This window comes from Tarenaya hassleriana, unplaced genomic scaffold (genome assembly GCF_000463585.1).
Source record: "Tarenaya hassleriana unplaced genomic scaffold, ASM46358v1 Cleome23, whole genome shotgun sequence".
Classification (NCBI taxonomy): Eukaryota; Viridiplantae; Streptophyta; class Magnoliopsida; order Brassicales; family Cleomaceae; genus Tarenaya; species Tarenaya hassleriana.
Genome location: NW_010965625.1, coordinates 1,264,647 through 1,332,891, shown reverse-complemented (window position 1 = coordinate 1,332,891; position 68,245 = coordinate 1,264,647). Strand labels below are relative to the sequence as shown.

The 68,245-nt window shown below is 38.3% G+C and overlaps 6 protein-coding genes across 9 annotated transcripts; 4 read left to right on the top strand and 2 right to left on the bottom strand.

The window, feature by feature from the left end:
- Positions 1-4,366: 4,366 nt before the first annotated feature.
- On the top strand, positions 4,367-4,954 carry LOC104815421 (uclacyanin 1-like). Its single transcript, XM_010543801.1, has one exon. It carries the CDS (start codon positions 4,367-4,369, stop codon positions 4,952-4,954), a length of 588 nt encoding a protein of 195 aa, XP_010542103.1.
- A 7,881-nt stretch (positions 4,955-12,835) lies between these two features.
- Positions 12,836-19,056, top strand: LOC109116756. Its single transcript, XM_019202733.1, has 6 exons — positions 12,836-13,160; positions 16,242-17,612; positions 17,698-17,755; positions 17,896-17,964; positions 18,167-18,316; positions 18,399-19,056. The coding sequence occupies exons 1-6, from the start codon at positions 12,836-12,838 to the stop codon at positions 19,054-19,056; spliced, it is 2,631 nt and encodes an 876-aa protein (XP_019058278.1).
- A 6,970-nt stretch (positions 19,057-26,026) lies between these two features.
- LOC104815263 (mavicyanin-like) lies at positions 26,027-26,686 on the top strand. Its single transcript, XM_010543599.1, has one exon. It carries the CDS (start codon positions 26,159-26,161, stop codon positions 26,666-26,668), a length of 510 nt encoding a protein of 169 aa, XP_010541901.1. The 5' UTR covers positions 26,027-26,158; the 3' UTR covers positions 26,669-26,686.
- Positions 26,687-27,638: 952 nt separating this feature from the next.
- Positions 27,639-30,352, bottom strand: LOC104815262 (chaperone protein dnaJ 49). 2 transcript variants are annotated; one of them, XR_772067.2, is made up of 3 exons: positions 29,030-30,352; positions 28,305-28,415; positions 27,639-28,077 (listed from the first exon to the last, which is right to left on the bottom strand). XR_772067.2 is itself a non-coding variant. In XM_010543598.2 (2 exons), exon 1 carries the CDS (start codon positions 30,137-30,139, stop codon positions 29,036-29,038), a length of 1,104 nt encoding a protein of 367 aa, XP_010541900.1. In that variant the 5' UTR covers positions 30,140-30,352; the 3' UTR covers positions 28,096-28,415; positions 29,030-29,035. The 2 variants fall into 2 exon arrangements, 1 of the variants encoding a protein (XP_010541900.1); XM_010543598.2 differs by lacking the exon at positions 27,639-28,077 and having other exon boundaries at positions 28,096-28,415.
- Positions 30,353-32,275: 1,923 nt separating this feature from the next.
- On the top strand, positions 32,276-36,710 carry LOC104815261 (probable ethanolamine kinase). 3 transcript variants are annotated; one of them, XM_010543597.2, is made up of 12 exons: positions 32,398-32,477; positions 32,923-33,212; positions 33,375-33,466; positions 33,668-33,774; positions 34,106-34,211; positions 34,493-34,615; positions 34,817-34,908; positions 35,347-35,431; positions 35,751-35,826; positions 35,915-36,014; positions 36,207-36,299; positions 36,398-36,710. In XM_010543597.2, the coding sequence occupies exons 2-12, from the start codon at positions 33,196-33,198 to the stop codon at positions 36,515-36,517; spliced, it is 1,011 nt and encodes a 336-aa protein (XP_010541899.1). In that variant the 5' UTR covers positions 32,398-32,477; positions 32,923-33,195; the 3' UTR covers positions 36,518-36,710. The 3 variants fall into 3 exon arrangements, with proteins under 3 accessions (XP_010541896.1, XP_010541898.1, XP_010541899.1); XM_010543594.1 differs by lacking the exon at positions 32,923-33,212 and having other exon boundaries at positions 32,276-32,477; XM_010543596.1 differs by lacking the exon at positions 32,923-33,212 and having other exon boundaries at positions 32,276-32,477; positions 35,751-35,856; positions 35,948-36,014.
- A 976-nt stretch (positions 36,711-37,686) lies between these two features.
- Positions 37,687-43,220, bottom strand: LOC104815260 (cytochrome P450 CYP736A12-like). Its single transcript, XM_010543593.2, has 2 exons — positions 42,466-43,220; positions 37,687-38,634 (listed from the first exon to the last, which is right to left on the bottom strand). The coding sequence occupies exons 1-2, from the start codon at positions 43,171-43,173 to the stop codon at positions 37,804-37,806; spliced, it is 1,539 nt and encodes a 512-aa protein (XP_010541895.1). The 5' UTR covers positions 43,174-43,220; the 3' UTR covers positions 37,687-37,803.
- Positions 43,221-68,245: the final 25,025 nt, after the last annotated feature.

The following is a 68,245-nucleotide window of genomic DNA, read 5'->3' as shown; positions in this document are numbered from 1 at the left end:
GCTAACCTGGGATGCTTCCCAGTCCATATCTCATATGGTGTCTTCTGAACTGATTTTGTTGGACAGTTGTTCAGTATAAGCGCAGCCGTTTCCAGAGCGTAGCCCCAGAAGGATTTAGGAAGATCGACCTGACTTATCATAGACCGTACCATATCTAACAAGGTTCGGTTCCTCCTCTCGGACACGCCATTCCACTGTGGCGTTCCAGATGGAGTCAGCTGTGAGACAATCCCACAATCTGCCAGATAGTCAGTGAGTTCTTGGCTCATATACTCGCCACCTCGATCAGATCGAAGCAACTTGATCGTCTTGCCAAGTTGGTTTTGTACCTCGTTTCTGAAAATCTTGAACAATTCAAGTGTTTCAGATTTATGTATCATCAAATAGACATAACCGTACCTACTGAAATCATCAGTAAACATAACAAAGTACAGATAACCTCCTCTAGCGGGTGAGCTCATAGGACCGCATACATCACTATGTATGAGTTCTAACAACTCTGTAGCCCTTTCTCCTTTTCTAGAAAAAGGAGATTTTGTCATCTTGCCCATCAAACAAGAATCGCACGATTCGATTGATTCATAATCAAAAGAATCAAGAAGTCCATCAGAATGAAGCTTCGCTATGCGTTTCTCGTTGATGTGACCAAGTCAACAATGCTAGAGATAGGTCGGATTTAAGTCGTTCGGCTTAAACCGCTTGGTACTAACATTATAGATCGACCTGTATCCAGATGGTTCATCTTCCAAAATATAAAGGCCATTAAACTGGTAACCTTTACCATAGAATAAATCGCCTCTATAAATGGACAGACATTTGTTCTCAATAACAAATCTGAAACCATCTGAGTCTAAGCATGAAATCGATATGATGTTCCTACTGATGGCAGGTACAAAATAACAATCATGCAACTCCAATACAAGGCCAGAAGGTAAAGTCAGATCATAAGTCCCGACGGTCAATGCAGCAACTTTTGCTCCATTCCCGACGCGGAGATCTACTTCTCCCTTCGCCAATTGTCTACTTCTTCGTAGTCCTTGCACATTTGCACAAATATGCGAGGCACATCCGGTATCCAATACCCACAATGTAGAAGTAAATAAGTTAGCCTCTATAACAAAGATACCAGAAGTCGAAGCTTCTGCAAGCTTCTTCTTCCTATGATCTTCCAGGTAGAGTCTGCAATTTCTATACCAATGCCCAACAGCATGACAGAAATAACACTCTTCCTTCTTGGGTTTAGGCTTAGGCTTAGTGACAACACTTGTCACTTTCCTCTTGCCCTTACCTTTGGAACGCTTCCTTTTGCTGGAACTCTTTCCAACAACTACCATATCATTCTTCCCTCGGCTCCCAGCTTTCTCTTGGAATTACAGATTCAACTGATCAACCATCAACGAATTGTCCATGTCATCTAATTGCTCACGCAATTCCGAAGACATCTTTCCAAGCATCAAGCTGCACACGTCTAGACCATCATCCATATGCTTCCCATAAGCATCAATGACCAATCTAGAAGCCTTGGTCAGAGGCTTATCCTTCATAAGGATAGATTGCATGGTAAGTTTCCCAGATCCCGGTCCGCCGGACCAGGAGCTTGGTCCGGCGGACCAAGCTTAGTCCGAGTTTTCGGACCGTCTGACCTGGAGGTTTGGTCCGGCTGACCAACTTTTTGGTCAGCTCCGGACCAAACCTCTTGGTTCCTTTCCGGTCCGTCGTTCCAGCGTCCTTGGTCCTCCTGATTCCAGCATCTGGTCCGGGGCTGACCAACTCTTGGTCAGCCGGACCAGACCTGGACAGATGACCTTCTAACTGAGCTTCCGGACAACTTGGACTGACCAATCTTGGTCCAGGGCTGACCAAACTTGGTCAACTTCGGACCAACGTGCTGGAAACTCTTTTTCATGCTCGTTTTGGTCAAATCTCGTTTCCATTCTTCGGATTCTTCACGTATAGGTCCATCCTTAGTGGTGTGTGATCCTGTAGGCCCATTCTATAACCTTTCCCGAATCACAAGTCATGGTTAGCCTCTAGCAAGACGCCATGACCACCCACTTAGAATTGAGTTAGAGGTGATCTAACCAAGGCATTAACAGTTCGAATTCTGATCATTTGTCTCACGATATCATATGTTGAACAAGGGCATGGTTTGAGCCACCCTTCAATTTCAACCGCTTTCTCGTCTTGGTAAATCGACTAATAAAATAGATGCAACTTCATCTATAGCGTGGCCACGCGTTTTCATAGTCCGACTTCCACGAGAGGGCCCAGCGATATCTCTCCTATTAAGGAGGTGACAAGTCTCATATTCCATGTCTACTATCTCCATATGATTCGTGAACGTATCTGATCAACGCCGTTATAATCATCCGGTTAAAGGCGACGTTTGACGCAGTCAAGACACGCCACTCCTCATATCAGATACTCTAGACATCTCAGGTATGAGGATCCATAAACGAACCGCTGTATGAGATTCAAGTCATGAGTCTGTCCATGTGACAATCTCATGCGGGTCATCCAGTCACTCGTTCACAACGAGTACCCATGATTGTGATCTACATCCAATGCATTGATCACACCTCATGCTAGTCTTGATTCAACATTGTTCCCACAATGATGACTGACTAATGCATTCATAAATCAATGAATCAATACAAAGTCAAATGTCATATCATGGATCATCCTAGAGCATTACAACCAACAATAATAAATTAAAAAGAAATAAAATTAATATTTGCTACGGAAATTTTCATCATATTCTATCGCAAATATTAAAATTTCAATCACGTATTAAAATTTCCATCATAATTAATATTTGTTGATGTGACGACAATAATCCCGTCGTATTCCATGGCAAATTTGCGATGGATTTTGCTACTGTTCATAGAGCCAATTTTTTTTACCATATTTCGTCGCGAAATCGTCGTATTCTAAATTGCGACGGAAAATTCCGTCGCAAGTTTCGTCGTTACGTGAAGGGTTTTTTTTGCAATAATGATGGTTTCATGTTTTTCCCTTTTGATTTGATTAAACTGCGCATTCATCATGTCTCTTCTGGTACGTTTCACACTTTTAGTTTCTTCATGAATCAACTCCAATGTTTTTCACGTCTCCTTGGCAATTTTGCGACCTTGAATCTGCTTAAACTCATATGGATCTATTGTGTTGAAGATTATAGTAAGAGCTTTGACATTTAGTGCTGAAGTTTTCTTCTCTTGCAGTGTCCACTAAGCACTCGGTTTGATGATCTCTTTCCAATCAGTGAACACTTTTGAAAATTCTTATCCTTCTTCCATAACATTCCAAGCATCTTCATCAATACTTTTGACCAGATTTATTATCTTCATTTTTCAATATCTATAGTTGCTCGAGTCGAATGATGGTGTCTTTCCTGGCGTTTGAAATTTCTTGAATGTATGCATTATGCGTCACGTAGCCTGCACTGATACGAGAAGAAATTATCTTACGACCGGTGACCGAGCTCTGATACCACTTGAAATAACTGATGCACTCAGATGCCACTCAATCGATTCTATTCATTTATAGGAATTTCGCATATACAACTTGTTTCTTTTGAAGTAGCAATGCGCACCACAATATTTTCCATGAGTGCTAGCCTCCTACATACCCAAGGTTCGTTATGTCGGATTTTACTCAATTCCCTCTCAGATATATATATATCTTACTTATAAAACAGAAACTTTCACCAACGCTTGCACTCGTTTTTCTACGATTTTTTTCTATTAAACTCTGTATTTCTCAGCCTTCATACTTCTTTTATATACATACGTCCATATCTATTCAGATTTATTATCACCTTATTGTTTATTTGTCTTTATCTTTTAACTACAAGGTTGTTAGTTCTTGATTGTCTTTATCTTTTATTTCTAAGGTTGTTATCTTTTCCACAAAATCAAATTTTGAGATTTTTTCTAGATTCCCTACATAAACCACCTTAATAGATATATTTTTATTTTTCAATTTTTTTTGATTCATTATAAGTCCGGGTTACTTTGTTTTAATTCTAGACACGTGCATGAATTCTACCTTTGCGCGTTAAAGAATTTTCCATTAAAAAAAAAAAAGAAACACGATGCACGGTAAAAGGGTTATACGTATTAATCAGACGCTAGGTTTTCGGAAATTTTGTATTGAACTGCCGCTAAACATATCCTATATTTTTAACCCTAATCAGACGCGTATAGATCGACTTATACGTATTAATATATTCGAAGAAAAAATTGAAAATAAAAAAGAAGAAGGAAACACAGAGCCCCAAAAAAAAGGAAACTTAATCTAATGGATGATATTATTCAAACAAAAAACCCCAAAAGGAAAAGGAATGGAATATCTATATAAACCCGTCATGGGTCCTTCAAAGTTTCTCACTTTCAGCAACCCTTTCGATAGTTTTCGACTTTGTCCTCTCGTTCTACGCATCAAAATGGCGATAACAAAGAACGCGATCATCAGTTTCTTCATGCTCGTGACCGTTTCTCTCTTCGTAGGATGCGTGGGAACAACGCACAAGATCGAGGGATGGGCACCGGGTGTCGACTATTACACATGGGTCACGTCAAGACACTTCCAAGTGGGTGACTCTCTCGTCTTCGAGTACAACAAGGATTTCCATGACGTGACAGAAGTTGCGAGTCCTTTAGCTTTCGAGTTCTGCGACCTCTCTTCCACCATAGCAAGATACAAAACCGGTTACGACGTGGTTAACCTCACACGTCCTGGTCGTTACTACTTCGTCTGCGGAGCTCCTGGTCACTGTCAAGCAGGACAGAGATTTGACATCCTAGTCACGTCTCCCCAAGTCGTGGAGAAGTCACCTTCTTCCTTCTCTCCTTCACCCTCCGCTCCTCTGCACAGCGCTGCCTCAAGCTCTCTATTTTCTCGGCTCGGCCTCATCTTTCTTTTCTTGGTTCTGTTACCATTATTTCTTGTTTGATCGTTTTTTAGATTAGCCCACGAGACGTTTTTGGTTCTTTCTCCAAGCTTTTGTCTTCTTTCTCTCCTTGGTTAGTGGTCTTTTGTAATAAAGTTTGCAACTAGTGATATTGTTTTTATGATATTATTGTGCACTGATTTTGTGGTGACCCAATTGGAAAATACAAGTTCATGTACTACCAATAAACAAAAATAAAAGGCATTGTATCCATTCAACGGAGCTCTAAATAATCAAACCCCAAACTCGATCCTATAGATTTTTAGTAATTAGTAATTAAATACCAAATTTTAACCATTTTAATTTATAAATTCCAAACCCTAAACCGTAAAACTTATAAATGCTAAATTTTTTAAAAACTTTTAACACCAATATTATTATAATAGAATCCGATTATATTCGAAAACAATTAAAATTTCAAATAAATGTATTATTTGGGAATTTTTAAAAATACCATCTATTTATACATGTTCTCTCTTAAGTTTCGTTAAATTTAATAACTTGTTTGTGTTTAACGGTTATTTGTGTTGAATAAAATACGAGAGAATTAATCTTCCTTTCTTGTAGGATATCTCCATTACATTTTGTTTCCATATATCTAGGACCCACTAAAGTGATTTGCTTTCATCTTTGTCTATTTAAAGATTAAATTATCATGTAAAAAAATAGAGAATATTTTTGTAGAAATCTTGTGTTGTTCTTCGCTTCTGATTGGGACCATTATCATTGGCAGAGCTTATCTTTTTATTTCTTTGTTTTTTCATTATCGTTGATCCGGACCACTCGGTTGTATCATGATGACAACCAAGAGGTCATTGACAATCTGGAATCTGGATTGTCGACCTTTTATTTTCTGCCATTACCGATCCGGACCACAACACGTGGTATCATAATGGCGACCCACAAGGAACGCATCGAATTTATATGGAAACAGAACTTTTGACATTGCATAGTGAATTCGTCCAAGTGCAGACGTCCATGACAGAGCAATTTCGTGCACTAAAAACATCTTTCACTCGCCTCGTTGATTCTCTTTCAGCGGCACATATCACTTCTCCATTCGATCGAGGGAAACATATACACATTAATTTTTCACATCTGAACCTTGTGGATAAGGTTCTTCTCGACGGAAGAAGTATTGATGCGGAACGGCCGCTTAGCGGTTATTTGCGTTGAACAAAACATGAGAGAATTAGTCTTCTTTTCTTGTAGGAGTTATATCTCTATTACGTTTTGTTTCCATATATCTAGGACCCACTAAAATAATTTTCTTTCATCTTTTCTATTTAAAAATTAAACTATCATGTTAAAAAAGTAGGGGTGTAAAACGGGTTGTTATATCTCTATTACGTTTTGTTTCTATTTAAAAATTTTAAACAAAACAAATTAAATATATAACAAAAATTTAAATTGTATATAAAAATATTTTAAAATATATAAAAAAATATTAAAAGAAAGAAAGAAAAATTGGCCCGCGAGCCACCCTGACTCGTGACGGGCTGGCTGGCCATGAGCTCGGCCCGTGACGGGCTGACTCGCAATGAGCTGGCCCATGACGGGCCGGCTCGTGTAGCCCGTTTTTTTCCTGGCTCAATTATTCTCAGCACAGCTCAGAGAAATATAGTGTGACACCCGTATCCCGATTCCCGTCACAGGATGCGCCACATGGACTAATAAACAATAAAATATAACGAAACAAAAATACGGGAATTTAAAACTTTTATTTTATAAACACGCAGCGAAATAGTTTAATACAACCTTTAATTACCACACGTCCAATCTTAAAATACAACGCAAAAAAAACATCGTTTTCAAAATTTAACACAAATCAAATCCGTATGTGATGCTGCCTCTCTCTAGTCTTCGTCATTGTCTAGATATGCTACATGTACTCCTCGTGATCTGAAAAAGATGAAACCATGAGGGCTAAGCACAACCGCTTAGTGAGTAGCCGGGTTGAACCCGGTAAACCCGTTCTCAGCGAGAACTTTGTTAAAACGATAAAACATAAAATATAATATTCAACATTAAACATATACTCATATCACATAAGAACATCATCATATTCATTCCCGTATGGCTTCACGCCATAGTGTTAGCCGTGAACCCTGGTACATCTCATGACCAGGAGCGCCTCACACGCCCGTCACATCGCATGACGTTGACCATCGCATCGCACGACAATCAAGTAGGTATGGCTTCGCACCATAGAGTCAGCCGTAAACCCTAGTCACATCTCATGACTAGGAGCGCCTCTCACGCCCGTCACATCTCATGATGTTGGTCGTCGCTTCGCACGACAATCAAATCCCGTATGGCTTCGCACTATAGGGTTAGCCATAAACCCTAGTCACATCGCATGACTAGGAGCGCCTCTCACGCCCGTCTCATCTCATGACGTTGGTCGTCGCTTCGCGCGACAATCAAATCCCGTATGGCTTTGCACCATAGGGTTAGCTATAAACCCTAGTCACATCGCATGACTAGGAGCGCCTCTCACACCCGTCACATCGCATAACGTTGGCCGTCGCATCGAATGCGACTATATCACAATCACGCATCGCACGAGTGAGCTTCAACCATAGCATTCAACATGCATCATCATCCCCCGGCTACAATCACGCGTATCAGGGTATTCGGCCTCACACCGTCTTACCCTTTCACGCCATGCATTGCTACCCAAAAATAAGCACACAATGATTCACTCGCAGTGTTTATTTCTCACGTCTCACCATGCGTATTCATTCAATTTGTTCATTTTTATATTCTCTTTCCTCTTAGATTTGGTCTGGTCCAGACCTGTATTTAGTCTGGCGGACCGGATCCGGCCCGTCCCCATGAAATCGGTTGATCAGACCATTTTTTGGTCCAAAACAAGCCTGGTTCGTCGGACTAGTTTCAGGTCCGGGTCAGACCAGGCTTCCTCAGCCTCTTCCCCTTGGTCCGGCGGACTAAAAATATTTTCCCGGACTTGGTCCGAAGCTGACCAGTTCCTGGTCTGGCGGACCGGAACTGGACAGTTCGTCCGTTCGCATTTTTAGGTTTTTGGTCCGACTTCGATTGCTCATAACTCACTCGTTTCTTAACAAATCGCACACCGTTTGTTTCTAAATGTTCATTTAAATCTCATGTATACACGATGACGTAACGCCTGTACCTCAAAAATCGCGATTCTGCAAATTTCAGTTTTTCCACAGTTTTCGTATGTTCATATCTCCTTCGTTTCTCAGCCAAATTGAGCGTCGTTTTTTTCTAAATTCTCATTGAAATGTCCTCTTTCAAAATCAATCAACGAATCATCGAGATAACACAATTACATCGATGAAAACGAGTTTACACAGACGCAACTAAAGCCACTCACCTGTTCTTGGATCAGATTCATTTTGAATCTGATTTGGTCGAGTTTGGTTGATGTGTTTGTGTTCCTCCGCCTTGAGATCTCCTCCTAGACACTCAAGGGTTAATCAATGTCTTCCCGAGCTCCCTCTCCCTCCTCCTCTCTTCTTTCTCTCCCTCTCTCTCTTTTTCCTCTCTTTTCTTTCTCTGCCCATTTTCAGTCCGAAAATGGTTGATTTGATCTGTTTGAGAGGGTCTTTAGGGTAGATGAGAGAGTTTTGGGGTGATTGGACGAGTGTAGGAGATAGTGGGGTCTCCTTTTGTCGGCTTGGTGCAGATTAGGTGTGTTGTGGCCGCCCATGTGTGAGAAAATCGTGCACCATAAGTCTACCGACAGTTTCTGTTACTTGGTCCGGGGCTAACCAGATTTTGGTCCGGCTGACCAGGTCCGGACTACACTCATTTTCCTCTTGGTCCGTCCGTCCTGTCCAAGTCCGGCTGACTATGTTGGTCTGGAGCTGACCAAGACTTGGTCCGGCTGACCAACTCACTTTTTTCCATTTTTATTTCTTTTCTTAGTCCGTTTCTTCCTGTTTGATCCGACTGAGTTTCCTAGTCCGGCCAACCGGATCCGGCCCATCCCCACGAAATCGGTTGATCGGACCATTTTTTGGTCCAAAACAGGCCTGGTCCGCCGGACTAGTTTCTGATCCGGGTCGGACCAGGCTTCCTCAGCCTCTTCCCCTTGGTCTGACAGACTAAAATTATTTTCCCATACTTGGTCCGGAGCTGACCAGTTCCTGATCCGGCGGACCGGACTAGGCAGTTCGTCCATTCGCGTTTTCAGGTTTTTGGCCCGACTTCGATTGCTCATAACTCACTTGTTTCTTAACTAAATCACGCTCCGTTTGTTTCTAAATGTTTATTGGGATGTCCTTTTTCATATCCAAGGAATCAATTATTTAAATCTCATGTATACACGATGAAAAACGATTCTTAACGCCTGTACCTCGAAAAATCGCGATTCTGCAAATTTAAGTTTTTCCACAGTTTTCGTATGTTCATATCTCCTTCGTTTCTCAGCCAAATTGAGCGCCGTTTGTTTCTAAATTCTCATTAAAATGTCCTCTTTCAAAATCAATCAACAAATCATCGAGATAACACAATCACATCGGTGAAAACGAGTTTACACAGACGCAACTCAAGCCACTCACCTGTTCTTGGATCAGATTCATTTTGAATCTGATTTGGTCGAGCTTGGTTGATGTTTATGTGTTCCTCCGCCTTGAGATCTCCTCCTAGACACTCAAGGGTTGTTCCTCAATGTCTTCCCGAGCTCCCTCTTCCTCCTCCTCTCTTCTTTCTCTCCCTCTCTCTCTTTTTCCTCTCTTTTCTTTCTCTGCCCATTTTGAGTCCGAAAATGGTTGATTTGATCCGTTTAAGAGGGTCTTTAGGGTAGATGAGAGAGTTTTGGTTTGATTGAACGAGTGTAGGAGATAGCTGCGGTCTCCTTTTGTCAGTTTGGTGCGGATTAGGTGTGTTGTGGGCGCCCATGTGTGAGAAAATCGCGCACCATAAGTCTGCCGACAGTTTATCTGTCACTTGGTCCGGGGACTGACCAGATTTTGGTCCCACACCAAAAGTCTATCGACAGTTTGTCTGTCGCTTGGTTCGGAGCTGACCAGATTTTGGTCTGGCTGACCAAGTCCGGACTACACTCATTTTTCTCTTGGTCCGTCCGTCCTGTCCAAGTCCGGCTGACTGAGTTGGTCTGGAGCTGACCAACTCAGTTTTTCCCATTTTTATTTCTTTTCTTGGTTCGTTCCATCCGTTTGATCCGACTGAGTGTCCTGGACCGGCTGACCAATAGTTGGTCAGCTCCGGACCAGACCTCCTCCCAGACCGCATTTTCCTTCCTCAGGTCCGCCCGTTCTTTCCCTTGGAACGGATCTGGTCCGGTTGACTGACTCTGGTCAGCTCTGAACCAATCCTCTTTCCCGAATTATTAGCGGCATTTATTTAATTATTTATTCTCGAAAATAATTAAATATTTTTCTTCGGGAATCGGGGTATTACAAATCCTCCCCTTAAAAAGAATTCGTCCTCGAATTCGGAATCCGTGGGATATGCTCCAATCATCATCACATTCATATCATCACATAGCCATCCAAAATGTAGAGTCTGATACAACAAATTGTCATGTATAACTCATACAACACTCAAGCAAAGAGATATGGCTAATTTGCTACGCATCTCCGCCTCGAGTTCCCAGATCATGTCCAAGAACCCTTGGCTCCGCCAACGAAACCTTCACCAGTGGCACTTCCTTCGTTCGTACCTTCTTGACCTTTTGATCCACGATTTGCAGAAGCTCGCCAGGAATCGCATAGTGTCTATGAACTTCAACTCTTGTGGTTGTAGTACTGTGAAGGATCCGTTACGTACCTCCGCAGCATCGACACGTGGAACACGTCATGGATGTTGTCTAGTTTCGATGGTCGTCCAAAATGTTAGGTTGTTGGTCGTACCTTCTCAATCATCGGTAAGGTCTGATGTACAACGGTTTCAGCTTCCCGCTTTGTCAAAATCTTGCATGCTCCCGCATGGCCTAAACTCGGGGGAGAGCCAGATCTCCAACCTCCAAGGCGACCTCACGTCTCCGCTCATCGGCATAAGACTTCTGTCGATCCTCTGTCATCTTCAGGTTAGTGCGAATCCTTCGGATCACCTCCATGGTCTATTCCACGATATCGGGTCCGAACTCTCGTCTTCTCTGATCGGCATACGACTTCTATCGATTCTACGCCGTTTTCAGGTTATCGCGAATCTTTTGGATCACTTGTGTTTGCTTCGTAAATGATTTTTCCGATCCGAACACTCGACGTTCTCCGCTTTTTATCCAAAACAGTGGAACCTCGCATGACTTCCCACTTAATACTTATATACGGACATCCCGTCCTTTATATATTGTTTGTTGTTGCATGTGACCTCGCACAACAATGTATAGGTCCCATGGAACTCTCCATTCGAAGACACGCCTTCAGTTTGTCTCCTGAAGTTTGGATTGTTTGCTTCGATTCACCATCGGTCTGGGTGTGATATGTATTTCTCATCCTGAGTTTCGTCCACAATGTTTTTATCATGGTCATGTCTTATCCCATAATCTGCTAAGAGCCTTTCCTGGGGCTTAGCACCTTTACCATCACGCTGTGTTTTTCCTGGGAGTAGATGATTTCTACATTGCGGTCAATAATGCTCCCCGTTCATTGTTGTTACATTATGTTTACACCCCTTTTTGAGTGATTTCTCAGGTTACCTTTCCCGATTTCCGATACACAGCTGTCGTTGTGAGTTCATGCCAAGGGTCGGAGAATTCTTTTCTACTAGTCACACGCATAGATAATGACGTGTCTTTCTGGTCTTCGCGCACCATCTAGACTCTGCGAAATACGTCGATATAAGCTTTTGCATTGTGCTCCCAGTGTGGTCACCATATGATTGGTGCTGGAGTCGACTTTTCCTTTCCAATTCTAGGGTTATCCTTACCCTCGATAGTCCGTCTGAACTTTGTTGCATGTTTGAGATTCCAATCCCTAGCCTCAATTATTTTGGTGAGATCCAATGGAGTGCTTTAGGTTAAGACCACGTGTCCTATGAACAATGGGTCTTTTTCTAGCCTTCATGTCCTTTACGTAACTCGTTTAGCATATTAGTACATGAAAACGTATCCCGATTCGCAGTGTTTACTTTGAGTCCACATGGTGTATCTACACTCGCAGTGTTTACTTTGAGTCTAGACATATTTTTATTCATCGATGCATCCTTTCCTTTATTCTGATCACTTTCGGTCTTTTATGTTAATGTGAAGGGGTCCCCTGTCAAAGCCACGTAGTTGGTAGACGACGCCAGATCCTCCCCCCTTTGTCCTATACGTCCCACTTCGTAGAGTTGGTGTATGTTCCTTTAGGCACTGCCCCATGGCCCCTTAAGGAATTCAGGATTAATTCCTTGATTCTGGTCCCTTGGGTTAGGCGTTCAACTTAAATGCGGAAATTATTATTTTCCAGCTAAGCATATCATGGCGGCATTCCCAATGCGCCATGTTACTCTCACTAAGCTTTCGACGACTGCAGCTCGCATCACTTGTACGGTTTTCATAAACGATTTTTCATTGGACGTGGTTTTGAAAAATATTTTTCATTGAAAAACCTTAAGGTAATGAGTCGTCATTTCCCGTGGAATGAACATTGCTCTGATACCAAAAGTTGTGACACTCGTATCCCAATTCCCGTCACAGGTAGCGCCACATGGACGACTTATACGTGTTAATATATGCGAAGAAAAAAATGAAAATAAAAAAGAAGAAGGAAACACAGAGCCCAAAAAAAAGGAAATTTAATCTAATCGATGATATTATTCAAACAAAAAACCCCAAAAGAAAAAGGAATGGAATATCTATATAAACCCGTCATGGGTCCTTCAAAGTTTCTCACTTTCAGCAACCCTTTCGATAGTTTTCGACTTTGACCTCTCGTTCTACGCATCAAAATGGCGATAACAAAGAACGCGATCATCAGTTTCTTCATGCTCGTGACCGTTTCTCTCTTCGTAGGATGCGTGGGAACAACGCACAAGATCGAGGGATGGGCACCGGGTGTCGACTATTACACATGGGTCACGTCAAGACACTTCCAAGTGGGTGACTCTCTCGTCTTCGAGTACAACAAGGATTTCCATGACGTGACAGAAGTTGCGAGTCCTTTAGCTTTCGAGTTCTGCGACCTCTCTTCCACCATAGCAAGATACAAAACCGGTTATGACGTGGTTAACCTCACACGTCCTGGTCGTTACTACTACGTCTGCGGAGCTCCTGGTCACTGTCAAGCCGGACAGAGATTTGACATCCTAGTCACGTCTCCCCAAGTCGTGGAGAAGTCACCTTCTTCCTTCTCTCCTTCACCCTCCGCTCCTCTGCACAGCGCTGCCTCAAGCTCTCTATTTTCTCGGCTCGGCCTCATCTTTCTTTTCCTATTCAATTATCACCAATATTATTATAATAGAATCTGATTATATTTGAAAACAATTTAAAGCTCAAATAAAAGTATTATTTGGAAAATTTTAAAAATGTCATGTACTACCAATAAACAAAAATAAAAGGCATTGTACCCTTTCAACGGAGCTCTAAACTTACAACATTATAGAAGGCTACAACACCTTAAGTTTCTATTGTTAATAATTAGTAATTAAATACCAAATTTTAACCATTTTAATTTATAAATTCCAAACCCTAACCGTAAAACTTATAAATGCTAAATTCTTTAAAAAAATTTAACACCAATATTATTATAATAGAATCCGATTATATTCGAAAACAATTAAGATTTCAAATAAAAGTATTATTTGGGAATTTTTTAAAAATGCTATCTATTTATACATGTTCTCTCTTAAATTTCGTTAAACTTAATAACTTGTTTGTGTTTAACGGTTATTTGTGTTGAATAAAATGCGAGAGAATTAATCTTCCTTTCTTGTAGGATATCTCCATTACATTTTATTTATTTATCTTTCTATTTCTTTGTTTTTTCTTTATCGTTGATCCGGACCACTCAGTGGTATCATGATGAAAACCAAGACATCAATCACAATCTGGAATCTGGATTGTCGATCTTTTATTTTCTACCATTCACGATCCGGACCACAACACGTGGTATGATAATGGCGACCCACAAGGAACGCATCGAATTTATATGGAAACAGAATTTTTGGCATTGCAGAGTGAATTCGCCCAAGTGCAGACGGCCATGACAGAGCAATTTCGTGCACTAAAAACATCTCTCACTCGCCTCGTTGATTCTCTTTCAGTGGCACATATCACTTCTCCATTCGATGAGGGAAACAGATACACATTAATTTTTCACATCTGAACCTTGTGGATAAGGTTCTTCTCGACGGAAGAAGTATTGATGCGGAACGGCCGCTTAGCGGTTATTTGCGTTGAACAAAACATGAGAGAATTAGTCTTCTTTTCTTGTAGGAGTTATATCTCTATTACGTTTTGTCTCCATATATCTAGGACCCACTAAAATAATTTTCTTTCATCTTTTCTATTTAAAAATTAAACTATCATGTTAAAAAAGTAGGGGTATAAAACGGGTTGTTATATCTCTATTACGTTTTGTTTCTATTTAAAAATTTTAAACAGAACAAAATAACAGGCGGGCTCGCCATGAGCTCGGCCTGTGACGGGTTGACTCGCCATGAGATGGCCCATGACGGGCCGGCTCGTGTAGCCCGTTTTTTTCCTAGCTCAATTATTCTCAGCCCAGCCCGAAGAAATATGGTGTGACACTCGTATCCCGATTCCCGTCACAAGATGCGCCACATGGACTAATAAACAATAAAATATTACGAAACAACAATACGGGAATTTAAAACTTTTATTTTATAAACACGCAGCGAAATAGTTTAATACAACCTTTAATTACCACACGTCCAATCTTAAAATACAACGCAAGAAAAACATCGTTTTAAAAAATTAACACAAATCAAATCCGTACGTGATGCTGCCTCTCTCTAGTCTTCATCGTTGTCTAGATATGCTACATGTACTCCTCGTGATCTGAAAAAGATGAAACCACGAGGGCTAAGCATAACCGTTTAGTGAGTAGCCGGGTTGAACCCGGTAAACCCGTTCTCAGGGAGAACTGTGTTAAAACGATAAAACATAAAATATAATATTCAACATTAAACATATACTCATATCACATCAGAACATCATCATATTCATTCCCGTATGGCTTCACGCCATAGTGTTAGCCGTGAACCCTGGTCACATCTCATGACCAGGAGCGCCTCACACGCCCGTCACATCGCATGACGTTGACCATCGCATCGCACGACAATCAAGTAGGTATGGCTTCGCACCATAGAGTCAGCCGTAAACCCTAGTCACATCTCATGACTAGGAGCTCCTCTCACGCCCGTCACATCTCATGATGTTGGCCGTCCTTCGCGCGACAATCAAATCTCGTATGGCTTCGCACCATAGGGTTAGCCATAAACCCTAGTCACATCGCATGACTAGGAGCGCCTCTCACGCCCGTCACATCTCATGACGTTGGCCGTCGCTTCGCGCGACAATCAAATCCCGTATGGCTTCGCACCTTAGGGTTAGCCATAAACCCTAGTCCATCGCATGACTAGGAGCGCCTCTCACACTCGTCACATCGCATGACGTTGGGCGTCGCATCGAATGCGACTATATCACAATCACAATCATGCTCCCCTCGCATTGCACGAGTGAGTTTCAACCATAGCATTCAACATGCATCATCATCCCCCGGCTACAATCACGCGTATCACGGTATTCGGCCTCACACCGTCTTACCGTTTCACGCCATGCAATGCTACCCAAAAATAAGCACACAATGATTCACTCGCAGTATTTATTTCTCACGTCTCACCACGCGTATTCATTCATTTTGTTCATTTTTGTAGAAGATATTAGTGACTCGGATATTGAAGGCGAGTCAGATATGCAAAGTTTCCCCAATTCAAGCTGACCAATATGTTAAGCTTGATTACGGTGATGAGATTGTCGACTCAACGGCAACATATCTCTCTGCACATTCTTGTTTCCTTTTGTATATATTTAGCAATATCTTAGTTTCCATTTTGTACAAACCTTTCTTTGTGTATTTAATCTGTAAATTCTTCTTCATCTAATAACAAGAAAGAAACAGAACATTTTTTTCTGCAATCTTGGTTCCTGTCTCTCAGCATTATACTTGCCGTAGAGAAATCTTCCTCCCTCAAACTTCCTTCTCTCCCTGAAATTTACATGGTATCAGAGCCTCTCAGGGTCGGAGACCGAATTTTTTTTTTTACTCACTATTCCGCTGCTATCTTTTCTTCTTTAGATAAATGGAAAACTCTGTTGTTAAAATTATTCCAGTCACCCTCTATGGGGACAACTATCTGAGTTGGTCCAGATCTGCTCGAATGTTTCTCAAGAGCAAGGGATGGTGGGACCATGTCACCACAACCAAAAATCTGGATGACACACCTGAGGCTACGATCTCTGAGGCTGACTCCAAGTGGCTCCAAGAAGACCACATTGTAGTCACTGTGTTGCAGAGTTCGTTTGAAACCTCAATTTTGACATCCTTTAATCACATTGAATCGGCGAAACTGCTTTGGGATACTCTGAAGGAAGTGTTTGGGAATGTCTCCAACATCAACCGCATATACGAGGTTAAAAGCAAGATTTCCTCACTTCGACAGGAAGAGAAATCATTCCAGATTCACCTTGGAGAATTCACAGCATTCTGGTCAGAGTTTCGAGAACTCAGGCAGCCACCAACAGACCAAACAGAGCTTGCACATCATGAGCAAGACAAAATCTTTGCTCTGCTTTTTTCTCTGAATGGGTCCTACAAAGATCTGATTCAATCCATCCTGCGTGAACCTACCTTGCCCACCTTTAACGAGATTTGTGCTCGCATTAAGGAGGAGGAAGGGGGAAAGAGCTTGTTTTCTGGTACAAGCGAAATTGTTCATAAAGCCAGAGTATTACCAGATGAGTCTGCTTATAAAGCTGGCCAATTCCGATCAAACAACGATCGAAAATCTCATTTTTGTGAGTATTGCAAACACAAAGGTCACCTAAAGGACAAGTGCTGGCAACTACACCCACATCTCAAACCTCAAAGGTATGCAAACACAAAATCTTCGTTTAAAAGTGCCAGGTTAGCAGGAGACAGTGTCATTGAAGCTCGCGAAGAAGGGCTAATCACCATCGACAACTCCCCGAAAACTACATCTGGTGAATATGTCACTAAGATGGACCTGGAAGCGATGATGCAACACTTCACCTCAAATATTTCCAAGATGATTGCATCCAAAGATCTTGGTAATGTAGCTCTAACCTCCTTTGCTGAGAGTGATCTGATTATTGATTCAGGGGCGACAAGCCACATGATCTATAATCCAAATCTGTTGTCTGATATTAAACATACTCATGGCTCGGTTTCAATTGCTAATGGTCAGACCATACCTATCAAAGGAACTGGAAAATTGACTCTTTGTGCAAAAGAAACTGATGCTCTTTATGTTCCTGATTTCACAAACAACCTCTTGTCAGTTTATAAAGTAGCTAGAGATCTCGATTGCAATGCTATTTTTGGTCCTAATGGTGTTAAGTTTCAGGATATTAAGACTGGAAGGATCATTGCTCAGGGAAGAACAGCAAATGGATTGTATCTTCTCGAGATGAACTCCAAACCTGCTGAAATAGCTCTCAACTCCATTTGGCATGATAGATTAGGTCATCCTCATTCTCAAGCTTTAAAAATATTGTTTCCTCATATTGTTTTTTATCATAAAAACTGTGAAGCCTGCATTTTGGGCAGGCATTGTCATGCAGTCTTTCCCATTTCGAAAACTATTTATGAAAACTGTTTTGACTTGGTACATTCTGATGTGTGGACAGCCCCATGTTCTTCTAGAAAAAATTATAGATACTTTGTTAGTTTCATTGATGAAAAATCAAAATATACTTGGCTCACTATGCTTAAGTCAGAGGGAGATGTGTTTGATGCATTTGTCAGGTTCCATAGCTATATTAAAACGCAGTACAATGCCAATCTGAAATGTCTTCGCTCAGATAATGGTGGAGAGTATGTAAACTCTCGGTTCTCTGCATATTTCTCACAGCATGGGATAGAACATCAGTCATCTTGTGCCTACACTCCTCAACAAAATGGGGTGGCAGAGAGGAAGACATCTCCTGGAAGTGGCTAGGACCCTGATGTTTCATCGACAATTCCCAAAAGATTCTGGTGTGATGCAGTGATGACTGCTTAACTTCCTCATAAACAGATTGCCTACCAGAATTCTGCAGGATCAGTCTCCATTCGAGGTATTGAATAAGACACGACCTTCTCTTGATTTCCTAAAGACTTTTGGGTGCCTTTGTTATGTTCTTGTTTCAGAAAGCCAAAGAAGCAAATTGGATTCGAAGAGCTTAAAGTGTGTATTCCTCATATATTTCCACAAGACAGAAAGGCTACAAATGTTATCAACCTGAAACTCGAAGATTATTTATTTCAAGGGATGTGAAGTTTCTGGAAGAACTTAGCTACTTTGATAAGAAAGGATGGACGAGTCTTGAAGTTGAATCTGAAACCGTTCCAGATTATTCACAGACTCTGAAAGTTCTTCTTCATAACGATGAGAGTCAAAGCTTCCATCAGACAGATGACCATCGGACTCAAGAACCTGTACCAGAACCAGGTATCACTGAGGCACCTGTGTTTCCTATTCCAGCTGACAATCTTAATTTCGAAAACAGGGAGGTTGAGGCACAACCGCATCAATCTTCTGAGCCTGACGATGAACCAAGGTCTCCCAATCTGAGGAGAGGTATCATAATCCCTAGACCTCCTGTCATCCCTTTGCGCCGAAGTACTAGACAGAGGAAGCCATCGTTCAAACTAAGGGATAGTGCTAATATGGTAACTCATCCTATTCAACAATTCTGTTCTCTTAGTCATTTACCACTTACTCATCAGTGTTTCTTGAGTAAGATAGATCAGGGAATTGAGCCCCAGACGTTTGAAGAAGCCAACAAACAGGAAGTATGGCGTAAGGCCATGGAAGAAGAAATCTCGGCTTTACAGAAAAATGGGACGTGGGACATCGTTCCTTTCCACAACACAAACAAGCTATCGATTGTAGGTGGATTAAATATCAAAGCAATGGCGACATAGAACGTCACAAAGCTCGGCTAGTCGCCAAAGGCTACACTCAAACCTAGGATTACAATGACACATTCGCTCCTGTGGCTAAGCTACCCATGGTAAGAGTTATTCTTTCAATTGCAACTAACCTAGGTTGGGAGCTTTGGCAGATGGACGTCAAAAACGCTTTCCTCCAAGGGGATCTCGAGGAAGAAATATATATGCGTTTACCTCCTGGATTACATCACTCCAAAGGGGACAACAAAGTCTGCAAACTCAACCGGGCTATCTATGGCCTCAAACAATCACCGCGATAATGGTATGCCAAACTTCACACTGCTCTAACGAACCACACGTTCAAGCGGAGCGAAAGCAATCACTCTCTCTTCACGTCACAAACCGAACGAGGTATCATTGTAATATTAGTATATGTCGACGACATAATTATTACAGGAGACGATCGAATTGGTATAGAACAAACCAAGCAGGTTTTACATCATTCTTTTGACATTAAAGAATTGGGAGAGCTAAGGTACTTTCTTGGTATAGAGGTATCTCGATCTCAAGACGGTTTATTTCTATCCCAAAGAAAGTACACACTTGATTTGTTGAGAAGTGCAGGTAAACTTGGAGCCAAGCCCGTGAAGACTCCAATTGAAGTAGGTTACAAGTATCTACCAGAGGGGGGAACACTCGAAGACTCCGAACGCTATCGGAGAATTGTAGGTAAACTCATATACTTAACTATTACGCGACCTGACTTATCGTTTGCGGTTGGGCAGGTCAGCCAATTCATGCATGCTCCTTGTCAACGACATTGGATGATGGTGGAACGCATTCTCAAGTATCTCAAGGGATCTCCGGGAAAGGGCGTATGGATGAACCGCAACAACCGTACTAACATCGTTGGATATTGCGATGCTGATTGGGCAGGCGATCAAAATGATAGGAAATCAACATCAGGGTATTGCTCCTTCATTGGCGGAAACCTGGCCACTTGGAAAAGCAAGAAGCAAAACGTGGTTGCTAGATCAAGTGTCGAGGCTGAATATCGTGCAATGGCCACCGCTGCAAGTGAACTTATTTGGCTTAAAGCTCTGCTTGGCGATATCGGAATTCACTCAGATCAACCTATTCCGCTTCACTGTTACAACCAAGCGGCCATACACATTGCCGCAAATCTGGTGTTCCATGAAAGGACCAAACACATCGAGATTGATTGCCACTTTGTCCGTGAGAAAGTTACGCAAGGCATCATTTCTACTCCGTACACGAGAAGTGACGATCAACTAGCTGACTTATTCACCAAAGCTCCTAACGTCAAGACCCACGAAACTAATCTATCCAAGCTTGGTCTTGTTGATATCTACAAGCCAAGCTTGAGGGGGGTGTAGAAGATAATAGTGACTCGGATATTGAAGGCGACTCAGATATGCAAAGTTTCCCCAACTCAAGCTGACCAATATGTTAAGCTTGATTACGGTGATGAGATTGTCGACTCAACGACAACATATCTCTCTGCACATTCTTGTTTCCTTTTGTATATATTTAGCAATATCTTAGTTTCCATTTTGTACAAACCTTTCTTTGTGTATTTAATCTGTAACTTCTTCTTCATCTAATAACAAGAAAGAAATAGAACATTCTTTTCTGCAATCTTGGTTCCTGTCTCTCGGCATTATACTTGCCGTAGAGAAATCTTCCTCCCTCAAACTCCCTTTCTCTCCCTAAAATTTACAATTTTTATCTTCTCTTTCCTCTTAGGTTTGGTCTGGTCCAGACCAGTATTTAGTCCAGCGGATCGGATCCGGCCCGTCCCCACGAAATCGGTTGATCGGACCATTTTTTGGGCAGTTCGTCCGTTCGCGTTTTCAAGTTTTTGGTCCGACTTCGATTGCTCATAACTCACTCATTTCTTAACCAAATCACGCACCGTTTGTTTCTAAATGTTCATTGGGATGTCCTTTTTCATATCTAAGCAATAAATTATTTAAATCTCATGTATACGTGATGAAAAATGATCCGTAACGCCTGTACCTCGAAAAATCGCGATTCTGCAAATTTTAATTTTTCCACAATTTTCGTTTGTTCATATCTCCTTCGTTTCTCAGCCAAATTGAGTGTCGTTTGTTTCTAAATTCTCATTGAACGAATCATCGAGATAATACAATCACATCGATGAAAACGAGTTTACACAGACGTAACTCAAGCCACTCACCTGTTCTTGGATCAGATTCATTTTGAATCTGATCTGGTCGAGCATGGTTGATGTTTCTGTGATCCTCCGCATTATCGTTGATCTCCTCCTAGACACTCAAGGGTTATTCCTCAATGTCTTCCCGAACTCCCTCTTCCTCCTCCTCTCTTCTTTCTCTCCCTCTCTCTTTTTTTCCTCTCTTTTCTTTCTTTGCCCATTTTCAGTCTGAAAATGGTTGATTTGATCTGTTTGAGAGGGTCTTTAAGGTAGATGAGAGAGTTTTGGGGTGATTGGACAAGTGTAGGAGATAGTTGGGGTCTCCTTTTGTCGGTTTGGTGCGGATTAGGTGTGTTGTGGCCCCCATGTGTGAGAAAATCGCGCACCATAAGTCTGCCGACAGTTTATCTATCACTTGGTCCGGGGCTGACCAGATTTTGGTCCGGCTGACCAAGTCCGGACTACACTCATTTTCCTCTTGGTCCGTCCGTCCTGTCCAAGTCCGGCTGACTGAGTTGGTCCGGAGCTGACCAACTCAGTTTTTCCCATTTTTATTTCTTTTCTTGGTCCGTTCCTTCCGTTTGATCCGACTGAGTGTCCTGGTCCGGCTGACCAATAGTTGGTCAGCTCCGGACCAGACCTCCTCCCAGTCCGCATTTTCCTTCCTCAGGTCCGCCCATTCTGGTCAGCCCCGGACCAATCCTCTTTTCCGAATTATTAGCGGCATTTATTTAATTATTTATTCTCGAAAATAATTAAATATTTTTTTTCGGGAACCGGGATATTACATATGGGCTGGTTCGCGAGCCAACCCGCGGATCCGAACCCATTTTACACCCCTACAAAAAAGTTGAGAATACTTTTGTAGAAAACTTGTGTTGTTCTTCGCTTTTGATTGGGACCACTATCATTGGTATCAGAGCCTATCTTTTTCTTTTTTTGTTCTTTTCATTATCGTTGATCCGGACCACTCGGTGGTATCATGATTACAACCAAGAGGTCATTGACAATCTGGAATCTGGATTGTCGACACTTTATTTTCTGCCATTCACGATCCGGACCAGAACACGTGTTATCATAATGGCGACCGACAAGGAAAGCATCGAATTTCTGGAAACAGAACTTTCGACATTGCAGAGTGAATTCGTCTACGTGCAGACATCCATGACAGAGCAAAGCACTAGAAACATCTCTCACTCGCCTTGTTGATTCTCTTTCAGCGGCACATATCGCTTCTCCATTCGATCGAGGGAAACAAATACCCATCAATTTTCCACATCTGAACCTTGTGGGCAAGGTTCTTCTCGACGGAAGGAGTATTGATGCGGACCGGCCGCTTAGTGGTTATTTGCGTTGAATAAAACATGGGAGAATTAGTTAGAAAAGCGGATTAAGGGTTGGAACCCAATTCTTGAAATCCCTGTATCGTAATGCATGACTACTTAACGGGGGGATGCGATGTGTGAACAATGACAGTTGTGTATATAAATATTAGGCATCTTTCCCGGGGGAAAGTTCCCATCGGAGTTCACTATGAATCATTCTTTAACCCCAATCCATTTTGTATGTTCTTTTCTTGTAGGAGTTATATCTCTATTACGTTTTGTTTCCATATATCTAGGACCTGCTAAATTTTCATCTTTTCTATTTAAAAATTAAACTATCATGTTAAAAAAGTAGGGATGTAAAACGGGTTGGCCCGACCCATCCCAGCCCGATTTGTCCCAAGCCAAAATAGACCAATCCACCCCAAATCGCTTTAGCCCCCGAGCCAAGTGAGCCGGCCCGCGAGCCAAATATTTAATTTTAAAAATAAAATTTAAATACTAAAAAATATTTAAAATAATTTTAATATTTAAAAGATATTTAAAATAATTTTAATATTTAAAAAATATTTAAAATAATTTTAATATTTAAAAAATATTTAAAATAATTTTAATATTTAAAAAATATTTAAAATAATTTTAATATTTAAAAAATATTTAAAATAATTTTAATATTTAAAAAATATTTAAAATAATTTTAATATTTAAAAAATATTTAAAATAATTTCGCCACGAGCTCGGCCCGTGACGGACCGACTCGTGTGGCCCGTTTTTTTCTATCTCAATTATTCTAAGCCCAGCTCGGAGAAATATGAGCCAGCCCCCCGGCTCGAACCCATTGTATACCCTACAAAAAAGTAGAGAATATTTTTGTAGAAATCTTGTGTTGTTCTTCGCTTTTGATTGGGACCACTATCATTGGTATCAGAGCCTATCTTTTTCTTTATTAGTTTTTTTCATTATCGTTGATCCGGACAACCAAGAGGTCATTGACAATTTGGAGAATAGTTTTTTTCACTTGGTGGTACCATGTTAACAACCAAGAGGTCATTGACAATTTGGAATATGGATTGTCGACCCTTTATTTTCTACCATTCACGATCCGGACCATAACACGTGGTATCACAATGACGACCAACAAGGAACACATCGAATTTCTGGAAACAAAATTTTCGACAGTGCAGAGTGAATTTGCCCAAGTGCAGACGTCCATGACAGAACAATTCCGTGCACTAGAAAGATCTCTCACTCGCCTCGTTGATTCTCTTTCAGCGGCACATATTGCTTCTCCATTCGATCGAAGGAAATGAATATGAATCTATTTTCCACATATGAACCTTGTGGGCAAGGTTCTTCTCGACAGAAAGAGTATTGATGCGAACCGGCCGTTAGCGGTTATTTGCTTGAATAAAACATGGGAGAATTAGTCTTCCTTTCTTGTAGGAGTTATATCTCCATTACGTTTTGTTTTCATATATCTAGGATCCACTAAAGTGATTTGCTTTCATCTTTGTCTACTTAAAGATTAAACTATCATGTTAAAAAAAATAGAAAATATTTTTGTAGAAATCTTGTGTTGTTCTTCGCTTCTGATCGAGACCACTATCATTTAGTAGATTGTAATTTGAATAGCAATGCTAAAATATGGTGTTTTAGGATATTTCCCATCGTTTTGTTAGATTTAAAATTAACAAAACTTTGAACTTCAAAAAATCAAATAGAAATGGAAAATTTTCTTGGAACGTGAACAATATTGAAATAGATCAGAAACGAATAAAAAACTGATATAAAAATCGACTGTAATAGACCCGTCGTAAATTCTGAAAATAAATTAAAATAAATTAAAAAGAAATAAAATTAATATTTGCTACAGAAATTTTCATCGTATTCCGTCGCAAATATTAAAATTTCCATCGTAATTGATGTGACAGCAATAATTTCATCGTATTCCGTCGCAAATTAAAGACGAATTTTGCGACTGTTCACAGAGCCAATTTTTTTACCGTATTTCGTCGCGAAATCGTCGTATTCCATTGCAATTTTGTGTGCGAAGGAAAATTCTGTCTCAAGTTTCGTCGTTACATGAAGGTTTCTTTTGTAGTATTGATGGTTTCATGTTCTCCCATTTTGTTTTGACTAAATTGCGCATTCAATATGTCTCTTCTGGTGTGTTGAACAGTTTTAGTTCCTTCATGAATCAACTCTAGTGTTTTTCACGTCTCCTTGGCAATTTTGCAACCTTGGAAATTGGCTTAAACTCATATGGATCTATTGTGTTGAAGATTATAGTAAGAGCTTTGACATTTAGTGCTGAAGCTTGCTTCTCTTGCAGTGTCCATTAAGCACTCGGTTTGATGATCTTCTTCCAATCTGTGATCACTTTTGAAAACTCTTATTCTTCTTCCATAACATTCCAAGCATCTTTATCAATGCTTTTGATCAGATTTATTATCTTCATTTTTCAATATCTATAGTTGCTCGAGTCGAACGATGGTGTCTTCCCTGGCGTCTGAAATTCCTTGAATGTATGCATTATACGTCACGTAGCCTGCACTGATACGAGAGGAAATTATCTTATGACCGGTGATCGGACTCTGATACCACTTGAAATAACTGATGCACTCAAATGTCACTCAATCGATTCTATTCATTTATAGGAATTTCACAACTACAACTTGTTTCTTTTGAAATAGCAATGCGCACCACATTTTCCATAAGTGTTAGCCTCCTACAATATGAATTCTATCAATTCACCAAAGAACCCGTGTGAATCCCTAAACTTTCATATCCAAGGTTCGTTACGTCGGATTTTACTGAATTTCCTCTCATATATATATATATATATCTTACTTATAGAAAACATAAACTTTCACCAACGCTTGCACTTTTTTTTCAACGATTTTTTTTTTCTTTTAAACTCTGTATTTCTCAGCCTTCATACTTCTTTTATATATACACGTCCATATCTATTCAGATTTATCATCACCTTATTGTTTATTTATCTTTATCTTTTAACTTCAAGGTTGTTAGTTCTTGATTGCCTTTACCTTTTATTTCTAAGGTTGTTATCTTTTCAATAAAATCAAATTTTGAGATTTTTTCTAGATTCCCTACATAAACCACCTTAATAGATATATTTTTATTTTTCAATTTTTTTTGATTCATTATAAGTCCGGGTTACTTTGTTTTAATTCTAGACACGTGCATGAATTCTACCTTTGCGCGTTAAAGAATTTTCCATTAAAAAAAAAAAAGAAACACGATGCACGGTAAAAGGGTTATACGTATTAATCAGACGCTAGGTTTTCGGAAATTTTGTATTGACCTGCCGCTAAACATATCCTATATTTTTAACCCTAATCAGACGCGTATAGATCGACTTATACGTATTAATATATTCGAAGAAAAAATTGAAAATAAAAAAGAAGAAGGAAACACAGAGCCCCAAAAAAAAGGAAACTTAATCTAATCGATGATATTATTCAAACAAAAAACCCCAAAAGGAAAAGGAATGGAATATCTATATAAACCCGTCATGGGTCCTTCAAAGTTTCTCACTTTCAGCAACCCTTTCGATAGTTTTCGGCTTTGATCTCTCGTTCTACGCATCAAAATGGCGATAACAAAGACCGCGATCATCAGTTTCTTCACGCTCGTGACCGTTTCTCTCTTCGTAGGATGCGTGGGAACAACGCACAAGGTCGAGGGATGGGCACCGGGTGTCGACTATTACACATGGGTCACGTCAAGACACTTCCAAGTGGGTGACTCTCTCGTCTTCGAGTACAACAAGGATTTCCATGACGTGACAGAAGTTGCGAGTCCTTTAGCTTTCGAGTTCTGCGACCTCTCTTCCACCATAGCAAGATACAAAACCGGTTATGACGTGGTTAACCTCACACGTCCCGGTCGTTACTACTTCGTCTGCGGAGCTCCTGGTCACTGTCAAGCCGGACAGAGATTTGACATCCTAGTCACGTCTCCCCAAGTCGTGGAGAAGTCACCTTCTTCCTTCTCTCCTTCACCCTCCGCTCCTCTGCACAGCGCTGCCTCAAGCTCTCTATTTTCTCGGCTCGGCCTCATCTTTCTTTTCTTGGTTCTGTTACCATTATTTCTTGTTTGATCGTTTTTTAGATTAGCCCACGAGACTTTTTTCGTTCTTTCTCCAAGCTTTTGTCTTCTTTCTGTCCTTGGATAGTGGTCTTTTGTAATAAAGTTTGCAACTAGTGATATTGTTTTTATGATATTATTGTGCACTGATTTTGTGGTGACCCAATTGGAAAATTCAAGTTCATGTACTATTGTTAATAATTAGTAATTAAATAGCAAATTTTCGCCATTTTTAATTTATAAATTCCAAACCCTAAACCCTAAAACTTATAAATGCTAAAACAAAATTTAAAAATTTTATCACCAATATTATTATAATAGAATCCGATTATATTTGAAAACAATTTAAAGCTCAAATAAAAGTATTATTTGGAAATTTTTAAAAATGTCATCTATTTATACATGTTCTCTCTTAAGTTTGTTGAATTTAATAACTTGTTTGGTAGATTGTAATTTGAATAGTTATGATAAAACATATGATATTTTAGGATATTTCCCATTCTTTTGTTAGATTTAAAGATCTATCACATAAACTTTTGAACTTAATATGTCGTCTCCCTTGCTTTGAAGTTAACGAAAGGAACACCAAAAAATTTGGCATATGGTACCAAACAATTTTACTATGGTTCTTACACATTGCTGTTAGTTTCTTTATGTCTATAGAGAACATTTGATAATATGATTATATGAGACTCATCTAATCTAAAACAACATACATGGATTCACGGTAGTTCAACCGATAAAACAAGTGTGCAAAACGTTTGTCTATCCCGAATCGAATCTCAAATTTAGGGAGAGAGCGTATAATCCAATCTCTGGAGTAATTATCTGGACCTTGGTTCAGTATGTTCAGTTACCCGAAAAAAATATATTGGGTTCAACCATAGCATCCGAGTAATAAAAGGCCCATCTACTAGGACAATCAAATAGAATCGAATAGAATAAAAACAATAGATAATGAATTTGATCTAAAAATCGATTGAATATTACTTTTCTAAAACCAAAATTAACAAAACTTTGAACGTTAAAAAATCAAATAAAAACCGAAAATTTTCTTAGGACATGAACAATATTAAAACCGACTCGAATAGATCCGAACCGAATAAAAAAAACCAACTGAAAATTATTTTTGCAAAACAGAAAGAAGCAAACCTGAAAATGACAGAAACAAAACACAATAAAAAACAAAAATGTACATATACCTGGAATGATAGATCCACCAAAACAAGAAACCCAAAACCCAAGATCTCTACCCTTTTATGGGAATAGAGTCTTTTCCCTTGCAAAACTCAAGAACTCGACCCAGATTTGAACGGGGGAAAAAGGATTTCCGTTCAACAATGCCACCGCGATGATAGCAACCAGATTCGAATTTTCGGAGCAGTTCATAAATGGTGACGAAGAGAGCGCTTGTCTGGTCATCTGCAAATTTCAATCGTATAATAAAACACGCATGCAAAATCTCTCAAGTCCCAAGAGTTGAGATACATCACACAAAATACCATTCAACTGTTATTTTATACTAAACACTTAATCACACAAGGAAATAATAGCAGTAATCAAGGTATGGTTGGAAGAAGAAGATTTCACATAGGAGTGTAAAGCATTTGTTGATCAAACTGTTAATAAAAGAGCTCAAAATACATTACCAATGCAAATTCCTTCTTCCGCCATGTGTGTCCCTGTCATTGATCCAACCAAGTTTCTTCGAGTTTAATGTACTTCCGAAGCATACTCCACAATCATAGACTTATGTCAATCTGCAAAATGAATAGCAAAACAAGGTTCACAAATGTAATTAGAACGGCCGAAAATGGTTAAAGGTAAACATATATGTGTTTGAAGTTGGCATAATCGCAGAGTCGATTCTCAAACAATATTGGAATAGTGAAAACAACAGCATATGTTTAAGCAAGTATAAAAATTTTGATACCAAAAGGTTCTGAACTAAATGGTATACCTGAAGGGTATATTCTAGCACGCGATCCAACCAAACAAATTGGTACAATGATGAGATATCAAACAGAATCTCGTCATATTCACGGTATATGGATGATGGGATGAGGTGCGATATATAATACCGACTACCAATATAATTTTTTTCACATACTCTTAAGATTCTATATCATATGAGAACAACGCAAGTCCAAGAAATAACAGAGATGACATCACAGTGCATTAGTTTGCAAAGAAGAGACATAGACATGGCTTTCGGCATATAACATCAGAAACCAAACTTATTAGTCACCACACAATTAACTAATTAAGCTGCTATGATTAGAAACGGGGAATAATATAGCAGATAGTCTGCAGAAGAAAACAAGCCATAAGCCCAAGGAGGAATGAAATCAGATACAGACAAAGTGGATTAGACCTTGGTTTAAGAGGCAGCCGTCTCGAACTTCTGCAACATGTCACAGTGTGGGGTTTCACGGATAAAACCCCATTGTTGCCTCTGCAGCTCGTACCGACAATTCTGAGACACTATAGAGTAATAATCTCTCTCAACTTGTGCTTCTACCCTCTGCCGCTCGGGGCTATTAAGTGGGTAATCCTGCTCGAACTTGGATGATCTCACAAAGTAATTGACGCCCCTGCTCGTCGTGAATTTGTACTCATAAGGGTATGACCCAGACAGCGAATAAACTGGCTGTGAAGAAGGCAGGAAACTGAGCAGAAGTATAAGCAGAACAGGAAGGAACTGAAGAAGAACACGGGCATTGAACCCTGCATCAGATGCGGTATTGGCGGTTCTGTGACCGCCCATTCCGCCGCCGAAATTGAATGTACCGAATTGGGCAGTTGCAGGTGGCATTCCGCCGAAGAAGAAGCTTCGGAAAATCTCGTCGGCGTCGAATTCATCGTCGTAATAGCCATTGAACCCGTTTCTCCTTGCGGCCCGGCGAGGTTCACAAACGGATTCATCGGAACCGCTGATATCGTACTTTTTCCGCGTCTCCTCGTTGCTTAGGCACTGAAACGCCTTCGACACAGCTTTGAACGTTTCTTCTGAACCAGGGGCCTTGTTCTTGTCGGGATGAACCTTCAAGGAGAGTTTCCGATATGCCTTTCTCACATCTTCCACTGAACAGTTCTTTTCTAACCCTAGAATCTCGTAATAATCCTTCTTCGACTTTATCTGTCTCACGATCGCGATCTGTTCTTCAGTGTAAGAAGCCGAAGCCGATGCCGATGCCGGCGATGATGATGATCCCGCAGCCGCAGAAGCCGCCGGTCCACGTTGCCGCAAGGAAGGCCGATCCGGCGCCATTGGCGACTCCTTGGCGACGTGTCCAGACGAACTCTCCGCCTCTGGATCATTGGATTGAGTCTCGAGCTCCGATACGAGATCACCGATCGGGAGGCTAGGATCAAGACGACGAGCTTTCGTCAAGAATTTCAAAGCCCGAGCTCGATCTCCGGCCCCCATTGCATCCTTGCCGATTTTCAGGCACTTCAAAGCGTCGTCTTTGTTCCCTTCCATGTTTGGACGAAATCAAACGACAGAGAAAAAAGAAAAACCCTAGAAAAACGATCAATCAAGAGATTCGGCACACGAGATCCAGAAAAGTTTCTCAGGTGATTGAAAACATCATGAAAGGTCAGGGTTTTTCAAACCGATCGGAGTTCATCTGGGATTCGGGGATTTTCCCGAAATCACTTATTTTTTCCCTGTCATCGAGTATTTATTTATATTTACCCGCTTCTGCCGCTTCTTCTCTAACGATGTCGTTCTTCATGGCAGAACCCCAAAACGATGCCGTTCCACGCTCCTGCAGAAACTAAAACCCTTTCTCTCATCCATGGTTTCCTCTCGTCCGTATCTCCACAACATTCCGGTTTGAAAATATGAAACCGAAATTTGAGTAAATTCTGCCAGTATTTTCAATTCGAACGGAGTAGACCCCGAAAATATCCATTTGTTTATTTATACGATATGGAATCCCATTGATTTATAAATACAATTACATTTCATAACCAAAGGTCCACAGGTCAAGGGTTCGAATTATTATATGAGAATGGACTAATCTTTTAGTTCAGTCTTTTAAGTTTTAAAGTTTAGTGCACTGACCCATGAACGCAATGAAGGTTAATCTGATCCTACAAGATTTAAAGGACTGAAATCTTTAGCTCACTGACCGTGTGGATGTGGATTTTTGTATGAGTTCGGGTTTGAAAAAAAACAAACAAACATATGAATGATAAACTGTAAAAATATAAGTCCATGATAACTAAAATATAAAATTTTAATACATATTCCAGTTAGCCATGAAATAGAACTTGGATAATAAAATTCAAAGGCATATATCTTGATTTAAAAAAATTAAAGTTCGAATTCTGACAGTTTTACTTAAGTAATAAAATTTATTGAAATATTAAATTGTTATATTTTTAAGAAGGGAAGTTTTATCAACTTGAAAATTTATATAAAAAAAAGGGGGCTACTGTCAACCGAAGAAAACAAGATTTGTAGAGGTTATAGTTAGAGTTGGGGACATTTGATGCAAAGAAATAAAGATCAGATGTGTTAGGTGAAAGGTTTATTCTTATGTATTAACTAACACGTGTTAGTGGTTTGGAAAACACACGCTGCCGTCGGAAGATTAACATATAAGAATATAATTTAGGGGAAATTATCGGAAATGAGTTGGTTCAACTGATAAGAGATATTAAATCGCCTTTTGAAGAGAGAAATTCATTAAACAGTTTAATTGGATAAAAAATCCAACGAATTTTCGGATTATAAAAAAAATTTAAAAGGAATTAGAACATGATCTTGTCATGAGTATTTCATTGAAATAAAATGTATATTTAATATCTTTAATAATGAATAAGGACCACGTTGATAAGGGTGGAACGTGTCTTTGTTATCTTATGATACGTTTTTTAGATGAATTTACAAAATATTTATAAAATTTTATAAACTATTTTATATTTTACACTACATCAAATTATAGAATTCAAGGTATGGAAAACAAAACCCACCCCTCGAAAACATTTTTAGGAGTGTAGTACAAAATATATACTAATAGTCTAATATATATACACACTAAAATATAAAACATTTTTAGAAACATTAATAAAAACGATAAAACATATAATCTCACAAAAACTACCTTGAATTTTTTTTGCTAATAATTGTGGGCCAAACTATTGTAATTTACAAAAATGATTACAACATTCCTTCATTTGGACGGTTTGAGTGTAGAACAAAACAACTGATTCTGAATAAATAAATTATTAGCGTGCAAGAAAATCTCAATTCAAAAGTTTGACCATTATTGATGTGACAACTGACGAATTGCTCAATTCAAACAATTACCAAGAGAGAAAATAAAAAATAAAAATAAATATAATCATTTGTTATATTGTGGTTTTTTTTTGTAAAATTTATCAATTCATTAGTATTTTAGTTTAATAATGGTTAAATTAAGTTTTTTTTTTTACTTTTATTAAAAATTTATTATTTTTTAGGATTTTTTATATCATTAGATTTAATTTAATTGATTCATGCGTCATTAGATATTATTTCTTACGTAGACTCGTTAATTTTATATATTTGAACAAAATTATCCACCCTTCACGGTTTCCGCGCAGTATTGTATTAAGAGGGGAGAAAATATCTGGAAACAGAACTAATTTGACGGAAGGAAAAAAAAAAGAATCTGAAGGACACAAGAAAAAATGGGAGCTGCGAAAAACATCTGGGCGAAAATGGAAGCCGGAGACGAATGCAATGGCGATCACAGCTCCGCGATTCCTTCTTCTTCGCTCGCCGTCGATACGTCTCTACCTCTGTCCGTCATGGCTCCTCGTATTATGTTCGTATCTCTTGTTTTTGTTTTGCACCAGCTTTGATTTGATTGCCTGTGCTTTCGGATTGCGAAACTGGAGGAATCTAAGCTAGGTTTTGATGTTTGGCTCCCGAGATAATTTTGGAGAAGACGGGGATATTTCGCGGAGATGTTCGTTTTCTGGCTCGTCTTTTCACCAGATTTGATTCGATTGCTGTTTCTTTCGCGTCGTCGAAGTGGAAGTTTCTAGCTCGTTTTTTTATATTTGGCGTCCGTGCAAATTTCGGAAAAGTCCTGAAAATTTTACTAAATGTTCGTTTCCTTGCTTTCTTGTTGTCAGCTTTGATATGATTTCCCGCTATCTTGGATTGTGTAAGTAGAAATTTGTAGGTCGAGTTTTATGCTTTGTCTTCAAAAGATTCAGAAATGAGGATAAATTTCCAATTACATTCGGTTTCTCGTAAAATTTCAGGGACAATTGAGATGACGTAAGTGCAGGAGCTAGATCTTGAGTGCTTCTAGGGTTTTTGTTTTTGTTATTTCATTATGCAAAACTTTGTCTTGAACTTTTTTCGACAGAATCCGTTGTGTTGATGAAAATATAAGCGAGAGCAAGAGAGAAATTAAGAGTATCATTGTACATCTGGTCTCTTTCTGTTTTGATGTCTTCTTTGATTTTGGGTCTGGAGAATTTTGTTGTAAAACTTCGTAAACACAATTCTCAGGAAGCCAAAGTTTCATTGTCATGGAAGTGATGAAACCGTGCGTAGTTCTTTTGTTGCTGATCATTCATTTTATTTTCTTTATGATCTGGCTCAACAATTGTTTCTGAATTGAGAAGAAAAATACTGTATGTTTTTTTTTGTGCTTTGTGTTTCTAATTGCCTCGTATCCTTTTCACATTGTGTTTTCGACATATAATAGAGCCTTATGCAAAGATGTATTCAAGAAGTGGGAAGAGCTTGATGATTCTCTCTTCTCTGTCGAGAGAGTTTCAGGTGGCATCACAAATCTGCGTGAGTTACTTCATTTAGTTAAGCCTCTCTTATTGGGAAGGAAAACCACAAAATAATTTAACATAACAAAAAGTATAACATTTCAATACTCATTATAACTAGATGGTTGATTTCTCTGCTTTTGATAATCTAACGGAAACTTATATCGGATCCTTGAATTGGCTACGATCTTGTTTTAAGTCAGTCTTTTAATGATGGCAGTGTTGAAGGTTTCTGTAAGTGAAGAAGCTGGAAAAGAGGTGTCTATAACAGTGAGATTGTATGGGCCTAACACGGAGTACGTTATCAATCGGGAAAGGGAACTTCAGGTGATTAGATACTCTTCTCTTGTATTTGACCATATGATAGCTTCCCTACCTCTATCTGTGTCACTGGGCCATATCTGTCTGTATGGATCTATATCAAACCTTTTGTTTTAAGCAACGCGTTCTGTGTTAGGTAGGTTGCTTTTCTGGTGATATAGCTCCAAATTTGCATAAAATTGCAGCATGATTCTTAAAAGAGAAAAATGACAGTGTTTCTGCTCAGTTTATCTTGAAATAACAAAGGTTTCCTTGTTGGTTTTTTTAAATCTGCTTTTGCATCATTTGAAGTTTTATCATGCGTCTCTCTCTGTATTTTGTTTTACATCTTGATTAGGCCATCAAGTATCTCTCGGCTGCAGGCTTTGGTGCCAAGTTGCTTGGTGTATTTGGAAATGGAATGGTGCAATCCTTCATTAATGCTCGCACCCTAGAACCATCAGGTAACCAGAACTTTGGAGTTGGACATAATGATCTTTTATAAGAAATATTTTCTTTTCATTGGTCTGGGTTGTCTGGCATACATCTTAAGATTAGAAAATGGCAGGATGTAGACTTTTTAAGATTCAGCAATAAGTTATGTAAAGCCCTTCACTACAACGGCTGGACAATATCTATAATATTAGGACTCTCTAACATTTTTGTTTTATCTCTTTAAAGCAAAGGATTACGGAAAAGTCAAGTAGCTTCTAATGGATCTCATTTCCTCTTCCGTTGTGGGCAGACATGAGAAAACCGAAGATAGCAGCGGAAATTGCCAAACAGCTACGCAAATTTCATGAAGTGAAAATACCAGGTTCTGAAGAACCTCAATTGTGGATTGACATCTTCAAGTTCTTCGAGAAAGGTATCTACTGTTGTTTTTCTTTCTCGATTTTATTCTTGTTTTCTTATTTTATTTGTTTGACTATCTGCTGCCAATTTGTCATTCAAACAACTACTGGTTGTCATAATCACGTTTCCTTCATAAATGTTAGATCTTCTACTGCCTTAAATCCTGTTAATTCTTACATGTTGTTCCATGTATCTGTTGAACCTTTAAATGCAGCATCTACTCTTACCTTTGATGATGCTGATAAGCAGAAACTATATGAGACAATTTCATTTGAGGATCTGCAGAAAGAAATTCTTGAGCTAAGGGTAATCCTCTTTTTCCATAAAGATTTATTTGGCTTTCATTCCTAAGATCATATGGTGCTCTATTTCTGCTATTAGAAACCATTGCTCGGGGAATCCTTCTTGGATTGTTTTTTGCGCCATCTTGGTTTACCAGATTATCCATACAATTCAACAAGTAAGGCTAACAATCTTTCTGGTTAAAGAACTCTGTGAAAGTCATCTGATCCTTCATTTCATGCAAACCTTCACAATGTTCTCAAATGTGGCCAATTGATCAATGCTAAAGTAATATAATCTTAAGGGGAGACCTTGTCCTTTGCGTATTGTCCTGTTGGACAACCTGTTCAGTGTTCTTCTAAAGCTTTTCGTTGCAGTATATCCTTATGTGTGATTTGTTGTGCTTGTTAGACCTTATTTTCCGGTTTCTGGGTTTGAAATTATGTTCCTATAAATGAACAGGATTTCACAGTCCAACTTAATGCACCTGTGGTGTTTTCTCATAATGATTTGCTTTCTGGAAATCTGATGCTGAATGACGAAGAAGGTAAGAAAATTCCTATTTTTTTTTTCCAATGATATTGCCTATATCAGGTACCTACTAGTTTTCATGTATTGATCATATGAATGTTTTCTTCTATTGCGTACTAATATGGTGCATTTCGTAAACGAGAATGTAACGTCAAGTCCTATCTTGCATTTGCTTTAACCAGTAAAGTTTTATGGTCTTCAAGACGTGGAGAACAATGACGTCTAAAAGCCGCAAACCTCGCTTTGATTTTCCTTACACATCTATTGTATTACCCCAATGTTTTGCTTGAATTTGTTCTCTAACTGACTTGTTTCTTTGCACTACCTATGTTTAGAGAGACTATACTTGATTGATTTCGAGTATGGATCATACAACTATAGAGGCTTCGACATTGGGAATCACTTCAATGAGTATGCAGGATACGACTGTGATTACAGCTTGTACGTTCTGCTTCTTTATTAGAGGAGTTTCAAGAAATTTTCCTCTTTTAAACTGCAGCATACTGACAACTCGGTGTCATGGCTCACGCAGATACCCAAGTAAAGAAGAACAATACCATTTCTTCAGGCACTATCTACGGCCAAACAATCCACATGAGGTAAGAAAACATCGGAATGCTTTTCTTCATTTCCTGATAGGTCGGTGTATTATGATATATCAGCTGATTAACACAACAAACAAAGTATGGTCTATGCTGTATTTCGGTTCATAGATTGATAGGAAAACCAAGTATTAGCGACTAAATATACTACTGAGATATTGATCTTTTTTTTTTCCTTCGGGGAAACAGGTGCCGGAAGCAGAGTTGGAATCGCTCCACATCGAGGCAGAAGTGTACAAACTAGCATCCCATTTGTACTGGGCAACATGGGCACTCATCCAGGTACGTTTTAAAGCATCACTTAACGAAGTTAACATCGACATTGCAAACCAAAAAAAAAAACAAAACAAAAGAATAACCGAAGTGCTTGTGTGAAACAGGCAAGGATGTCACCTATAGAATTCGATTACCTGGGTTACTTCTTCCTGCGTTACAACGAATACAAGAAACAGAAGTCCAGTTCGTTTTCGCTCGCAACTGCTTCATCCTCACTTGTCTGATAAAATTCAGCGTCTTTTGTTTTTGCTGATCGATTCTTTCAGGTAAATTTCGTTTTTTCTTTGTGGCTTTTGCAAAACACCATGCAAATTGAACTGGTTCTTCTGGTTCCCTTTTTTTTGGGCCGCTTTCTGATGTAAACTTGTAGGTGTTTTTAGTGTGAACTGTGTTTTTTTCTCTTCTGCTCTGTTTTCATTCACGGTGCATTTTGGACTAGAGAATATATTAATTATTTTAAAAATAATTTAACTGCATTGTCTATGGAGAAAATCTTTAAAAAAAATTAATCTTTTCAATTTAATTTTTCTAAAATAATACATGAATTGTTCGAATCGTGTCATGTTAAACCACCCGAAGAATAAAAAATAAAACTTGGTTTAGAGTGGAGTGAAAATCTGAACCGTTTTACCGAAAGTTGGATTTTTTTTTTGTTATTCAATATGAAATTTTATGTTGCGATAGTTACAGATATCTATAGATAGGAAGTAGAATTTTACAATATCTTATCTAGTAATATAAATATAAAATCACATCTACGTTACTTAAATATTATATCATCTTTTCAGATTTTCTTTATATCTTTTGATAAATTAGACGTCAATCATGTCATCATGTGACTACAGGGGACTCTAGTAAAGCAAACCACCATAAGAGTTTTGCACCGGTAAAATACAACAGCTCACACTTTCTTCATTGTGTTTATCTAGTGTGTAAGGATCTCGTAAACGATGGCATTCGACACATTGATCTTGCTATCGTATGCCTTGAACAAATCCAAGGCATCCGACGTGCTTCCCACATTTTTTTGGTTACCCGCCCGGTATCCGGAGCATCGCCCCGACTAATCCGGACCCGACCCGACTCGGTCGCGCACCTGGTTATGGTGGGTGAGTCTCCCAACAGAATTGTCTGCATATGCCAAGTCTCGAACACGACATCTGCTTAAGCGAATCCAAGCCGCTTGCCACTTGGACGGACCGCTGTTGGTTGCTTCCAACTTTTTTAACACAAGCTGAGTCGGTTTTCGTACGTGGTTCATTAATAGCCTCAGGTTACTGCCTCACCGTTTCAATCTCCGGTTCTTTCTTTATCTCGAAAATCTAAACCCTCGGACGCTCATAGACGTTTCCTAGTTTTCTTTCTACTCAGTTCACTTTCAGACACACGACCGAGTGCTTCCAAACATACCTATGAGGAAAGCAATAAAGTTATGAAACATGTCTGGATCGGTCGTGTTTCCGTGCTTTGACGTTGATACATATGCATATGCTTGATTATACAATAATCTCTAACAGTTCAATCGATAGATTGGTGTGGCAAACACATTGTTTGCTCTTCCAACTGTCAAACCGAATTTCTCATTCATGTCAAGCTCCTCGCGAACCATTCCAACCGGCAACACCCAATCAAAGCAGTGAACCAATTGAGCTATAACAAGCCTTAAATTTAGCAATCCCATCTGCATACCGGGGCATCTTCTTCGTCCGGAACCAAAAGGAATAAGCCTGAAATCTAAGCCATTAATATCAATATCGTCGTTCTCAAACCTCTCGGGATTGAATTCTTCGTTGTTGTCTCCCCACACATCACGATCTCGTCCGATGGACCAGACATTAACCAAGACTCGAGATTTTTTTGGTATGTAGAATCCATCAAGAACAACATCTTCCACGGATTCGTGAGGAATCAAGAGGGGTGCAACAGGATGCAACCTAAACCCTTCTTTTATAACCATGTCCAAATATGTGAGCTTCGATAAATCAGTCTCGTTGACCATCCTATCCATCCCGACGATATTTTTTAACTCGTCTTGTAACTTTTTCATGATTCGGGTGTTCTTCAAGATCTCTGAGAAGATCCATTCGATCGCCGTTGCAGAGGTCTCTAGTGCTGCTGCAACCATGTCTAGCAGTATCGATTTAACATGGGTCCGACCAATTATTTCTGAATGTTCATCTTGTTCGTTCATGGGTTGATTCAGCAAAGACAAAAGTACATCCACGAAGTCCTTGTGGTCCTTGGACTTATGATCCCTGTTTTGTTGTTCATGTTCTTCAATGATATTTTCAAGTATTATGTCCATTGACTTGCTTAAGTGTCTCATCCTCCGAGCTAAGCCCTGAACCACACACATAATAAGACATCAAAACGTCTGTTATGATAATGATCTTATTATTTGCGCAAGAACACCATAACTATGCGAGTACAACATGATTAGGTACTGAAAATCAAAATAAAAAGAAAGTATCATTTTGACAAAAACAAAAAAACAAAATTTGTCCAATAAACTTGTGTACATATATATATATATGATCCAGTCAAATATATATATATATATGTATATGTAGTGATGAAGATAAATTACGCATATTTTTATTTTCTTCGATTATTTTCCATATCCTAATTTGCTAATGACAAATAAAAATTAGGAAAATCGTGCAAAAAAGAACTATATGCTAATAGCCTAATACTATAACTGAACGAAACACGGAAAAACTATTTATATTACCCATGAACATACTAGTATAATATCAAAAGTTAATTACAAAGAATATGTAAAGTTTCAGTAGAAAGTGTAAGTGCTTAGGCTTTTTATCTTTATACTTTATAAGTATATATGAACAAGAAGAGAGGAGGAGAAATACTCGTAAACACTTCTTCTTTGTATTTCTTTTCTTGTGTTTTGTTGTTATCCTACAAACTTCAAACAACTCATATATATACTACACCATAGATCATTCTAGAACTACTAATAAATATAGTCTAAGTACTTAATTATTTGAACACAAAATTCTAAACTCTTTGAACACATTTTTCTAGAGCACAAAATATTAGCAACAAGTTTATGTTCCAACAGAACTCCCCTTTAAATTTGTTCCTCCTTGAGCTTTGACTCTGAGCTTCTTCCGAAAGGGTTTCAACTTATCTTTCACTTTGATCCACTTCTTCTTCCTGTTAACTTCTTCAAATCCAATAGATAGACAGAAATTAATAAACTCATCATCAAACATGGATTCTATCGGTTGAGTTGGATCATAAATCTCCTGAATGCTTTTCATCTTTCTCACGGGTGAGCTACTAGAATCGCCGCTATTAAAACGGTTCTGGATAACTCGAGATGGTGAATTTTTCTCAACTTCTTCGAGAATGATCCTTTGCGATTGACTGCTACCATTCCAATCCCAACTCTTCTCCTCATCAAACTCAACATCTCGAGACATTATGATTTTGCGAGTTTCGGGATTATACAGCTTGTATCCCCTGCAATTTTTACCATAACCCAAAAATATGCATTTATGACCTTTATCTTCAAGCTTTGTTCGCCTTTCTTCCTGCACTTTTGCATATGCCACACACCCGAAGATTCTGAGATGATCAACCTTCGGTTTTCGTAAGCTCCAAGCTTCCTCCGGTGTCATGTCTTTGATTTTCTTCAATGGAAATTTGTTCAACAAAATAAACAACACATGCAATAGCATCTCCCCAAAACTCCTTAAGGACTTTTCTCTCGTTAAGCATACATCGGACCATATTCAGTATAGTCTTGTTCTTCCTCTCTGAAACTCCATTCTGCTGTGGTGTTTGAGGCATAGTGAGCTGATGAGAAATCCCGTGTTCCTTACAAAAATTCTCAAAATCGTTTGATGTATACTCTCCTCCATGATCAGTCCGCAAGTACTTGATTGGGCATCCACTTTGTTTTTCCACCATACTCTTGAACTCTTTGAATTTGGTAAAAACTTCCCTTTTCTCTTTGAGCATATAAATCCACGTCTTTGCACTATAGTCATCAGTGAATGTCAGAAAATATCGATTATAACCTCCATTTGATGTGGGATTGATGGGTCCACAAACATCCGAATGCACCAGCTCAAGGGGACATGCTGCGCTCCATGACTTCCCAATCACCATATCCTTCTTCTGAAGTAATTCTAATGCCTTGAAATTTAGATGTCCATACCGAAGATGCCACAAAGTTGAATTATCTAGAGTCGTTACCTTCAAACACCTCGACTCATTAAAGCTTAGCCTCAATGGAAACATTTGGTTCTTCGTCATCTCCACGGTCGTGATCAATTGGCCATATTTATCTCGCATGGTTAGAGACATATTCTTCAACCTTACGTCAAAACCTTTCTCTAACAACTGGCCTACACTCAACAAATTGCTTTTAATATCGGAACATAATAGACGTTGGAGATGCAAACATGTCTCTTGTTTTGGAAGGTCAGCGTGATAACACCTTTCCCTTCTATCGGTCTCTTTGAACGATCACCAAACGTGATATTGCCAAAACTTCTTTCGTCAAGCTTTGTGAATAACTCATTTCTTACGCATATATGATTAGATGCTCCCATGTCGATAAACCATGTAACAAATGGTTCCGACTCATTGCTTGGCCCGACCTCATTTTGGGATAACATCAGCACTTGTTCTGCATCATCATCTTCTTTTTCCACCATATTAGCTTTCTTTCCACCATTGTTATCGGGATTATGCCAACAATCATATAAGAAATGGCCGAACTTCTTACAAATATGACATTGGGTTCCGGATTTGTCATACCTTCCTCCATTATTTCTTCCAAATCCATGACCACGGCCTCGGTTCCAACTTCGACCTCGATCACCTCTTCTGCCATGATCATACTCGTTTATATTATTTTCTCCATCATCGTTTTGATTGTTTGCCGGCATCCGATAGTTTGGTCCATAACCTCCTCATCCGTAATTTCCACCTCTTCCTCTTCGGTGTTGATAATCTCCTCTCGATTTTTCGGTCTTCAAAGAGAGCTTCGCTTCTAGCGCATGCTCAACGGATTTTTCTTCTCTTTTTCTCCGATTCAGTCTATCTTCAAACGCTTTCAAAGAACCAAGAAGTTCTTCCACCTCATCATATCTAGATCCTTTGATTCTTCAATCACAACGGCCACGAAATCAAATTTTGAGTCAAGAGACCTCAAAATTTTCTGCACGACCCGAACATCCTTCAACGTCTCGCCATTTGTCGCCATTTGGTGAACGATGGTGATTACCCGTGAAATGTAATCCGAGATCGACTCGGAACTCCCTTGTTGTAGACTTTCGAATTGTGATCGTAAAGATTGCAACTGAATCTTCTTCACCTTGTCAACTCCTTCATGTGATTTCTTCAAAATTTCCCAAGCTTCTTTGGATGTTTTCGCCGAGGCAATAAGCTCGAACGTCACTTCATCAACTCCTTGATATATTGTGAATAACGCCTTCTTCTCCCTCTTTCGAAGATCTTTGAGTTTCTCCTCGTTATTCTCATTCTTCGTCTCCGTCTCATCATAACCGTTCTCCACCATGTCCGATACGTCAAGGGACCCTAGGAGCGCCTCCATTTGAATGCTCCACATACAATAGTTGTCCTTCGTAAGTTTCGGAACTTGTGATTGGATCGAACTCGTTGACGCCATGATATCCCGGCTCTGATACTACTTGTAAGTGCTTAGGTTTTTTTTCTTTATACTTTATAAGTATATATGAACGAGAAGAGAGGAGGAGAAATACTCGTAAACACTTCTTTGTATTTCTTTTCTTGTGTTTTGTTGTTATTCTACAAACGTCAAACAACCCATATATATACTACACCATAGATCATTCTAGAACTACTAATAAATATAGTCTAAGTACTTAATTATTTGAACACAAAATTCTAAACTCTTTGAACACATTTTTCTAGAGCACAAAATATTAACAACAAGTTTATGTTCCACCAGAAAGATCTTTGAAGATTCTTTAGTTGAGGAAAAACAGTTTTCTCCAGGAAAAAAAAACCGATATTTAGAAAAACATCACCACCCACAATTCCATTATCCCACCTGCCGACACAATAGGGGAAAAAATATATATCGAAAATATTAATATGCCCAAGTAAACAAATAAAAAAATAAAATAAAATAAACAAATAAAATTAATGGACCTACCTGAAGATCTAATGGCGCAAGTAAAGGTAAATAGTCGGAGATATTGAAAGCTCCCGTCAGAGACACAATCTCCTCCACAAGCTCTTTAAGCTTCACGTCGTCGTCGTCGTTTTTACCGCGTCCCAAAATCAGTCTATACAGCAAATTCTCTAGAAGCTCCACCAGTATTTTACTGACATTCACCACCTCATTCTTCTCCGCCGCCATTTTCAGATGATTCATCAACAGACCAATCTCTTCTGTCCGGACGGGTTTAAACTGCTCGATCTTGGACGCGCTTAGCAGATGTACTACGCATAATTTCCGTACATTTCTCCAGTACGGACCGTACGGCTGCAACGCCATGGCCTTGGTCCCGTACGACATGATCTCGGGGGCTTGAGCTTTAGGTCGGCTTGCAAAAATGTTGTCGTGAGTCTTGAGAAAAAGCTCGGCGGCGCGCGGAGACGAGACAACAATGGTCCGGACACTTCCGAGCCGGATGGACATGATGGGTCCGTACTTCTTGGCCAAGTGAGCTAGGGTTTGGTGTGGGAGTTTCCCCAACATGTGGAGGTGTCCGACGATCGGCATGCCACGTGGACCTGGAGGAAGTTTCTTGAAATTTCTAGAAGATTCTGATGGTGAGAAAGCTCGGAAAAGCAAACTGAAGGATGCTAGGAGGACCAAGAGGATTAGCGCAAGAGCTGAGGGAGACATTGTGTGCATGATTTTTTTTTTCTTGGCAGATGAAGAAGCATTTATAGTCGGAAAGAAAGGACATTCTCAAAAATACCTTTACTTTTGACTTCAACACATATCCTTTCCAACTGTGAAGATCTGACCCGACCCGAAATATAGTGTGGTCACATATTGATCTCATTCTTCATAACATTAAATTTATGATGTTTTAATCAAATAATTAGTAAGATATACAAGATATAAATATATTGAATTAGTGTGATCAACATAAATTTAACATTATAATCAATAAAATTAAAATGTAACCATACTATATTTTGAGTCACATGGATCACATGGTTACCGTTGGAGAAGAATATGTGTTGAAATAAAAATAACAAAATAATTATTTTTGATATAATACTATTAAAGACGTAGTTTTCGAGGACATAAATATTTGTTTATTAAATGTGATGCATGTTTTCATAATTCTTGAAAATAAATCAGTATTGCCGTTTACATGTGATATGATTTTGTTGTCTAATAGTGTATATATCAATAAGAACCGAATCTTAATTTGCGATTTGTGTTGTTGAAAAAATCAACTAAACAATTAATTGGATTAATTAATTAATTTAATTAATTAATATGGATTAGTTGTTAGTTAGACTATGTAATTAATTTTCAACAACTAAGTCGGTAAAATAAAACAATTAATGTCACTGACTATCACAAAAACATATAAAAATAATATCTTTTGAATAAAGCTACGAATCTAGAATATAATTTTGAAACCCAAATCCGATATAACATAACAGTGGAATTCACTTCCAACCAAAAAAACATAACACTTGAATTGTAATTTGCACTCTAAACAAATCTAGTTTATTTAGAATCAAAATCATCTCATATCTACAACGAAAATATCAAATCATGAAATTAATTAACATAAATCTAAAATACTAAACTCATAAATTGAAAATGTAAATCTTCATATTTCTTAGCAACTAACAAGTCCAATCATATGATTTGTTTCACCTTTCATTTGTTTGAAAAAAGAAAAAGGTGAGTTATGTGAATATATCAAATGTGGTTTCGACTATAAATCTGTCTCGATATCCAATATAAATAATCAAATAATTAAATAAAAAACAATCACAATTTACAATCAACCAAATAAGATCATTTTTTTACTTCTTCTGTTTAATTTTTTTAAAATGACTGCAGACTTTAAAACCACTCAATATCCCATATTTAACTTAAAACCATTTTTTAAAGCAAAACAAATAATAATGATCATTTCCGCATAGCTATCGGATTAGGATTACCTTTTCAAAACATTACAAAAAAAATCCCAAATATCCACGAATATTTCAGTTGAAATCACCCAAATATCCGTTGAAAATCGATGATTTCAACAGACGAGACCCGTTGCAATTTGGTCGTTGAAATTTGAATTCTGTTACAATCCGTTGATAATTTCAACACTATTTCAACGACTCTATTCTGTGCGGATTTGCAACGGAAATTCCGTTGACATTAACAATGGAATTCTGTTGATATATTTCATTGCATATTTTCAATGAACTTTTCGTTGATACAAACCGTTGCAAATTTGCAACGACTATGATTGGTGGAAAGTTTCGTGAATAATATCAACGGTGTTATCAACGGACATCCGTTGATATTTATGCATTTATATATTTTTATATAATATATATTAATATTTATATAATATAATTCATATATATTTATATAAATATATAAATTAATTAAAAATATAAATATATATTTTAAAAATATTAAACCAGGTCCGACATAAAATATAAAAATAAATAACCGAAAACTAATTCAAACTTCCAGTTTCTTCGTCTTCGGTCGTTCCAAGAGTTCGACCGCTGGAGGTTCCGCTGGCTGAAGGAGTTGTAGAAGAAAGGTGGAGGATGAACTCCTCTAAGCAGCTCGATCGTTTATTTGAGATTAGTTATCTTCCCTTGTTACTCCACCATCTGCCGCTCCGTCTGTTCCTTCTGATGTTGGAGCGATCGTTCAAATTGCTCTATCTGACGTTGTTGGTAGGTATTGATCTACACCCGGATGAACTGGTGATCCAAAATCTTCCAGCAAATCTCTTTGGAGACATCCTAAACCGTAGATGCGGCATTTATTCCGTTGAACAGACTACAAAATAATACATATTATATATATAATTATTAAATCAATAATAATATAATTTAAAATTTGAATAAACAAATTTGAGAACATAACATATGTCTTGATCGATAGGAGACAAGTTGGTGTGAGACGATAAACTGACAGCCGCTGTTTGGGTGAGTTATGATAATTTCTCGTTCACAAGCCCCCACATCCGTTCATCTCGAAAATCGACGAATCGACCATCAGAACGTCTATGAGTGTGATCAACCAACTCAATGATGGACGATTTTTTTCTCATTTCTCGTTGCTACAAATATAACATATAAATTAATATATAATTATAAGCGAATAAAAATATAATTAAAATGAATACCAATTCTTTCGTCCGTTTTCTGAAAGATTTGGCATTGAAAATGTGACGATGAGGACCATCTCCTTCAACTTGTTGGCTTAGACGCTCTCTTTGCCTTTTCTACTCTTGTATTTGAATTGATCTGAACTCCAGCGCGTTAAAAGAGCGTTGAAGATGTCTTCTCTCGCTCACAATGATCACTCTCCCTTTTGTCTTACTTCCGCTTTGCATTGCTCATGAGAAGTTTGATCCTCATCTGCCCCAACAAGTTAAACTACTTGAAACTCTATCGGTGATTGATTTTTTCTATCGAAATGTTTGCTACAAAAAAATGCATACACATAAGTATTAATTTAATAATTGGATTATAACGTATTTGTATTATATTTTAATACTTACAATAAAAGATAACCACCACTGTCGTCGAAGTGTTCTGATACTACGGTCCAAGAATAATACAACGGAGACATACGAACCGTAATTATTCTGGTCATTGCACTATTAATCTGGTCATCATTAACCCCAAACCTATATAATATAATGATTAGTTAATAAACCACAAAAATATTATAATTATATTATAATCCATCATCGCGATTAGGATCGATGATGGGAACGATGCGACTATCGAAAGCATCCAGTGTTGCCTCGATGTTGAGCATCGTATCTGATAACATGATTTTTCTCTCTATTTTAAGGCCCATTGTCTAGTAGTTATCAGTTTTGTGCACCATTAGACATTTAGGATCATTTTAGGACTAGGTTGTTTCCATTGCATTCTTTGGTGGTTGAACAAGTAACGAATGAATTATGGGCACCAGATGAGCATAATCGAGGATTTCGGAGCATATTGGATCGGAACGGAACACTAAGGACATATCTAGCTCGAGTTGTATCTAAACACGGCCATGTCGAGCCCCAACACGACCGTGCAGAAGTGAAGAAGCGAAAAAATTATTACAGACAATCTGCACGGACCATGTCGTATCTTGACACACCCGTGTCAACTTGCAGCTTGCCTGTGTTCAGCCCCTGCAGAAGCGCATAAATTTGATCAGACAATTGACACGGACCGTGTTGTCTTACGAGAAAACTTTCAATTTTGCGTCCGAACTTCCGTTTTCAGCAAAGGAAGAAATCGAGCCTCCAAGCCAATAAAGAAAGGATGTCTTGGGCTTCAGAGGTCATCGAGAGATCATAGCAGAAGCCAAAGAACTCGAGAGAGAATCAAGACGAAGTTTCTCGGGAGCAGATATTGAAGAACCGTCGTCGAGAGATCGTTGCGAATCTTCTTTATATGTTTCTATGTTTCTTCTTATTCATTTGAACTCGTTTGTTATTATAGGTAGTGAGTAGTTGTTTCACTGTGGCTAGGCATTTAACCTTGTAGGGATTTGTTTGGTTTTTATTTTTCTAGACTACGTTATCAATACTCGTCGGTTTGATTGGATTGAGTTTATTGCTTTTGATCTTCTTGACCAGTTATTGATTGATTTTGGATTCTGATTTGCAACGAAAGTTGAGATTAGATTCGGAAAGAATTCATTGAATGAATTGATTAAGACTATTGAAAGATAGGTTAATCGGTTTAGGAACCGTAATAGTGTTCGATAATGCATTTGATATTTTAATTTATTAGGTTGAGAGATCGATAGGTTAAATTATTGGATAGTGGATTTTATGATTTGAGAGAGCCAAATCTTATATTAGAACTTGAGATCTCCGATTAGAGTTTGATATTCGTAGATTCTCTATCCTTAAAAACAATCCATGCGTGTTAAGGTTATCCCGAAGCTACGGTGGTTTAGTTATCTGATTTTACATGGTTTTTTTATTGCTTTATTTTTGATATTCACATACTTCATTCCATATTTGCTGATCTAATTCTTGGTTGAGTCTTGTTCCTGAAGTTAACTATTCCCTGTGTTCGACCCTGGTATTACAGTCGATCCGTACCCTTGCGGTATTCACTGTGTCTAGATTCTTTATTACTTGAGCATTATTTCTACACCTAGATTTGCGTTATCAGTATCCTCGTAGAACACAGGCGATGTATCAGAAGGTAGTGGCAATTGTGATGGTGGTGGAGGCACTCTGGCAGATCCCGCCAACAATCTCCCACCTCGATGAAATTTGGTAGCAAACTATAATAATAAATTTAATTAGTCATATATATATATATATATATATATATAATATAACTAAAAAATAATTAATTTATAAAATATAATATATGAAAAAAATGAAAAAATTAAACCATTGCGAGAGAGGTTGAGAAGTGTTTAGTTCTTCGTTTTTTTTAATTCGATTCAGAGTGAGGGAAAAGAAAATCGTCGGCTGATTTATAGAGAAAATCAACAGATTTTCGTTGATATTCTGAATATCAATGGATATCCAATGATATTTTCATCGAGTTCAAGACACCTGGATTGGCAGATGAACATATCAACGACAAATCGTTGAAAAGATCAACGGCATTTTGAACTTCGTTGATAATATCAACGGATAAACATTGATATTTCATTGTATTAAATTTCGAATCATGCAGAAATAGCAACGGGTGTTCGTTGATATTTAAAATGAATTATGGAAGTTGAACATATCAATGGAATCTCGTTGATAATTACAACGGAAATCCGTTGATTATTTTGCAACGGATTTCCGTTGATTATCTCAACGGATATCCGTTGATACATTTAAAAAATTTTTAAAAAACGAAAACCGAATGTAAATTAAAATATAATTTAAAAATATTCAAACCCAATAAAGAGGCAAAAATATAAAAAAAAATATCAATATTACAACGAATTGTCATCATTTTCACTTTCGGGTGATGTATCACCGTGTTCGGAAATAAATTCATCGGGTTCACCTTGGATAAAATTATCAATATATTCATCTTCTACATCTGCAACTACAAGTGTGTCTTCATAATCTTCAAGTCGAATAAGAATCATTAAATTTTCACTTGGGTCTTGCACCGCTTCTTCTGAATCTTCAATTGTTGATAAATTGATCACCATTCTTCGAGGATTGATTTTCACCACAGCTGACCATTGATCTTCTTTCCATCTTTTATGTTGGGATATAGGATATTTTGGGTATGGAATAAAACAGACTTGGTCGCTTTGATCCGAGAGAATAAAAGGATCATATTTAGGATATGCTCGTGTTGGATTGATGTAGATTCCTCCCCATTTGTTTTTCCGCGATCCATGTCCCGTGGTTGTGTCGAACCAATGACATCGAAAGACCACTATTTTCAGACTGACTAATTCGAGATATTCGATCTGAATGATCTGATGTAAAACTCCAAAAAAATCTGGATCATCTGATGAATCACTGTAATTCGAACTCTTGATGCACACTCCGTAGTTGAACGTATTGCGATGTTTCTCATGTTCATACATATGAAATGTGTATCTACGTGTGAACATGATCGGCCATGACATCACTCTTCTACTAGGCCCTAGCAATAAATGTGACACCCGTAACCCGTGTACAGTATACGAGTTGTGCCACATGGACGATATACAATAAAATAATAAATTTGCGGAAGCGAAATTACGAAATCCAAAAACATTTTAATTCAAATCAGAGTAAGCAGTGAAAAATACAGCGCGATCAGTCGCAAAATAATACATGTCCGAATAGTCTTAATATAACCATACAAAATGCGGGAATACAAGTCCCATAATCAAGAATTCAAATCCCGTACATGATGTTGCTTCTCTCAGGTCGTCGTCGTCCGATGCGCGAGGCGTAATCCTCGTGATCTGAAAAATATAAACCACGAGGGCTAAGCACAACCGCTTAGTGAGTAGCCCAGGTTGAACCCGGAAATCCCGTTCCCACTGAGAACGGTACAGTCGACATTTCCATAAACACATGCAATAAGCAAAAACACAGTAAACACGTAAATGACAATCACAATCACGTCCGTATGGAGTCCACCATAGGGCTTAGCCGTATACCCTAGTCAAATCCATGACTAGGGGCGAATCCACGCCCGTCACTCGCGTGACGTTGGCCGTCGTATCGCACACGACTCGAACACATCTCAACACCCGTCAAGTCCATGACGGTGATGGTTGAGTCCACAACCATCCATAACCACAATCACGCTTAACTCGTACGCACGAGCAAGCTACACACATGGCACACAACGTGCAATTTCCCATAGTACAATCATGCGTATCACGGTATCCGATCCCTACCGAGCTACCGTTTAACGCCATGCAATTCTACCCACAAACAATCACGCAACGGTCACTCGTATTTTGATATCGCACATCTCACTACGCTACGCAACGTTCTGGCGAAAACTCGGTCCGATTGATTCGCGAAGTTTTGTCCTTTGGTGGGGGTTTGGTTCGCCCACGGTCAAGTCTGGTCAGGCCCGGACAAACCCCGTTGGTCGTTTTCTCTTTCCCGGTTGAAATTGAATTTTCTCCAATTTTTCTCTGAGCCTGGTCCGGCGGGCCAAGTTTTGGTTAGCCGAACCAGTTCTCTTTCTCTCCTGGTCTGCCTCGTCTCTTGGTCAGTCGATCCGAGAGAGAAAACAAGTCTGGTCCGGTAGACCAGGATAGGTCAGCCCCGGACCAGCCTGTTCTTTCTCTCTCTCTCGGTCCGGTTCCTTGGTCAGGCGGAGTCCGTTCTTCTCAGAACACGTCTGGTCCGGCGGACCAGGACTGGTCAGCCCCGGACCAGGACTGGTCAGCCCCGGACCAGGCGTGTTTTTCTCCCGGTCCGTTCCCTCTCTTCTGGTCAGGCGGTGCGCGTAACTTCGGAACACGTCTGGTCCGGTGGACCAGGCCGTGTTTTCTCTTGGTCCGGTCCGTTTCCTTGATCCGCCTGAGTTCACGTGTTTTGTCTTAGTCTCGGTCCGGAGCTGACCACGCGTGGTCAGGCGGACCGAGACTGGGATCTTCTTCTTCCTCGCCATTTTTCCCGATTCTGTTCGATTTTTCTCATCCGTTTCACTCTAGGGTTGCTTCCAAATGCTACTAAAACATAGTTTTACATCCCTAGACATGTTCTAAGCCTCAAACACGCAAATAAATCTCGATTTGCACCATCACACATTGAAAATGAGATCTCACAAATCCAACTCAAGCCACTCACCTTGTTCTTGAGTTTGTCCGAGCTTGTGTGCGTTCCTCGTGGCTCCACACGACGTGAGAAGCTTCGGGACACGTCTGGGCACGTCCCTCTTGGTCTTCCCGAGCTCCCCTTGCACTGGTTCGTCTCATTTCTCTCCCTTTCTCCCTCTTTCTCTTCTTCCTCTGTTTTGCTTGAGAATGGCTATGGCAGAGGATTGAGAGGTGTTTATGGCGTGGGAGAGAGGATGTATGGGCTCAAGCCCAGGCCCACAGGCGAGCCTGCAACGCCCTCGAGGCGTGGGAGGTGGCAGCACGGCAGGTAGGCCCCGGAATCCGGTGAAATCCGCGTCCCAAGACCGAAAATTGGCAAGTTGCGGAGTCTGTCAAGTCTCGGTCCGCCGGACCAACCTCCTGGTCTGCCGGACCGACACCTTATATTTTTTTTTTGAAATCTTTCTCCAGTCCGCGTTGTCCAGTCTGAGTCCGGCTGAGCAGGTTGGTCCGCCCTAGACCAAATCCTAGTCCGGCGGACCAACCCTGTTTTTTTTTTCTTTTTTTTTTCTCATTTCTTCCCTATCCTTTCCGCGCGTGACGATCCTTGTACCTCTCCTCGGCATTGTACGATTCATTTTTGGTGATTTCGTGATATCTCTATTTAATTATTTATTTCTTAAATAATTAAATATTCAATCGAGTTTCGGGGTATTACAATAAATCTCGCAACCAATTCAGAATTCTTTCGTCATGTAAAGATTGAACCTATCAACCACATCAATCAATTGTTGGGTTAGCAAACATGTACATATAATGAATAGAATTAAATAACTATATATTAAAGATACATTCACTCACATAGTCTCTCAACCAAGATGCATAGTTTTCTTGTTTCAATTCGTCGAATACTTCTGCACTTAAATTTGGGTAAATACCCAAAACCTACTCCTAAAAGATCCTGCAAAGGTTGATACGTTGAATATTCAGTTTCCTTTACACGTAGGATATTAATTGGATATTGAATGTACAATATATGTATATATACGTATGTACCTCTTGTAATGACGAAGGTCTGCGCAATTCAGTAGAATAAAAGTAGCGAGATAGTTGTACTCCTGTACAGTTAACCAATATTCCCCTGATTTACCATCCATCCGGTCTGTCGGCATAAAAATATCCGGAATGCCATCCCTAAACCGAGGTTCATAATGATATAGATATGTATCCAAATCATGATTGTCTAATCTCCGTTCTTTCATTTGAATTTGAGGTTCAGAATAAAATGAGCTGAAATATGTGATTTCCTCCAACAAATATTGTTAAACAATTGAGCCTTCGATCGCTGCTTTGTTTTTTGCCTTTTTCTTTAGATGGAAGAAAAATCGTTTAAATGGATACATCCATCTAAATTGAACCGGACCTCCTGCGATCGCTTCATCTGGCAAATGAATGGTTAAATGCTCCATCACATCAAAAAATGAAGGCGGGAATACCTTTTCCAGGGTACATAGTATCTTTGGGATGTTGCTCTTTAGAACTTCCAAAATGTTTTTTCTTAAATTTTTGACACAAATATCTCTGAAAAATGAACTTATATCACATAATGCCTCGTGCACACTCGGTTTCAACAGTTCTGCAAAAGCGATCGGAATGAGACGTTGCATAAAAATATGACAATCATGGTTCTTCATTCCTATAAGCTTCATTGACTCCATATCAACACAACGAACTAGTTTGGAGGTATATCCATCAAAAAATTTCACTTCTTTTTGCAACCACTTCATCAATACTTTCTTTCCAAGACCCAACAACCTAAAGATCGGAGTTGGTGTCTTACTATCATGTGTTATCTCCAACTCTTTTCTTTTACAGATTTCCTTCATGTCCTTCTTCGAATTGATATTATCCTTCGTCTTTCCTGAGACATTCAGAACAGTATTGATGATGTTATCAAATAAATTTTTTTTCTATATGCATCACATCTAGATTATGTCGGAGTGTAAGCGAACTCCAATAAGGTAGATCCCAGAAAATACTTCTTTTAAACCAATTGTGTCAATCACCAAATCTTTTGCACTTTGTATGCCCAAAATTACCTCCACATCGAACGGATTATTGCAAATCGTCAATAACACCACTGTTTATCCATTCAGAATAAATTTGAAAGTCTGTCTGCAATGTTAGAGCATAATATTTAACGATTCTACCTTTCACAAACGCAGTACGGTTTTCCCTTAATGGATGATGTATTGGAAGAAACCGCCGATGACAATCGAACCAATACGATTTCCATCCGTGCTTTAAATAAAACACATCGGTTTCTTCCATACAACATGGGCATGCCAATCTTCCATGTGTGCTCCATCCATATAGCATACTATATGCAGAAAAATCGTTGATCATCCATAGAAGCACAACTTTTAGTGTGAAATTTTGTTTCACACTAACATCATATGTAGGAACTCCAATATTCCATAAATCTATTAATTCATTAATCAAAGGTTGTAGAAACACATAAAAACTCTTCTTCAGATGTTCTGACCCAAGAATGAACGTTAGAAACATAAATTTCCTTTTCAGACACATCTCCGGGAGCAAATTATATGGCAAGAGTATCACAGACCATCACTACAAGAAAACATGCATATAGCGACGGAAATTTCCGTCGCACAGAAAATTGCGACGAAATGTGACGATTTTACGACAGAATGTGGAAAAAAATTATCCGTCGCAAACAGTCGCAAAATCCATCGCAATTTGCTACGGTTTGCGACGGATAATTTTGTCACAACAAAGAAATAGATGATTTGCGACGGAAAATAAAAATTGCGACGGATTGCGACGAAATATTCCGTCGCAATGTATTTGGTTTCGTTTTTCGACGAAATTTTTTGAATTTTGGGCGCGTAAATTAATTTCATTTTGTGACGGATTGCGACGGAAAATTCCGTCGCAAAACGCAATATAAAACCACGAGTCGTCTTCTTCATCAGACTTCAAAGATTTTCGGAAAAAAATAAAAATCGCCAATTTTTTCTAAATCTCTCCAAATATCGTCAAATTTCTCCCATAAGGTAATATATATGTATTTATGTATATATATGTGTGTTTGATGTGTTTGTGTGTGTTTATGTATGTGTATGTGTGTGTAAGTGAATGTGTATATATATGTGTGAATGTGTATGTGTGTGTTTATATATGTGTGTAAGTGAATGTGTATGTATGTGTGAATGTGTATGTGTGTGTGTTTATGTATGTGTATGTGTATATATATGTGAATGTGAATATGTATGTGTATGTATATGTGATTGTATGTGTATATGAATATGTGTATATGTGTGTGTTTATATGTATGTGTATGTGTTTGTGAAATGTATATGTGTATGTATTTGTGTTTGTGAAATGTATATGTGTATGAGTATTTATGTATGTGTATATATGTGTATATGTGTATATGTGTGAATGTGTATGTGTGTATGTGTACATGAAAATATGTGTATATATATGTATGTATGTGTATGTGTGTTTGTGTATATGAAAATATGTGTATATATATGTATGTATGTATGTGTATGTATATTTGTATGTGTGTAATGTATGTGTATGAATGTATGTGTATGTGAAAATGTATATATGTATGTGTATATATAGTATATAATTTTTTTATAATTTTTTAAAAAATTTTAAAACATTTACGACGGAAATAATTCGGTCCCAATTTGCGACGGAATTATCCGTCACTTTCCGTCGCAAAACGCGGATTTTTTAATGACCGTTATACGTTTGCGACAACGCTATACCGACGGAAATAAGTCCGTCGCATTCCGTCGCAAATTCTTAATTGCGACGGATTTCCTTTATATTTGCGACAGATTTTTCCGTCGCTATATAACTGTTTTTTTTGTAGTGCATAATGAATATTGCATGCCAGATTGTCCGTACGGACTAAAACCATCCGTGCATAAATAGAGATAAACATTCCGAGGCTCAGTAGCAAAATGAGGGAATACCTTATTGAAATATTTCCATGCAATGTCATCTGATGGATGTTGCGTATCTTCTATCGAGCTCGAATGATTTGCATGTCATCTCATGTGTGATGTCGTTTTCTCTGATTCATATAACCTTCTTAATCTATACGATACAGACATATAGAACATCTTTTTATATGACACTTTTCTACGAGATCTTTCCTTACTCGATCGATATCTATTCGCTCCACAAAATTTGCACTGCATCAAATCTTTATCAGTATCCCAAAAAAGCATGCAACTATTTCTCCATGCATCAATCTTTTCATGAGGCATTTCCAAATCCTTCAAGATTGCTTTTATATCATAATTTAACTGTGGAGCTTGATTATTTTCGGGTAAATACTCACGTAATGTCTTGCAAAACGAATTCATGCAGTTCTCAGTAACATTATAATTTGTTTTCATGCTCATCAATCTTGATGCTAATGATAATCGAGACTGACCATGTTTGCATCCTTCGTATATAGGATGGTTTGTCATCGTGAGCATGTCGAAAAATCTTTTTGCATCATTATTCGGCTCTTCTTCTTTATGTTGAACTTGCTCAAATACCCCCGGAAAAGAATTTGTCACCATTTGAGCGTATGGATTTCTTGTTTCAAAATCAAAAGATCGATTTTCTCCAGTTGCTTCTATCTCCTCCTCCTGTGTCCATACAACAGTATTTGCCGTTGTCTTGACTTCTTCTCCATGCATGTGTCATACGTAGTAATCATCTATAAAACCCCTTCGATATAGATGTTTGCATACCACTTCTTGGCTTAGCAATTTTAAATTTCTACAGCCTTTACATGGACATTACAATTTTCTACGTTCTTGACAAGGTTACATTGAAACAAAACTCATAAATTGCTCTAAACCAGTACAGAACTCCGGTGTAACTTCTTTGGTTATTGGATCTTCTCTACAATACATCTACTGCCTTTAAACATGGATATTTCGGTTTGAGGAAGAAGATGACATTTTGAGAGATTTTGATGTGATGGGGAAGAGGTTGTGGTTGGTTATATAATCAATATATCAATGGAAATCCTTGAAAAGAAAATGGCTATATTTTTCAACGGATTTCCGTTGATATCTCCAATGATCGATATCCGTTGAAATTTTACCGTTGAAAATTTGCAACGATTACTTTCTGTTGCTTAAAAGCGTTGAAAAATATGATAATCTGTTGAAATTGTCAATGGATTATCAACGGAAAACCTCTGATGCTATATCCATTGCAATTTCGTTGATAGCCGTTGATATTAGTAACGGATTTTTCCGTTGGTAATCCGTTGAAATGTTATCAATTTGACAATTTCCGTTGATAATATCTGTTGATATATCGCTATTTTTTTGTAGTGAAACCCAACTAATAGTCGTAACCCTTCTCGTATCATTGCCAGATCGAAATTATCATTCCACATGAATCACAATAATACTAGGGATATCAATCGGACCATCTTGATTCGAACATCTCGAGCTCACACTCGGCCCGAGGGTTTGAGGCTCGGGTCATTTCGATTTTTTTCGGACCTATATAACTAAGCCCGAAACTCAATTCTATAGACTTCGGACTAGGACCGGTCGGTTCGGTCTGTTCAATTCCTTTGTAAATTTAAGAATATTTTTTTTAAAAAATTATAGGGCTTTTGGACTGCCCGAATCGGATCCGAAACTCGATTTGAGTCCGGCCCAACAGCCCAATTTTTTTCAGACCGAAAAACTTAGGCCAAAGCCCGATGATTTTTGGGTGCGCTCGGGTCAAACTTCGCGCCTAAATTGACACCCCTAAATAATATTCATTATACCATCATATACGGATGACCGTTGGTTTCAAAATAGATATCCGAAAAAAAATGATTTAAAGTGCAATGATAAATTAATGTATAATATTTAAGTTTTATATATAATTATATTGTACAATTACTAGAAAACTATTAAAAATAGCTTTCATAAAAACATGACAATATTCAACGCCATAAATTTTGGGTAAAAGTTTCCACTATAATATATGAAAATTAAATGAGTAAAAATGTACGCAAAAAACATATTGTGTATATATATTTATGTATGTAACATGAGGGATGGAGAATATGTCGTAGAACAATAATTTAGAGGATCCTATTCAGCACAAAGACAAATAAACTTGTACATAGGGGTGTCAAAACGAGTCTGGCTCGCGAGGTGGCTCGTGGCTCGCCAGAAAACGAGCGATATGAACTATGATTTTTTCAGCTCATTAAAAAACGAGTCTAACGAGTTAGGCTTATTGAACACGTGTTCAATGAGCCTGGCTCGGCGAGCTGGCGAACTGCTCAACGATCTGACTTTTATTTAAAAAATAAATTAAATTTATATAAAAAAACTCTAATATAATTTTATATTCTTTTTTTTTATATCATTCATATGATATTATAAATATTCTAATTATTATGATGGTGATAATTGAAAATATTAAATGATATTGGAGTTTTACTAATTTTTTATGTATTTATTTAAATTTATAGTTGAATTTAGAATAAATATAAATAAAAAAATATTATATATCTCTCGCTCAACGAGTCGGCTGGTTCAGATCGGAAAACTGGTGAGTGATCTGAGCCGAGGTTTTTCTGACTCATTAGAAAACGAGCCTAACAAGCTGAACCCAAAACGATCCGAACCAAACAAGTCGAGTCCAAAACGATCTGAGCTGGCTCGTTTGAAACCCTACTTGTACAGCATACGACATCTGCATTATTGTAACACAGACATTCCTGATAAAGACATGTCCTTTTCTCTCTCTCATAGAGATTATTTACCAAACAAAGATTTAATATATTTTTATTTAAAAATTATATATAATCTAGTTCAATATAAATTAGAGAATTTTCATAAGATTTCTTTACATGTTTAACATATGCAATCGAGGCTATGTACATAATTTTATTAATTCTATAATAACAATATAATTAGAAAAAATTATTTCGCCAAATTATAGTATAGAAAAAAATATTTTTAAACGGGAAAAACAATTATTAAAAAATAACCATAAATCTTACTTGAATTAGTCTACGTATTTCAAATAAATTAAAAATAAAATTAAAATGTATTAAAAACCATATACGTTGATGTATACGACTTGAAGAGATATGCATTCCTACGAATATATGCATAAGAGGGACCACACAAATACTGGATTTTCATTTAACATTATTTATAATCTAGAATATAAATAATGTTCATCATATGCATTGTAGCCTATATAATTTTTTTTATTTATTCTTCAATTATAACTTATATCAGGAAAAAAAAAATCGTGAAATTGTGATGCAGAAAAAACTATATTTTCATCTTTATTTGTTTGGAACAAGGCTAATGTGATTTATATTTCTTATGATATCTATAGATTATAGAACCTTTTACAACAACTCTTTTGCGAGGATATTTTTCTATTTGTTTGTAAACCTAGAAAATAAAAAGCCCTCAATTTTGGAATCCACAATCATATATGAACTCTCAGGTATAATCTTGAACTTATTCATTTTTATTTCTTACGAATTTAGGATGTTAGAAATTTAAGGTTTTTTTGTACAATTTTTGTTTTTTATGTATAACTTTAAATTTTTGCGAAATCGAAATTTTACAATAATAATTTTCGTTGTTCATTGTGCGTAATCTGTATAACGTGGTATAGGTTACAGGCGTCACAGGTACTAATCAAGAACAGATGTTTTAAGCCTTAGTTTGTTGTACATCGTAGTAAATATCCTTGATATTTCATTAATGGTGTATTTTATTTTCCTCATTCATGTCCTTTCTTAAAGAGCTTTTTTGTTGATTTTTTTTTTTTCTTTCCGAAAGCCCTTTCCAATATAGGTCATCAATTTAGTTTAGAGCTACCACCGCTCTTTAATGGTGAAAGATATTCGGTTCCTTCACGAGCCACTTCGGGACCACAAGCCCGTTTTCATTAACCAACATATTTTTGCCATTGGATACATGATCTCTGTATTCCTCGAGAGCTTTTAGCGATATTGTTCTCGAACATCGCTCGTAAAACCATACAACATGTTCACAAAGCTTTCAGACACATGCTGAGAAAGCAGATCTTCTAACCGCTCTGCTTTGTTCCTTCTCCTTCCACCTCAAACTCTTGTTTATTTTTATTTCTGTTTGAGGAACGACATTGATCATGAGATACCTTTAACAAATATAACATTGTCCTTTGAATTTTTATTAGTGTATCGAAACTGTAATAATGTTACCGTTTAGATGTGAACTTTCGGATTATAAAAAAAAATTATAAAAAAAATAAATAAATCCAAAAATAATACAAAATTATTTTTATAATAAGAATATCAATCTGCATAAAATATTCAATCTGTTGAATAGACTTTATATTTGTGGGGAAAAAAAAGAAGAATAGACTATATTTATAATATATTTTCAAATTATAATTCTAGATTTTTCTACACTATGACCAACCAACCCAGGTAGGGTGAAAGTTCATAGGTTTTGTATATATTCTCTATTCAATCCCTTTTTTGTTTTCTTAACATCCCCAACATATATATATACACATATATATATTCGCTTCCAAAAATGGGGTTTTCTTGGTTAAAACGTTGGGATCTTCTCGGTCACCATCTCACATACGGGGATTATATAAAACAATATATATAGTAATATAGTATTCCAATTATAGGGACAGGAAACATCTTCAAATTCGGTGCATTCTAATAAAAAAAACAAAGCAAATTATTATTTTTTTAAAGGAAAGCGCTTTTTTGACCGCCTGCAAAAAAAAAGGTTGAATAACATGGACCCTGCCAAACAAACCCACACACCATTTGCTAATTTCGAAGCTGGATTTATAAAATAAAATATTTATATTCTAATATACATTAAGAATTTGCTTTCGACAAATGCATCTTCCTTGGGATAAGAGAAAAAATATCACCAAAATACATATTAGATAAGATCTTATCGGTAAGAACTTTTTTGGTATATAAGAAATGAAAAGCTCAACGCCACAAAAATATGTGTATATATAGTTCAGAATAGTGCATATATTAACTCGTCTGACTGAACATCATGATGCACTGTGGCGGTAACTCAAAGTTGTCTATGGGCGGTCTGTTGATGCATGATAGGAGTTGGGTGTGCTTCGGTGCAATGTAAGAACCCAAAGTCTCCTCTGCAACGTAAGTAGCTTTGCCCTCGGTTTGCTGATCGTAGAGCGGATTCATATGTTCTTGATTCTCGTGATGCTCCTCATCATGAACCGCATGGTCATGCGAACAACTTGACCTCGACATAGCTTCTCTTCTCTGCTGATTTTGGATGTCTCTCAAAGTACGCTCAATCTCTGGATCGTAGACTAGGTCTTCTCTCCGACTAGAGCTATGTCGGATCATATGAATCCGAAATAAGATTAAAAATTTTAACATATAAATATATTCAAAATTTATGTTGTTTTATTTTATTAAACTAAACCTAAGATTAAATTGGTGAACCGGTTTATAGTCTTGATTTTTTTTTTTCGTCCAAATTTAATGTTTCAAAGAGTTTCTTTAATGATTTTCCTAAACAGAGAACAATCTTGGAGTAAAGTAGAGTTGATATAGAAATTTCAACACTACAAAAATACAATGCATATGCGACGGAAATATCCATCGCACAACGAACAAATATCTGTCGCAACAGCTTCTTTGCGATGGATCACGACGGGGACAAATCCGTCGGTACGGAGCTGTCGCAAATTTGTTTCAGTCGGTTAACCGTCGCACAAGTACGACGGAAATTTCCGTCGTTATCTGTCGTTAGTTTACCGACGGATATAAGTTCGTCGTAGACCGTCGCGTTTCTGTTTGTCGCACATTGCGACTGACTTATCCGTAGCAAACTTTACCGACGGCATATATCCGTCGTGTAAGCGTCGCTTTATTGATTTTCGAACGTAACGACGGATTACGGTCCGTCGCACTTAACTGCGACGGATTACGACCGATTATATCCGTCGCAAACGTTGTAAAAGTAATTAAAAAAAACAAAAAATTTATAATTAATTTTAATATTTTAAAAATTAATTTTAAAAACAAATTCATAAATTAGAAATACGAATTAATTAAAAACAAAACAAGATTCATAATTCAGAAAAAGTATAATACAATAATTTAGAAAGAGTTATAATACAAAGATGTCTATGGATCAACCGGTGTATCATTGACGAGATTGGCGGGTGCGTCCTCCGGATCGTCCTCAGGATCATCTGGCTGCCGAGATGTCGTCGGAAAGCCATACTGGTCGAATATAGGCGGCATGAACGGTGTGAGGCACTGCATCATCTCCTCGAAGCGTACGATCCTCGCTTCGGTCTCGGAGAGCTTCTGTAGCTTCTCCCGATGTTGCTCGAACTCCTCGATCTTCGCCCGGGCCTCTGCCAATTCTGCAGTCGTCCGCTCTTGGGAGCGTTTCAACTCTTCCACTTCACGCGTTAGCGCGACATGGTGAGTAATCGCCGGAGCAGAAGTTTCTCCCCCGCCCAGTTGAGATGCCAAGGTGCCGACACCATAGATACGGCCCTTGGCATCCGGATGGACAACCTATACAATGAAAGAAAAATTAGCATACAATCATATATTTTTAAAATTCAAAACTATTAATTTTATAAATATTTACCTCTAGATATAGGCTGTTAACTTCGGTTGTCGAGAGTTGTGTAGAAGCAGTACTCTCGTCCATCTGGGAGACTTTATCGTCAATCTTGGACTGCACCAACTCCTCGATCTGCTGGACCCGCTCATTCACATATGTACTGTCCGATCGACGGTGTGTGTCCTGAAGAACTCGTAGAACCGACGGTTCTATACCTTCTTTTTGAGCCTAAAAACAAAATAATTATAATTACAAAAATTTTTAAATAAATATAATAGGTAACAATCGTTGCATGAAGACGTGACAATCATGACTCTTCATACATGTTAACTTTTTTCCTCCGAGGTCAACACATCGCGAAATATTTGACGAGTAACCATCAGGAAATTTCACATCTTCCTGTAACCATCTAAAAAAGTTCATCTTCGCTTCTCCAAACACACGGAAAATTGGTACCGGCGCCTTTCCATCAGGTGTAAGTTCCAAATCCTTCCTCGAACAAATCAACCCTATATCTTTCCTTGAGTTGATATTGTCTTTTGTTTTCTGAGCAACGTTCAACACTGTATTAATGATGTTATCGAAAAAATTCTTTTCGATATGCATAACATCAAGATTGTGTCGTAATTTATGATGTCTCCAATATGGCAATTCCCAAAATATACTCTTCTTATGCCAGTTGTGATAATCACCATATCCTTCAATCGGTAAATGACCGTTACCACCAACCACTGATGTAGTAGATAATCCATGTGACCGAACACATTCTTCGATTCGTTCAAGTAAAATTTCATCCCCGGTATGTTCAAGTGGCGCAGAATCAACAACAACTATATTTCTTCGAAAATTCTTCTTGTTGCGTCGTAACACGTGATTTCTTGGTAGAAAACGCCGATGGCTATCAAACCAACTCATTTTTCGTCCGTGCTGCAACCAAAATGCATCAGTTTCATCCATGCAATATGGACACGCTAGACGACCATGTGTTGTCCAACCTGACAACATAGAGTAAGCTGGAAAATCACTAATCGTCCATAAAAGAACTGCTCGAAGCAAAAAATTCTGCCTCACCGACACATCGTATGCAGTGACACCTACACTCCACAACTCATTCAACTCTTCTATCAACGGTTGAAGAAACACGTCTAAACTTCTTCTAGGATGTGTAGGTCTTGGAACCAGTACTGAGAGGAACAAAAACTCTCTACTCATGCACATTCCGGGTGGTAGATTGTACGGTGTTAGAATCACCGGCCATACAGAGTAGTTCCGACCCGACATTCCAAATGGATTAAACCCATCTGTGCATAATGCTAGATAAACATTTCTAGCCTCTTGAGCAAAATCAGGAAATACCTGTTGGAAATGTTTCCATGCTAACCCGTCTGATGGATGATGCATTTCCCCTTCTGGAGTACAATGTTCGCTGTGCCACCTCATATGTGATGCGGTTTTCTCAGACTGATATAATCTCTTCAATCGATCTGTAATAGGCATATAAAACATTCTTTTCAATGGAATCAACTTGCCTTTTTTGGATGCTTTTCGTCGTGGCCGATACCGATCCTTCCCACAGAACCGACATTGCATCAATCCTTCGTCGTCCTTCCAAAAAATCATGCAGTTGTTTTCGCAAACATCAATCTTTTTATACGGTAGCCCCAACTTCCGCATCAGACTCTTCGTCTCATAATACGATTCTGTTGCAGTATTACCTTCTGGTAGATATTGTTTGAACATCTGACTAAATCCGTCCATACATTTCTCCGGAATATTGTGATCAGTCTTCATGTTCATCAATTGTGACGACAACGACAATCTCGATAGACCTTCAATGCATCCTTCATATATTGGAGTGCTCGATGTATTAAGGATCTCGTAGAACCTTTTAGCCTCGAAATTTGGCTCTTCTTCCTCCCCGTAAGACGGTTGACCGACATTGGGAAACGCATCAAACACCATTTCTGAATACGGATTTCTTTCTCCTTGTTGAAATTCGTTTGGTTGCTCATCGATAATGACTTGATTAACTACACCATATGAAGACGTCGTGTCTAATGTTTCTCCGTGAGCTAGCCAAACAAAATACTTGGACATGAACCCTCTTCGATATAGATGATTCCAGACTTGCTGAATATACTGCCATTTCGTATTTTCACACTTCACACACGGACATGGAAGTTTCGACCCTTCGATATATGACGGTTGAGTTATAACAAATGTCATAAACGCTTGCAACCCTTCTTCAAAATCTTTGCATATTTGATTTGTGTATGGATCTATTCTTTCATACATCTATCTTCTTGCATTGAAAGACATTTTTTTTGTGTGTTTTTCGTTTGGTGGGATTTTTTTTCGCTTGCTCGATGGTGATCTAAACGCGTGGGGGGTAATATTCTTGAGAATTGCGACGGATGTGCGACGAACTTGCGACGGATGTCGGCACACGTTTTTCACCTAACCCTGCGACGGATACCGACGGACAACCGAACCAACGACGGAATGCAACCGTTTGCGACGGACATTCTGAGCAAAAAAAACACGTTTCTTACCTAACTATACGACGGAGACGGTGCGTCGTATATCCGTCGCTAAAAACGACGGACTGCGTCGAACTTTTTCGTCGTAACACTTGCGACGGAGAAAACGGTCGGTATCCGTAGCCAATAGTTACGACGGATAGTCCGTCGTATACTTCCGTCGGAAGTCCCTCGTTTTCGGTCGCAAAGATTTTGCGACGGAATAGTTCGTCTTATGTTGCGATGGAAACCTATGGATTACGTCAGATTGTTTTCCGTCTGTATTCTGTCGTTAGCCGTCGTTAATTTTAGTGCGAAGGACATATCCGTCGCAATGTCCATCGTATTTTAGCGCTTTTTTTGTAGTGCAAGCCGTTGAAAAATAACCAAAAAAATGAAACAAAAAGAATTAAATAAACTAAAATTTAGAATAATACTGTCACAGATGTGGAAGCCTGCATGCAAGTTGTGACTGAAACATAAGACAAATAGTTTTCTTTATTAATAATGAAAAATGTTTGGATCAAGAGAAAGCACGAGAAAATGCAGAAGAGAGGAGAGAAAAAGTTGATTCTCAAATTGTGCATTGTATTGGTGAGTCCCAATTTGTAGTTTTTTCAGGAATTACATGACAGAAAAACTAGAAGATGCGACCTTCAAACCATCCGAGAAGTCCGTGGGCGAGGTGGATACGTACAAGGAACGGGATCAAATGCATGAATAAGGACAAAGGACGAGAGGACATCGACTCGGACGTGGACCGCGACAAACAACCAACGGATGAAACTCAAGCGAAAGTTGCGGCTGACATTAAAAACAACTGTCCAATTCCAACGGATATGTTCGTTGAAATATCCAACGGATAGAGAAACCCAAAGATCGTACTCCAATTAAAAATTCGTTAGAATATCAGATTTCCAACGGATTTTTAGCCATTTCCAACCGAAAACAGAAGATGGACTAAAAGTCGAACTTATCATGCCAACAATCTCCGAACCTCCGCTCACACGACAACCAGCTCAGAACCTACGCATAAGGACCAACAACTTTGTAGCTTATACCGTGAGAGAGGGTTGGACACACTTTCCGTATCCAACATCTTTGGATCAATACGATGGGAATCATAAAATTACGAATGTGTTTGCCCTCGACCAAGGACAAGCACATGTTCCATCAAACTGAGGCATCGGTTTACTAGAATGTGCGACTTGAGAGCTTGAGGTCTGATCAAAGACTCGGTGTGTCACACGGATCGCATGGAAGTTCCCCTTCGAGCTGTGTTCTTTGGATTGTCCGAGAACCTCCCTTTATCCCTTCTTACATTCACGTTCTTTTTATGTTTGGAAACAAATGTCGAGTGTCGTCTGAGTCGGAGACTGACCCTTGTCCGAACCATTGTATCAAGTAATCATTCCATCGCAAAACCCAACGTGTACGAGAGAAGAAAAAAAATTCTCAACCCAAGTTTGATTCTCCATTTAGAAAGGACATTTACATGGACTTGTAAAATACTTTATGTTGATGGTTTTCGATAACTTTATGAAAACTCACCAAAAACTGGATACGGTTTTTGCATAATTCACACAATTCGAAATTAATATACATATCGGATAAGAATTATACCTGAATCCATTTTGCAGCGGAATGACTTTGAAGAACAATTCGGTAAATCAGTTTTTGTTTGTTTTCTCTCCTTTCTCCCTAACTTTGATAGATTTTTGATGGATTAAAATATGAACCAAATGTCCACTATTTATAGGGTAAGGAGAGGGGAATAAACTTAAATACCCATAAACTTCAACACCATAATAATCACTGGAAAGCTGCAAAGAAAGTTCTAAGGTACTTGCAAGGCACCAAAGATTATATGCTCACATACAGAAGATCAAATCATCTGGAAGTCATTGGTTATTCAGATTCAGATTATGCTGGATGTGTTGATACCAGAAAATCGACTTTTGGATATTTGTTTCTACTTGCCGGAGGAGCAGTATCATGGAGGAGTGGAAAGCAGTCTGTCATCGCTGCTTCCACCATGGAAGCTGAGTTTGTAGCATGTTTTGAAGCTACCGTTCACAGTTTATGGATGCGGAACTTTATCTCAGGGCTTAGGATTGTCGACACTATAGCTAGGCCGCTGAGAATTTACTGTGATAATTCCGCAGCTATCTTCTTCTCGAAAAATGATAAGTACTCGAAAGGTGCTAAACATATGGAGATAAAATACTTATCTGTCAAAGAAGAAGTGCAGAAACAAAGAGTATCATTTGAGCATATCAGTACTGATTTTATGATAGCGGATCCATTAACTAAGGGACTGCCGCCTAAGACTTTTAATGCTCATGTTGATCGTATGGGCATTATAGATAAGTCGTTGCTGTAATTTAAATAATTGCTCATTATATATGATATCTTGAATTCAATAAAGTCTTGTTTCTGTTATATATTGAAAGTCATATTATCATTAAATTATTTGTGTACATATGAAGTGTGATAAAGATAATATGCATTATTGTTCTATAATTACTTCTGGCCATAAAAGAGGTTTTGGATGACAAACGCTTGTGATACTTGGAAGGAATCATATTCAAATAAAATGATGTGTGACCGCCAAGATTCAATCGTTTGTTGTTCAAATAAAAGTTATCGATGACAGATAAATACAATATAAAAGTACGCGTCTAAAGATTGTAGATCATCAAATCATCACAAGGGCCAAGTGGGAGAATGTTGGAAATATAACATGTTAATGACCCATGTAATTTTGTGTTTTTAAACTTCAATATGATCTTGACTACAATGATGGAAATGAGTTTATTATGGTGTTGAAGTTTATGGGTATTTAAGTTTATTCCCCTCTCCTTACCCTATAAATAGTGGACATTTGGTTCATATTTTAATCCATCAAAAATCTATCAAAGTTAGGGAGAAAGGAGAGAAAACAAATAAAACTGATTTACCGAATTGTTCTTCAAAGTCATTCCGCTGCAAAATGGATTCAGGTATAATTCTTATCCGATATGTATATTAATTTCGAATTGTGTGAATTATGCAAAAACCGTATCCAGTTTTTGGTGAGTTTTCATAAAGTTATCGAAAACCATCAACATAAAGTATTTTACAATCTGAATCTTTCTAAGATTTTGTTGATATACCCTTTCTGAGACAATCCTAACAATCCTTGTGATCTATTTCGGAATATTTCTATTCCTATCACATAGGATGCCTCGCCCATATCTTTCATATCAAAATTCTTAGAAAGAAACATTTTTACATCATGTAAAATTCCCATGTCATTTGCAGCAAGTAAAATATCATCAACGTATAAGACTAAAATCGCATACTTACTCCCACTAACCTTCATGTAGATACATCGATCAACGATATTTTCTACGAAACCATAAGATGTAATGGTATTATTAAATTTAAGATACCATTGTCGGGAAGCTTGTTTTAGTCCATAAATTGATTTTCTCAGCTTACACACTAAAGTTTCTTTTCCCGTGGGTATAAATCCTTCAGGCTGATCCATATATACTTGTTCCTCTAGATCACCATTCAAAAAAGCGGTTTTAACATCCATTTGATGAAGCTCTAAATCATAATGAGCAACTAAAACCAATATAATTCTCAAAGAGTCTTTCTTAGAAACCGGAGAGAAAGTCTCTTTATAGTCTGTGCCTTCCTTTTGGGTATAACCTTTGGCAACAAGTCGGGCTTTATACCTTTCGATATTACCACGTGAGTCAAGCTTGGTCTTAAAGACCCATTTACAGCCGACTTTCTTTGCACCTTCCGGTAAATCTACTAAGTCCCAGACATTATTATCGTTCATGGATTTTAATTCTTCTTTCATGGCATCAAACCATTTTCCAGAATTACAACTATTCATGGCTTGTTGAAATGTAGACGGATCATTATCAATGCTTAAGTCACATTCATGTTCTAGAGAATAAACCACATAATCATCTGAGATTGCAGATCTCCTTTCCCTTTCAGATCGTCTCAAGATGATCGGTGGTTCATTAATCTCCTCTGGTACCGTGACTGGTTCATTAATAATGCTTTCATTATGTGGGTTTTCGACATGCTGTTGTTGTACTCGAATATCACAAGACATTGATGTGAATTTCGGTACAAGAACAACAGAAGGGATATCCGGTGTGAAAACGTTATCCCGAATCTCTTCTATGCCAACTTTTCGTGATTCATCACTCCCACTGATTTGACCATTTTCAATGAACCTTGCATTGCCAGTCTCCATAATTCTCGTACTATGATTAGGACAATAAAATATAAATCCTTTAGACTTTTCTGGATAACCAATGAAAAATCCAC

Excerpts from the sequence above, each read along its gene's own strand:
- LOC104815262 (XM_010543598.2), bottom strand. The coding sequence starts at position 30,139 with ATGGAAGGGAACAAAGACGACGCTTTGAAGTGCCTGAAAATCGGCAAG.
- LOC104815261 (XM_010543594.1), top strand. The coding sequence starts at position 32,341 with ATGGGAGCTGCGAAAAACATCTGGGCGAAAATGGAAGCCGGAGACGAA. Across the intron at positions 32,478-33,374 it reads GTCATGGCTCCTCGTATTAT|AGCCTTATGCAAAGATGTAT; the intron begins GTTCGTATCTCT and ends GACATATAATAG. Across the intron at positions 34,909-35,346 it reads AAGAAATTCTTGAGCTAAGG|GATTTCACAGTCCAACTTAA; the intron begins GTAATCCTCTTT and ends ATAAATGAACAG.
- LOC104815421 (XM_010543801.1), top strand. The coding sequence starts at position 4,367 with ATGGGTCCTTCAAAGTTTCTCACTTTCAGCAACCCTTTCGATAGTTTT.
- LOC109116756 (XM_019202733.1), top strand. The coding sequence starts at position 12,836 with ATGGCGATAACAAAGAACGCGATCATCAGTTTCTTCATGCTCGTGACC. Across the intron at positions 17,613-17,697 it reads CATTTGGCATGATAGATTAG|GCATTGTCATGCAGTCTTTC; the intron begins GTCATCCTCATT and ends CATTTTGGGCAG. Across the intron at positions 18,317-18,398 it reads TTGGATTCGAAGAGCTTAAA|GGATGTGAAGTTTCTGGAAG; the intron begins GTGTGTATTCCT and ends ATTTATTTCAAG.
- LOC104815260 (XM_010543593.2), bottom strand. The coding sequence starts at position 43,173 with ATGCACACAATGTCTCCCTCAGCTCTTGCGCTAATCCTCTTGGTCCTC. Across the intron at positions 38,635-42,465 it reads TTGCGCCATTAGATCTTCAG|GGCTTAGCTCGGAGGATGAG; the intron begins GTAGGTCCATTA and ends TGTGTGGTTCAG.
- LOC104815263 (XM_010543599.1), top strand. The coding sequence starts at position 26,159 with ATGGCGATAACAAAGACCGCGATCATCAGTTTCTTCACGCTCGTGACC.